We start from the raw sequence: 58,864 nt of genomic DNA on the forward strand, positions 1-58,864 counted from the left end.
GTAAATCATTTGAAAATCTCAGTTTGTAAAATCATACATGTGTTTTTTTTTTCCTTCCACGCTCAATCACATTCGCGATAACACACTGGAGCTGACAGATAGGCACTGCACAGTCTGGTGCTCGAGGTTCCCGCTCCGCCCTTACCAGCCTCTGATTGGATACACATACACACAGAATGATACGATTGGCTATCGGAAAAATCAATCATAAAATCTGTCAACAACACATTGAGAGTGTGGAAGTGACTGAGATTGAGGGTTTAACCTTTAACCATTTGTACATTGTTAAAACACTGTATATATATATATATATATATATATAATATGACATTTGTAATGTCTTTATTGTTTTGAAACTTCTGTATGTGTAATGTTTACTGTTAATTTGTATTGTTTATTTCACTTTATAAATTATCTACCTCACTTGCTTTGGCAATGTTAACACATGTTTCCTATGCCAATAAAGCCCTTGAATTGAATTAAGGGGCAGATTCTACAATGCTGATCGTACTGGTCTGTGACCGGTGACGCAAAAGGGCCAAAGCAGGTGAAGGAGGAGCGTCGTTCTCAAATGGAACGGTAATCTTGCGCTGCCCGGTTCGTGTTGTCAATAAGGCAGCATGGTGCATCGTCCAGAAACATACATCACTTTCCAATAAAAAAATATGTTTGAATTTTTCAAATTATTTTTCATTTGGAAGGCATATCCAGCGTTTATATAAAAAACAATCACTTATTCATGTCATAACACATGAAAAAATAATACACATTACTCTACGAGCTTAATTATGTCACTTTTGTTTTTGAGCCAATTTCGCCATGGGCTTTGAATGGGGTACCTGGCTCACGCCTGGGGGGCAGCCCGGTGCAAAACACGCCTTATCGGGCGTCCCGGACAGATTGATTAATCGAATGCCTTCAATGCTAATCAGATGATAGAATGGATTAAAGCACTGGCTCAAACAAAAACGGAATAAAAAACAATGGGGAAATGTAGTGATACTTAGTAACGTCATACATGTTGAAACAAAGGACACGGAAGTAACCTTAACAAATACGTTTGTGTGGGATACTGTCAGTTGACAGAGGGTGTGAATGTGTGTCAAACCTGTTTGAAAATCATGACTCATTACCTCTCTCCCCTCCCATATATAGATACTCGAATGAATGAATGAATGACTGATTGAATTAATCACACACACATAGCCTAGGTAAGTAGTGGTGCTGAAAAATAACAATAATAATATATATATATATATATCCACTAGTAAAGTATATTGATATATATTAGTCATGTATTAGCGGACCGATATAGGCTTCCGTATCGCCGGCAAATATTTTTTTAGATATATATTTCAGGATACTGTGTATCCTTGGAAATAAACAGAATTCATGTAAACATTACAATTTTAAAAACATAGCTTGTCCAAGAAAAGTAGTCTCTTGACAGGGTAAATTAATCTGCCTACAAAGTTCTGTACTGAATTCAATATTACCACTACCTTTTTAAAACCATGCATAGATTTATTACCCAAACACAAGCATTATTATTTATTTGTATATATTTAATTGTAAGCTTTATTTTAACACAGGCCAGGCCCTGTTGTTACTTCATACAGTAACAACAACGATACTGCTTTGCCCTGGGAAGACAAAATGCAATTTGCTCAACTTGCCATTGGCTCAACTTTCCCCAAGGCACATATCTACAAGGATGCACTTTCATACTAGGCTTAGGACCTCATATTGAAGCTTGTAGGCTGCGTTTACACAGGCAGCTCAATTCTGATTTCAGCCTACCGGGGAACAGTGGGTTAACTGCCTTGTTCAGGGGCAGAACGACAGATTTTTACCATGTCAGCTCGGGGATTCGATCCAGCAACGTTTCAGTTACAAGTCCAACGCTCTAACCACTAGGCTATCTGCCACACCAAAATAATTTGTTATACTGTTTTATAAGATATGTTTTTATATTGTGTTAGATTTGTTGTTAATACATATTTTATATATACACACAAATATATATATAATATATATATACACTACCAGTCAGAAGTTTTAGAACACCTACTCATTCAAGGGTTTTTCTTTTTAACTATTTTCTACATTGTAGAATAATAGTGAAGACATCACAACTATGAAATAACACATATGGAATCATGTAGTAACCAACAAAGTGTTAAATAAATCCTTGTTAAAAGTTAATTTGTGGAATTTCTTTCCTTCTTAATGCGTTTGAGCCAATCAGTTGTGTTGTGACAAGGTAGGGGTTGGAATACAGCAGATAGACCTATTTGGTAAAAGACCAAGAACAGCTCAAATAAGCAAAGAGAAATGACAGGCTCTCATTTCATTAAGACATGAAGGTCAGTCAATGCGGAAAAAAGTGCAGTCGTAAAAACCTTCAAGTGCTGAAACTGTCTCTCATGAGGACCGCCACAGGAAAGGAAGAACCAAGGTTACCTCTGCTGCAGAGGATAAATTCATTGGAGTTACACACACCTATAAAACACACACCATGACAGGACTCCAGACACACACCTATAAAACACACACCATGACAGGACTCCAGACACACACCTATAAAACACACACCATGACAGGACTCCAGACACACACCTATAAAACACACACCATGACAGGACTCCAGACACACACCTATAAAACACACACCATGACAGGACTCCAGACACACACCTATAAAACACACACCATGACAGGACTCCAGACACACGCCTATAAAACACACACCATGACAGGACTCAGACACACACCTATAAAACACACACCATGACAGGACTCCAGACACACACCTATAAAACACACACCATGACAGGACTCCAGACACACACCTATAAAACACACACCATGACAGGACTCCAGACACACACCTATAAAACACACACCATGACAGGACTAAAACACACACCCACAGGACTCCAGACACACACCTATAAAACACACACCATGACAGGACTCCAGACACACACCACCTAAAACACACACCATGACAGGACTCCAGACACACACCTATAAAACACACACCATGACAGGACTCCAGACACACACCTATAAAACACACACCATGACAGGACTGACAGACACACACCTATAAAACACACACCATGACAGGACTCCAGACACACACCTATAAAACACACACCATGACAGGACTCCAGACACACACCTATAAAACACACACCATGACAGGACTCCAGACACACACCTATAAAACACACACCATGACAGGACTCCAGACACACACCTATAAAACACACACCATGACAGGACTCCAGACTAAAACACACACCATGACAGACAGACACACACCTATAAAACACACACCATGACAGGACTCCAGACACACACCTATAAAACACACACCATGACAGGACTAAAACACACACCCAGACACACACCTATAAAACACACACCATGACAGGACTCCAGACACACACCTATAAAACACACACCATGACACACACCTATAAAACACACACCTGGTCAGGACTCCAGACACACACCTATAAAACACACACCATGACAGGACTCCAGACACACACCTATAAAACACACACCATGACAGGACTCAGGACCTATAAAACACACACCAGACAGGACTCCAGACACACGCCTATAACACACACCTATAAAGCACACACCTATGACACCATGACTCCAGACACACACCATAAAACACACACCACAGGACTCCAGACACACACACACTCCAGCACACACACACTCCAGACACACACCTATAAAACACACACCATGACAGGACTCCAGACACACACCTATGCACACACCTGGTCAGGACTCCAGACACACACACCTATAAAAACACACCATAAAAGGACTCCAGACACACACCTATAAAGCACACACCATGACAGGACTCCATTTTACACCTATAAACACACACCATGACAGGATCAGACACACACACCTATAAAAACACACCATGACAGGATCCAGACACACACACACCTATAAAGCACACACCTGGTCAGGACTCCAGACACACACCTATAAAAACACACCTGGTCAGGACTCCAGACACAACACACCTATCAGCATACACTATGACACCATGATGTGCATGTATCATCAATCATGAGGCAAACGCACACAGATAATTTATACAAACACCTGACAGATACACAATCTATGGGAACATCAATCTGAATCCCAGATAATATATAAAAACTCAATATATTATAGTATTATCAATCTGAATGATCAGATAACATATATAAACCCTGGATTATCTATCATCAATCTGAATCTCAGATAATATATATAAACCCTGATTATTATCTATCATCAATCTGAATCTCAGATAACATATATAAACCCTGGATTATCTATCATCAATCTGAATCTCAGATAACATATGTAAACCCTGGATTATCTATCATCAATCTGAATCTCAGATAACATATATAAACCCTGGATTATCTATCATCAATCTGAATCTCAGATAACATATATAAACCCTGGATTATCTATCATCAATCTGAATCTCAGATAACATATGTAAACCCTGGATTATCTATCATCAATCTGAATCTCAGATAACATATGTAAACCCTGGATTATCTATCATCAATCTGAATCTCAGATAACATATGTAAACCCTGCAGATCCTGGTGTGTAACAGGCACGCCATATAAATATCCTCACACACTGACTGGAACCCTCCAGGAACTGTGGAGGGGAATCATACTTGACGATGATGGATCCCCAAGGAATAGAAGGTGGAGTGTAGTGTGGTTGTGGTGTTGTGTGTGTGTGTGGTTATGGTGTTGTGTGTGTGTTTGGTTGTGGTGTTGTGGTGTTGTGTGTAGTGTGGTTGTGGTGTTGTATGTGTGTGTGGCTGTGATGTTGTGTGTGTGTGTGTCCAATCCACAGCGGTTCCTGCTGCTGCCTTCAGAGCAGACCGTTACACCAACGCTGTAGTAGTGCTGGTGTAGGATAGTATTCATCCCACGCCCTTCTCTCTCTATATATATATAAACCTCTCTCTCTATATATATATATACCTCCCTCTCTCTCTCTCATATATATATATATATATACATATACAGTGCCTTGCGAAAGTATTCAGCCCCCTTGAACTTTGCGACCTTTTGCCACATTTCAGGCTTCAAACATAAAGATATAAAACTGTATTTTTTTGTGAAGAATCAACAAGTGAGACACAATCATGAAGTGGAACAAAATTTATTGGATATTTCAAACTTTTTTAACAAATCAAAAACTGAAAAATTGGGCGTGCAAAATTATTCAGCCCCCTTAAGTTAATACTTTGTAGCGCCACCTTTTGCTGCGATTACAGCTGTAAGTCGCTTGGGGTATGTCTCTATCAGTTTTGCACATCGAGAGACTGAAATTTTTTCCCATTCCTCCTTGCAAAACAGCTCGAGCTCAGTGAGGTTGGATGGAGAGCATTTGTGAACAGCAGTTTTCAGTTCTTTCCACAGATTCTCGATTGGATTCAGGTCTGGACTTTGACTTGGCCATTCTAACACCTGGATATGTTTATTTTTGGACCATTCCATTGTAGATTTTGCTTTATGTTTTGGATCATTGTCTTGTTGGAAGACAAATCTCCGTCCCAGTCTCAGGTCTTTTGCAGACTCCATCAGGTTTTCTTCCAGAATGGTCCTGTATTTGGCTGCATCCATCTTCCCATCAATTTTAACCATCTTCCCTGTCCCTGATGAAGAAAAGCAGGCCCAAACCATGATGCTGCCACCACCATGTTTGACAGTGGGGATGGTGTGTTCAGGGTGATGAGCTGTGTTGCTTTTACGCCAAACATAACGTTTTGCATTGTTGCCAAAAAGTTCAATTGTTTGGTGTCTCCATGTTTGGTGTCTCCCAGGTGGCTTGTGGCAAACTTTAAATGACACTTTTTATGGATATCTTTAAGAAATGGCTTTCTTCTTGCCACTCTTCCATAAAGGCCAGATTTGTGCAATATACGACTGATTGTTGTCCTATGGACAGAGTCTCCCACCTCAGCTGTAGATCTCTGCAGTTCATCCAGAGTGATCATGGGCCTCTTGGCTGCATCTCTGATCAGTCTTCTCCTTGTATGAGCTGAAAGTTTAGAGGGACGGCCAGGTCTTGGTAGATTTGCAGTGGTCTGATACTCCTTCCATTTCAATATTATCGCTTGCACAGTGCTCCTTGGGATGTTTAAAGCTTGGGAAATCTTTTTGTATCCAAATACGGCTTTAAACTTCTTCACAACAGTATCTCGGACCTGCCTGGTGTGTTCCTTGTTCTTCATGATGCTCTCTGCGCTTTTAACGGACCTCTGAGACTATCACAGTGCAGGTGCATTTATACGGAGACTTGATTACACACAGGTGGATTGTATTTATCATCATTAGTCATTTAGGTCAACATTGGATCATTCAGAGATCCTCACTGAACTTCTGGAGAGAGTTTGCTGCACTGAAATTAAAGGGGCTGAATAATTTTGCACGCCCAATTTTTCCGTTTTTGATTTGTTAAAAAAGTTTGAAATATCCAATAAATGTCGTTCCACTTCATGATTGTGTCCCACTTGTTGTTGATTCTTCACAAAAAAATAGTTTTATATCTTTATGTTTGAAGCTTGAAATGTGGCAAAAGGTCGCAAAGTTCAAGGGGGCCGAATACTTTCGCAAGGCACTGTACACATATAAAAACCCCTCTCTCTCTCATATATATATATAAATATAAATAAACTGGAAAACAATGAGGCTACACCTTTTCAAACCACATTCAAATCAACTGGGCCTTTATTATTATGAAAGGGACATTGGGGATACGTCCCACATAGCCCTAGTCAAAAAGTAGTGCACTACTTAGTCTACAGCGTTCCATTTGAGACACATCCCCGGACATTTAGGTACGTTGTACATTCAACAACTTCAGTAGTAGTCAACACTCAACACAAATCAAATGCAATCAAACATGACAATATGACAAACTACGGTCCTGATTTAGGATCAATTGTTTTCTGATTTCTTCCATTATGGCACAAACAAAAAATCAGTCTATGAAATTAAAGGAGAATAAAAAAAATAGGTTCTAAGAAGATAAACCAGGATAATACCAGGTTGTTATTATTGTTAAAAAATAAAGGCTCTCAATAAAGTTGAGAAATTCCTTTTGTATTTCAGAATTCCCAGATGGAGGATTCCCTGATTTCCTGCTTCTTCCCTCCAGATTCAGGGAATATTCTAACCAGGATTTCTGAAGGAAAACGTGGGAATTTGGGGAAAGTTTTCAAACGTAATGCTAAATAAAAAGGTTAAATAAATACAGTACCTCTATACTCTAGTACTTCTCTGGCAGTTAGATACTGTACTGTAGGTTTGGGGTTGGCAGGTTCTTAGGGGGGGAAATGGCACATTACCAGAGTAAAAAATGACCTAGAATACTAAACTAAGAATAAATACTGAATGTTTTCAATGAAAATAAATTCATTGACATAATCTCGCTACACATTAGTCGGAATGTAGAAACAATCAATTCATCCTAACAATGTGAATGTTTTATTTTAATCTTATAATATAAAATACATCTGGAGTTAAATAAGACTAGGAGTAATTAGTTCAGTAGATGCTTTAGACAGCATCAAATGGCACCCTATTCCCTACATAGTGCACTACTTTTGACCAGGGCCCCATAGAGCTCTGGTCAAAAGTAGTGCACTATGAAGGGAATAGGGTGCCAGCAGCCCTAAATACCTGATTTAAAAGGAGACACACACACCTCCTTTACAAGCTCTCATCAGCAGCACCAACATTTTCACACTAACATCCTCTCCCACCACCCCTCCCCCTCCACTCATCAACCTTGGTGTTCTGGTCTCTCCCCCCTATCCCTCCCCCTTCTCTATTCTGTCTCTCCCCCTATCCCTCCCCTTATCTATTCTGTCTCTCCCCCTATCCCTCCCCTTCTCTATTCTGTCTCTCCCCCTATCCCTCCCCTTCTCTATTCTGTCTCTCCCCTATCCCTCCCCTTCTCTATTCTGTCTCTCCCCCTATCCCTCCCCCTTCTCTATTCTGTCTCTCCCCCTATCCCTCCCCTTCTCTATTCTGTCTCTCCCCTATCCCTCCCCCTTCTCTATTCTCTGTCTCTCCCCCTATCCCTCCCCTCCTCTCATCAACCTTGGTGTTCTGGTCTCCCCTTCTCTATTCTCCCTCCCCCTATTCCCCCCTTCTCTATTCTGTCTCTCCCCTATTCCCCCCTTCTCTATTCTGTCCTCCCCCATCCCTCCCCTTCTCTATTCTGTCTCTCCCCCTATCCCTCCCCCCTTTCTATTCTGTCTCTCCCCCTATCCCTCCCCCTTCTCTATTCTGTCTCTCCCCCTATCCCTCCCCCCCTTCTCTATTCTGTCTCTCTCCCCTATACCCCCTATTCACCTCCCCCCCCTTCTCTATTCTGTCTCTCCCCTATACCTCCCCCTTCTCTATTCTGTCTACCCTCCCCCCTATCCCTCCCCTATCCCCCCCCTTCTCTATTCTCGGTCTCTCTGTCCTAGTCTATCTGTCCTAGTCTCCCCTTCTCTATTCCCGGTTCTCCCCTGGTCCCCTCTCCCCTGTCTCCTAGATCTCCCAGAACCCCCCCTATCACCTCCCCCTTCTCTATTCTGTCTCTCCCCTATCCCTCCCCTTCTCTATTCCCGGTCCTCTCCCTGGTCTCAGTTGATCTTGGTGGTGTCTCCAGGGGTAGATGAGTTCTCCCAGAACCCCCCCCATCTCTCTCTCCCTGGTCCTAGTCTATCTTGGTGGTCTTGTGTCTCCAGGGGTAGATGAGTTCTCCCAGGAACAGCTTCTTGCAGAGGGCCAGCCAGGAGTCTTTAGGGTAGCAGCTGTAGGTGGGGGTCCTGTAGGTCTGAACCACACTGCTCACCTTCAGAGGGTTAATCTGAGAGAGAGACGGAGGGAGGGAGGAAACATAAACATGTCTAGGTTTATCTAGGAGAAAAACTGTGAATGACACATGTGTAGGGTATGTCTATGTGGTTGTGGTTTTACAGGAATAAATAACTTAAACTTATTCTGCCACATATGCCAAACGCTGTCATGAAAGAGGATCACAATTGAAATCAGTCGTATACTTTGGTATCCTCAATGATTCTTAATCAAATGCATCATTTTGTGTGGATCTAGTTTTAAATGATTAAATAAACTAAAAGACAGAATGAAAAGACAATGTATGTTATGAAAAATTAAATGAAAGAGAAAAAGAGGAGAGAAAGAGAAATAAACAAAGAGGAGAAAGAGAGAGAGAGAGAAGGAAAGAGAGAGAAGAGAGTGAGAGATGTCTTACATCCATCATGAGGTGTAGAGGTGTTCCTGGTTCCTCACAGAGCACTCTGAACTTCACCCCCTCTGTAGGGAACACACACATCTCAGTCAAACACAGAACATCACAGCCCAGCACCGTCTCCTCCCTCATTCAACCAGGTCTCTCTTAAAAATAGAGACTAACCTGGTTAAATAAAAGGAATATGGAAACCACAGCACAGAACATTTTTAAAAACATTTTATAAAGTTGGTTTTGTAACAAACTGGAAATTTGATATTTTTGACTGACATTATGATTGTTTCATATCGACAAAGTAGTGTCATATCGACAAAGTAGTGTCATATCGGCAAAGTAGTGTCATATCGGCAAAGTAGTGTCATATCGGCAAAGTAGTGTCATATCGGCAAAGTAGTGTCATATCGGCAAAGTAGTTCCATATCGGCAAAGTAGTGTCATATCGGCAAAGTAGTGTCATATCGACAAAGTAGTGTCATATCGACAAAGTAGTTTCATATCGACAAAGTCACTTCCACAAAGGGTTAAAGTACATTTCCTTCTACACAGACATGTTGGCGGAGACGGTCCCTCCCACCTGCCAGTCTGTAGGATCTGAAGAGTCGGAGGCCCATGGCGAACAGAGGGAAGGAGTTGATGAAGTCAACACTGAGGTGGAGAACTCCCTGGAACATTACTACCACAAGGCGGAGCTAGACAGAGTGAAACAGACAGACAGAGACAGACAGAGACAGTAAGGGGTCAAAGAATAGACACTTTATTGTTCATTGGTTTGAAGGAGAATGTGTTTTTGTTCCTTTCCCAACACACCCAGACACACGTGGAGAGGCCCAGGGACAGCCGCAGGACGGCGCCCATGGATGGAGAACAATTAAAGATTAAAGTGCCTGTGTGTGTGTTCTCACCAGGGTAAACACTAGGTAGTATAGAGCTGTGGTTGGCAGGAGGAACAGCAGGATGGTGAAGAGTAACGTCCCGATGAACAACTAGAAAACAACACACATTACTTCACTGTAACAAATACACACACACACACACACATTAGTTCACTGTAAAAAATACACACACATTAGTTCACTGTAACAAATATGTGTGTAATAGGTGTGTGTGACTACCTGGTCCAGGTCATAAGAGCAGGAGTCTACTCTCTGTCTGAGGACATTCCATTTCTTCCCCCTGAACAGCCTCCACAGAGAGGACAGACCATATACTGTCATACAGTACAGCCTGGAGAGAGAGAGGAGTAGAGAGAGGAGGAGGGGAGGGGAGAGAGAGGAGGGGGAGAGAGAGAGAGAGAGAGAGAGAGAGATAGAGAGGAGGAGGGGGGGGGAGAGAGAGGAGGGGAGAGAGAGAGAGACAGAGAGAGAGAGAGAGGGGAGGAGGAGGGGAGGAGAGGAGGGAGGAGGGGAGGGAGAGAGGGAGGAGAGAGAGAGAGAGAGAGAGAGGGAGGGGAGAGAGATAGAGAGGAGTAGAGAGAGGAGGAGGGAGAGAGAGAGGGGGAGGGCGAGAGAGATGGTGAGAGGAAAGGGAGGTAGGGGGAAGAGGGGGGGTAGGAGAGGGAAAAGAGCAGGGAGGGGAAGAGTGGAGGGGGAGAAGGGGGGGGTAGGAGAGGGAGGAGGGGAATGAGGGATGGGGAGACGAAAGGGAAAGGAGGAGGAGGAGGGGGAAGAGCAGGGCGGAGAGGGAGGATGGAGGATGAGAGAAGGAAGATATTTTTAGCCTTCATACACATTTAATAAGTCTGTAAATGACATGCTGAGAGCTCCTCACACATCAATTAGTAAAGGGGAAAGAGGTAACACGTCCACATGATGTTCGCAAGGCTGAGAGGTACAGAGCCTTCACAATGTATTCAGACCCCTTGACTTTTTCCACATGTTGTTACATTACAGCCTTAAAAACATCCCCCCCCCCCCTCAATCTACACACAATATCCCATAATTGTTTTAAAAATGTAAACATTTTCAGGGGGAGGACCCCCGGACCCCCCTGCCAGATGGGGCACTCCAACTTTATACAAAGTCAGGAGCCCATGAATAGACCAACAGGTATGACTGATGATTGAAGCAGGTAAACATGGGCTTTGCTTCACAGAAAGCAGCAGTTGTTTTACTCCATTGTCAACACTTTAAATCAGTAGACCAATATCATTAAGTATCATGACATCAGCTTTTATAATATAACCTTCAATCTGTGTTTTTTTAAATCATATTTTGGACCAGAATAAGGCTCTACTCCCTATTGTTCCTGCAGTGAGGGACTCAACATCTTCATTGAATGTTTTCATAATTTATCTGAAGAGAATCACTAAAAATCAGTAGTAGCCTACCAGTATGCACATTAGGGAATAAATGAACAGCTCTCTCACGATGCAATTCGGTTTCGTTCACCTAAAATACCCGCTTGTTCCCAACCCCCCCCCCATCACTAGGTTACACTGACGAGTCACCTTAGCGACAGTGGGTCGTGTTTACGTCGCGACGTGTTTCATTACGTCCTACGTCATCTTCACGGCGTTTTGCTCCGCTACTGAACGGACAAGTCAAGTGTAGTGTTTATAACGCAAGCTTGAGGAGAGGGATCGTATTTATTTTGGAAGAATATGACATTAAAAATTTTTTAAAACAGGATAAATATCAGTTTCAGCTGATAATAAACATGTTCTTCGACGAACTGGCTGGACTGAAGAGGACGCAAAAGTTTGAAAAAAAATCCGTCTTTCAACGGAACCTTCAACCGCAAGGGGGCGTTGCGTTTCCACTTCGATGAGCACGTCCCGATTGAAATTCATGACATCCTGCGCAACGTGAGGCTTTAGGAAGAAGATGATGAAAATATGTGGTCATTCTTACTCTCATGGCATCTTAACCTGCCAAATTACACTGAAGACTCAATGTCTGTATCCCAAATGGGACCCTATCCTCTCCGTAGTGCACATCTTCTGACTAGAGCTCATAGGGTATTCCCTTTATAGTGCACTAAGGTCAAACGTGGTGCACTTTGGGAGGCATCGTGACTGTGCTGGTCTCTTCTCACCTGGCTCCATAGACGTAGAAACAGTAGATGTGGAAGGTGAGCAGGGCGGTGATGTCAGAGAGCAGGGAGAGGGCAAAGGTCAAGCCCAGGCAGGCAGACAGACCCACGTACCACAGAATCATCTCAATGAACGGAGACATCAGGTGAATGTAGCCTGCAGAGAGAGGAGGAGGAGGGCCATGGGTGTGTGTGTGTGTCTGTGGATGAGGGCCATGGGTGTGTGTGTGTGTCTGTGGAGGAGGGCCATGGGTGTGTGTGTGTGTGTGTCTGTGGAGGAGGGGCATAGGTGTGTGTGTGTGTGTGTCTGTGGAGGAGGGCCATGGGTGTGTGTGTGTGTCTGTGGAGGAGGGGCATGGGTGTGTGTGTGTGTCTGTGAAGGAGGGGCATGGGTGTGTGTGTGTGTCTGTGGAGGAGGGGCATGGGGGTGTGTGTGGAGGAGGGTGGGTGTGTCTGTGGAGGAGGGGCATGGGTGTGTGTGTCTGTGGAGGAGGGCCATGGGTGTGTGTGTGTGTCTGTGGAGGAGGGCCATGGGTGTCTGTGGAGGAGGGCCATGGGGGTGTTGTGTCTGTGGAGGAGGGGCATGGGTGTGTGTGTCTGTGGAGGAGGGCCATGGGTGTGTGTGTGTGTCTGTGGAGGAGGGCCATGGGTGTTTGTGTCTGTGGAGGAGGGGCATGGGTGTTTGTGTCTGTGGAGGAGAGCCATGGGTGTTTGTGTCTGTGCATAAGGGCCATGGGTGTTTGTGTCTGTGGAGGAGAGCCATGGGTGTTTGTGTCTGTGCAGAAGGGCCATGGGTGTGTGTGTCTGTGGAGGAGGGCCATGGGTGTGTGTGTGTGTGGAGGAGGGCCATGGGTGTGTGTGTCTGTGGAGGAGGGCCATGGGTGTGTGTGTCTGTGGAGGAGGGCCATGGGTGTTTGTGTCTGTGGAGGAGGGCCATGGGTGGGTGTCTGTGGAGGAGGGCCATGGGTGTTTGTGTCTGTGGAGGAGGGCCATGGGTGTGTGTCTGTGGAGGAGGGCCATGGGTGTTTGTGTCTGTGGAGGAGGGCCATGGGTGTGTGTGTCTGTGGAGGAGGGGCATGGGTGTGTGTGTGTGTGTGACTCACTGATCCACAGGTGTATATGGTAGAGGAAGAATCGTCCTAACACCTGGTCTAGAGCCCGGTTCATCTTCAGACCAGCTGGAGCTCCCATCAGCCACTGCAACAGCTCCTCCAGCTCTTTAGCTACATGCTAACAACAAAACACACAACAATGAATCAGATTACATGGAGAGGAGGACCTGATCCTAGATCACAATGAATCAGATTACATGGACAGGAGGACCTGATCCTAGATCATAATGAATCAGATTACATGGACAGGAGGACCTGATCCTAGATCATAATGAATCAGATTACATGGACAGGAGGACCTGATCCTAGATCATAATGAATATGATTATAATGGAGAGGAGGACCTGATCCTAGATCATAATGAACATGATTATAATGGAGAGGAGGACCTGATCCTAGATCATAATGATCGATTATAAGGGATATTGGGTTGGATATTGAGGGGGTTATTCTAGGGGGATATTGGGTTGGATATTGAGGGGGTTATTCTAGGGGATATTGGGTTGGATATTGAGGGGTTATTCTAGGGGGATATTCTAGGGGATATTGGGTTGGATATTGAGGGGGTTATTCTAGGGGATATTCTAGGGGGATATTGAGGGGGATATCAAGGGAGATATTGAGGGGGTAATTCTAGGGGGATATCGGGGAGATATTGAGGGGGTTATTCTAGGGGATATTCTAGGGGGATATTGGGTTGGATATTGAGGGGGTTATTCTAGGGGGATATTGGGTTGGATATTGAGGGGGTTATTCTAGGGGATATTGGGTTGATATTGAGGGGGTTATTCTAGGGGGATATTGGGTTGGATATTGAGGGGTTATTCTAGGGGATATTGGGTTGGATATTGAGGGGTTATTCTAGGGGGATATTCTAGGGGGATATTGGGTTGGATATTGAGGGGTTATTCTAGGGGGATATTCTAGGGGGATATTGAGGAGGTTAGTGAGGGGGTCTGTCTCCCAGGGGGAGACAGACAGGCAGGGTAGCCTAGTGGTTAGAGCGTTGGACTAGTAACCGGAAGGTTGCAAGTTCAAACCCCCGAGCTGACAAGGTACCAATCTGTCGTTCTGCCCCTGAACAGGCAGTTAACCCACTGTTCCTAGGCCGTCATTGAAAATAAGAATTTGTGTGTGTGAGGGGGTAATTCTAGGGGGATATTGGGTTGGATATTGAGGGGGTAATTCTAGGGGGATATTCGGTTGGATATTGAGGGGATATTCTAGGGGGATATTGGGTTGGATATTGAGGATATTGGGGGTTATTCTAGGGTGATATTGAGGGGGATATTCGGTTGGATATTGAGGGGGATATTGGGTTGGATATTGAGGATATTGAGGGGGTTATTCTAGGGGGATATTCTAGGGGGATATTGGGTTGGATATTGAGGGGGATATTTCGTAGGGAAAAAACGACCTTGAACCTCTTTATAATGTGGCAACGTGATTTCATTTGAAGCTTATTGTCACCAATGTGAGTTTTACGGAGGTGGTTATGTAACTAGAGTTTAGTCAACTGAGCGATACAGAAATAATCACCTCTCGATACTGAACGTTGTTGAAGACATTTTTGTTTTTTGAAAGAAAATCTCTGACAGATTATAAATGAGGTTTAAAGGTAATTGTTGTACATTGCTGTCCATGATGTCTTACGTCAGCAGCAGGTACCAGTGTGTTGGCTAGTTTGCCTATACGGTTCTCTCTATACATCCACGACACCAGCAGCAGGCCCAGAGACACATCCACAAAGAACGACACAAAGATATTGGCTTTCCTGTGTGGAGAGAAAGAGAGAGAGTCACTACTTTTGACCCGAGGTCAATAGGGCTCTGGTCAAATGCACTGCACTATATAGGGAATAGTGTGCGATTTGAGACACAAAGGGGTGAGTTAGATACCATCTTGTAGCCAGTCTGCCACATGGCTGTGTGTGTGTGTGTGTGTGTGTGTGTGTGTGTGTGTGTGTGTGTGTGTGTGTGGTCTCTACCTCATGAAGTGGTTGTGTGCGGTGGCTCTGGTAGGAGAGCAGACTGTCTGAAGGTGTTCTGTTCTGTAGCTCAGCTGGAGACAAGTAGACAACTTACTGGAGATGAACCTCATCGGGCGCACATTCAATATCCTGGGGAGACAGACAGGCACATTCAATATCCTGGGGAGACAGACAGACACATTCAATATCCTGGGGAGACAGACAGACACATTCAATATCCTGGGGAGACAGACAGACACATTCAATATCCTGGGGAGACAGACAGACACATTCAATATCCTGGGGAGACAGACAGGCACATTCAATATCCTGGGGAGACAGACAGACAGACACATTCAATATCCTGGGGAGACAGACAGGCACATTCAATATCCTGGGGAGACAGACAGACACATTCAATATCCTGGGGAGACAGACAGACAGACACATTCAATATCCTGGGGAGACAGACAGGCACATTCAATATCCTGGGGAGACAGACAGGCACATTCAATATCCTGGGGAGACAGACAGGCACATTCAATATCCTGGGGAGACAGACAGGCACATTCAATATCCTGGGGAGACAGACAGACACATTCAATATCCTGGGAGACAGACAGACAGACAGACAGACACATTCAATATCCTGGGAGACAGACAGACAGACACATTCAATATCCTGGGGAGACAGACAGACAGACAGACAGACACATTCAATATCCTGGGGAGACAGACAGACAGACACATTCAATATCCTGGGGAGACAGACAGACAGACACATTCAATATCCTGGGGAGACAGACAGACACATTCAATATCCTGGGAGACAGACAGACAGACATATTCAATATCCTGGGGAGACAGACAGACACATTCAATATCCTGAGGAGACAGACAGGCACATTCAATATCCTGGGGAGACAGACAGACAGACACATTCAATATCCTGGGGAGACAGACAGGCACATTCAATATCCTGGGGAGACAGACAGGCACATTCAATATCCTGGGGAGACAGACAGGCACATTCAATATCCTGGGGAGACAGACAGACACATTCAATATCCTGGGGAGACAGACAGACAGACAGACAGACACATTCAATATCCTGGGGAGACAGACAGACAGACACATTCAATATCCTGGGGAGACAGACAGACAGACAGACAGACACATTCAATATCCTGGGGAGACAGACAGACAGACACATTCAATATCCTGGGGAGACAGACAGACAGACACATTCAATATCCTGGGGAGACAGACAGACACATTCAATATCCTGGGGAGACAGACAGACAGACATATTCAATATCCTGGGGAGACAGACAGACAGACATATTCAATATCCTGGGGAGACAGACAGACAGACATATTCAATATCCTGGGGAGACAGACAGACAGACATATTCAATATCCTGGGGAGACAGACAGACAGACATATTCAATATCCTGGGGAGACAGACAGACAGACAGGCAGACAGATGAACACATTCAATATCCTGGGGAGAGAGAGAGAGACACAGACAGACAGACAGACAGACGAGCTGGGTCAGTGTCTCTTGGCACATAAAGAGTTGCAACTGATGAACGTACAGGATCCACAGTGTTAGTATCCAGGTGGTTAGCAGACAGACAGGTACTGACACACACACCCCTTACCTGCTACTACAGAGGCTGGTCCACAGTGTTAGTATCCAGGTGGTTAGCAGACAGACAGGTACTGACACACACACCCCTTACCTGCTACTACAGAGGCTGGTCCACAGTGTTAGTATCCAGGTGGTTAGCAGACAGACAGGTACTGACACACCCCTTACCTGCTACTACAGAGGCTGGTCCACAGTGTTAGTATCCAGGTGGTTAGCAGACAGACAGGTACTGACACACCCCTTACCTGCTACTACAGAGGCTGGTCCACAGTGTTAGTATCCAGGTTAGTATCCAGGTGGTTAGCAGACAGACAGGTACTGACACACACACCCCTTACCTGCTACTACAGAGGCTGGTCCACAGCGTTAGTATCCAGGTGGTTAGCAGACAGACAGGTACTGACACACCCCTTACCTGCTACTACAGAGGCTGGTCCACAGCGTTAGTATCCAGGTGGTTAGCAGACAGACAGGTACTGACACACCCCTTACCTGCTACTACAGAGGCTGGTCCACAGCGTTAGTATCCAGGTTAGTATCCAGATGGTTAGCAGACAGACAGGTACTGACACACCCCTTACCTGCTACTACAGAGGCTGGTCCACAGCGTTAGTATCCAGGTTAGTATCCAGATGGTTAGCAGACAGACAGGTACTGACACACCCCTTACCTGCTACTACAGAGGCTGGTCCACAGCGTTAGTATCCAGGTGGTTAGCAGACAGACCGGTGTCGAGGCCTGTTTCATCAGTTCTACTATAATGGAGCCCTCCCGTCCCTCTGATTGCCAGTGGGTCATCTTCACTGGACCGTCATCATACTTATCCAGGAAGAACAGCGGCTCACTCTGACAAACTGTCCCAAACACCTGCAGCAGCAGCAACAACAATTACAGACAACACCTGTATTACACCACCAATTACTGACAACACCTGTATTACAACACCAATTACAGACAACACCTGTATTACAACACCAATTACAGACAACACCTGTATTACAACAACAATTACAGACAACACCTGTATTACAACAACAATTACAGACAACACCTGTATTACAACACCAATTACAGACAACACCTGTATTACAACACCAATTACTGACAACACCTGTATTACAACACCAATTACTAACAACACCTGTATTACAACACCAATTACTGACAACACCTGTATTACAACAACACCAATTACTGACAACACCTGTATTACAACACCAATTACTGACAACACCTGTATTACAACACCAATTACTGACAACACCTGTATTACAACACCAATTACTAACAACACCTGTATTACAACACCAATTACTGACAACACCTGTATTACAACAACACCAATTACTGACAACACCTGTATTACAACACCAATTACTGACAACACCTGTATTACAACACCAATTACTGACAACACCTGTATTACAACACCAATTACTGACAACACCTGTATTACAACACCAATTACTAACAACACCTGTATTACAACACCAATTACTGACAACACCTGTATTACAACAACACCAATTACTGACAACACCTGTATTACAACACCAATTACTGACAACACCTGTATTACAACACCAATTACTGACAACACCTGTATTACAACACCAATTACTAACAACACCTGTATTACAACACCAATTACAGACAACACCTGTATTACAACACCAATTACAGACAACACCTGTATTACAACAACACCAATTACAGACAACACCTGTATTACAACAACACCAATTACAGACAACACCTGTATTACAACAACAATTACAGACAACACCTGTATTACAACAACAATTACAGACAACACCTGTATTACAACAACACCAATTACTAACAACACCAATTACAGACAACACCTGTATTACAACAACAATTACAGACAACACCTGTATTACAACACCAATTACAGACAACACCAATTACTGACAACACCTGTATTACAACAACACCAATTACTGACAACACCAATTACTGACAACACCTGTATTACAACAACACCAATTACAGACAACACCTGTATTACAACACCAATTACTGACAACACCTGTATTACAACAACACCAATTACAGACAACACCTGTATTACAACACCAATTACTGACAACACCTGTATTACAACAACACCAATTACAGACAACACCTGTATTACAACAACACCAATTACTGACAACACCTGTATTACAACAACACCAATTACAGATAACACCTGTATTACAACACCAATTACTGACAACACCTGTATTACAACAACACCAATTACTGACAACACCAATTACAGACAACACCTGTATTACAACAACACCAATTACTGACAACACCTGTATTACAACAACACCAATTACAGACAACACCTGTATTACAACACCAATTACAGACAACACCTGTATTACAACACCAATTACTGACAACACCTGTATTACAGCAACAACAACTACTACAGACAACACATATGTATAACAACAACAAGATAAGAGGTAAACAACACAGGAGAGGATAGAAAACCCCTGTGTTCAATGAGCAACAACATCTACATGTAAATCAGGCTGTGAGTCCACGTCCTCACCTGTGGTAGTTGTGACTCCGTTTGAGGGTCTGGAACCCCGTTGTCTACGGGGTGCAGCTGAGACAGCATGACCTTCCTCTGTTCATAGTGGATGAAGATCACCTTGTCTTTCTCTCCTCCTCCTTCCTCTCCCTCTACTTTATTCTCTCCTCCTCCTTTCTTTGTTCCTCCTTTCTTTCCCTCTCCTCCCTTTCCTCCTTTCTCTCCCTCTCCTCCCTTTCCTCCTTTCTTTCCCTCTCCTCCCTTTCCTCCTTTCTCTCCACCACCATCCTCTTTCAGCTCCTTTTCCTGTTGAATCAGCTTCCCATCTACGGCAAGGGCAGAGGGACATTTTATTAGAGATGCACTGCATGATGATAACAGCAGAAATATCCACCTTTTGATTAAATATACAGACATCTGTGTCTTTATGAATTAAAAAGAGCAGAGAGAATTAAGCTCTAATTTACAAACTCTTGTTAACTTACTTTTGCTATGAGAAAACAGTGATGCACTCTATAGACAGAACATTCATTTCAGTGTGAGAAAACAGTGATGCACGTCTATAGACAGAACATTCATTTCAGTGTGAGAAAACAGTGATGTACGTCTATAGACAGAACATTCATTTCAGTGTGAGAAAACAGTGATTCAGTGATGCACGTCTATAGACAGAACATTCATTTCAGTGTGAGAAAACAGTGATGCACGTCTATAGACAGAACATTCATTTCAGTGTGAGAAAACAGTGATGCACGTCTATAGACAGAACATTCATTTCAGTGTGAGAAACCAGTGATGCACGTCAATAGACAGAACATTAATTTCAGTGTGAGAAAACAGTGATGCACGTCAATAGACAGAACATTAATTTCAGTGTGAGAAAACAGTGATGCACGTCTATAGACAGAACATTAATTTCAGTGTGAGAAAACAGTGATGCACGTCTATAGACAGAACATTCATTTCAGTGTGAGAAAACAGTGATGCACGTCTATAGACAGAACATTCATTTCAGTGTGAGAAACCAGTGATGCACGTCTATAGACAGAACATTCATTTCAGTGTGAGAAAACAGTGATGCACATCTATAGACAGAACATTCATTTCAGTGTGAGAAAACAGTGATGTACGTCTAGACAGAACATTCATTTCAGTGTGAGAAAACAGTGATGCACGTCTATAGACAGAACATTCATTTCAGTGTGAGAAAACAGTGATGTACGTCTATAGACAGAACATTCATTTCAGTGTGAGAAAACAGTGATGCACGTCAATAGACAGAACATTCATTTCAGTGTGAGAAAACAGTGATGCACGTCTATAGTCAGAACATTAATTTCAGTGTGAGAAAACAGTGATGCACATCTATAGACAGAACATTCATTTCAGTGTAAGAAAACAGTGATGCACATCTATAGACAGAACATTAATTTCAGTGTAAGAAAACAGTGATGCACATCTATAGACAGAACATTCATTTCAGTGTGAGAAAACAGTGATGTACGTCTATAGACAGAACATTCATTTCAGTGTGAGAAACCAGTGATGCACGTCTATAGACAGAACATTCATTTCAGTGTGAAAAAACAGTGATGCACGTCTATAGACAGAACATTCATTTCAGTGTGAGAAAACAGTGATGTACGTCTATAGACAATACATTCATTTCGGTGTGAGAAAACAGTGATGTACGTCTATAGATAGAACATTCATTTCATAAGAAAGCCATTCGTCAATAATTCTATATCAACAGTTGATCTCCAAAGAGAGTGGTCTCTGAATCTAAACAAAACACCTTTTAATGCTGTTACAAAGTCTGCATCCCTAATGACACACTATTCCCTACATAGTGCACTACTTTAGACCAGAGCTCTATGACACCCTATTCCCTACATAGTGCACTACTTTAGACCAGGTCCTTGGCACCCTATTCCCTACATAGTGCACTACTTTAGACCAGAGCTCTATGACACACTATTCCCTACATAGTGCACTACTTTAGACTAGAGCTCTATGACACACTATTCCCTACATAGTGCACTACTTTAGACCAGAGCTCTATGACACCCTATTCCCTACATAGTGCACTACTTTAGACCAGGTCCTTGGCACCCTATTCCCTACATAGTGCACTACTTTAGACCAGAGCTCTATGACACACTATTCCCTACATAGTGCACTACTTTAGACTAGAGCTCTATGACACACTATTCCCTACATAGTGCACTACTTTAGACCAGAGCTCTATGACACCCTATTCCCTACATAGTGCACTACTTTTGACCAGGGCCCATGGGTTAGAGGGTAAAATGTACCCCATGGGCCCTGGTTAAAAGTAGGTGTCTTATATAGGGAACGATAGGGGCCACTTGGGATGCAAACGGAGACTTACTCGGGTCCCTTGTGAGGACGTGACACCTGAAGCCTATCTTGCCCATCTCTCTACTGAGCTGGAGCCACTGTCCCTGGGGGAAGATGGTGCTGAGGTCCCTGAGGAAACTCTCCATGCCCTCCTGGCCCTCCTTGGGCATGCTCCACGAGCCCAGCACCGTCAGATCCACCCCACTCTGGCCACGCATCTGGACCAGGGACAGGAAGGTTAAATCACACACACTCTACCTGCTGTATGTACTGTTTGACCTGACAAGAGATGAAGGGGTATTGGGTGACTGACAGATAAAATAAAAAAAAAAAAATATATATATATATATATATAGTAATATTTAACATTTATTTAACTAGGCAGGTCAGTTAAGAACACATTCTTATTTACAATGACGGCCTACCGGGGAACAGTGAGTTAACTGCCTTGTTCAGGGGCAGAACGACAGATCTTTACCTTGTCAGCTCTGGGATTCGATCTAGCAACCTTTCGGTTACTGGCCCACCCCTCTAACCACTAGGCTACCTGCTGCCCCGGATACACACTGACTGATACACACACACACACACACGCCACACTCTACCTGGTGGATGTACTGCTTGACCTGTCCAGGGATGAAGGGGTAGTGGATGACAGCTAGCACCACTGCCGAGTTCTGTCCTGGGATCCATCGCCCCACAAGCAGCCCACTGTCTGCCTTGTTACAGCACTGAGGGAAGAATATCTTCAGCACCATGGTGGGACTGGAGGTCAGGGGTCAGAGGTCAGGCACGCTCCTTCAGTCTAACCTCCTGGGGTAGGTGATCACAGGTTAGCCTAGTGTCTTCAGATACCTGCAGAATGGAGAAACATTTTGTGAAGGATGAAATAATTAGCATACCCATTACCCAGCTACACTAGTTACCAATAATTACTATACCCATTACCCAGCTACACTAGTTACCAATAATTAGTATACCCATTACCCAGCTACACTAGTTACCAATAATTACTATACCCATTACCCAGCTACACTAGTTACCAATAATTACTATACCCATTACCCAGCTACACTAGTTACCAATAATTACTATACCCATTACCCAGCTACACTAGTTACCAATAATTAGTATACCCATTACCCAGCTACACTAGTTACCAATAATTAGTATACCCATTACCCAGCTACACTAGTTACCAATAATTAGTATACCCATTACCCAGCTACACTAGTTACCAATAATTAGTATACCCATTACCCAGCTACACTAGTTCCCAATAATTAGTATACCCATTACCCAGCTACACTAGTTCCCAATAATTAGCATACCCATTACCCACCTACACTAGTTACCAATAATTAGTATACCCATTACCCAGCTACACTAGTTCCCAATAATTAGTATACCCATTACCCAGCTACACTAGTTACCAATAATTAGTATACCCATTACCCACCTACACTAGTTACCAATAATTAGTATACCCATTAACCAGCTACACTAGTTACCAATAATTACTATACCCATTACCCAGCTACACTAGTTACCAATAATTAGCATACCCATTAACCAGCTACACTAGTTCCCAATAATTAGCATACCCATTACCCACCTACACTAGTTACCAATAATTAGTATACCCATTACCCAGCTACACTAGTTCCCAATAATTAGTATACCCATTACCCAGCTACACTAGTTACTAATAATTAGTATACCCATTACCCAGCTACACTAGTTACTAATAATTAGTATACCCATTACCCAGCTACACTAGTTACCAATAATTAGTATACCCATTACCCAGCTACACTAGTTACCAATAATTAGTATACCTACACTAGTTCCCAATAATTAGTATACCTACACTAGTTACCAATAATTAGTATACCCATTACCCAGCTACACTAGTTACCAATAATTAGTATACCTACACTAGTTCCCAATAATTAGTATACCTACACTAGTTACCAATAATTAGTATACCCATTACCCAGCTACACTAGTTCCCAATAATTAGTATACCTACACTAGTTCCCAATAATTAGTATACCCATTACCCAGCTACACTAGTTCCCAATAATTAGTATACCTACACTAGTTCCCAATAATTAGTATACCCATTACCCAGCTACACTAGTTCCCAATAATTAGTATACCCATTACCCAGCTACACTAGTTACCAATAATTAGTATACCTACACTAGTTCCCAATAATTAGTATACCTACACTAGTTCCCAATAATTAGTATACCTACACTAGTTACCAATAATTAGTATACCCATTACCCAGCTACACTAGTTCCCAATAATTAGTATACCTACACTAGTTCCCAATAATTAGTATACCTACACTAGTTCCCAATAATTAGTATACCCATTACCCAGCTACACTAGTTCCCAATAATTAGTATACCTACACTAGTTCCCAATAATTAGTATACCCATTACCCAGCTACACTAGTTCCCAATAATTAGTATACCCATTACCCAGCTACACTAGTTCCCAATAATTAGTATACCCATTACCCACCTACACTAGTTACCAATAATTAGTATACCTACACTAGTTCCCAATAATTAGTATACCCATTACCCAGCTACACTAGTTCCCAATAATTAGTATACCCATTACCCACCTACACTAGTTCCCAATAATTAGTATACCCATTACCCAGCTACACTAGTTCCCAATAATTAGTATACCCATTACCCAGCTACACTAGTTCCCAATAATTAGTATACCTACACTAGTTCCCAATAATTAGTATACCCATTACCCACCTACACTAGTTACCAATAATTAGCATACCCATTACCCAGCTACACTAGTTACCAATAATTAGTATACCCATTACCCAGCTACACTAGTTCCCAATAATTAGTATACCCATTACCCAGCTACACTAGTTCCCAATAATTACTATACCCATTACCCAGCTACACTAGTTCCAAATAATTAGTATACCTACACTAGTTCCCAATAATTAGTATACCCATTACCCAGCTACACTAGTTCCCAATAATTAGTATACCCATTACCCACCTACACTAGTTCCCAATAATTAGTATACCCATTACCCAGCTACACTAGTTCCCAATAATTAGCATACCCATTACCCAGCTACACTAGTTCCCAATAATTAGTATACCTACACTAGTTCCCAATAATTAGTATACCCATTACCCAGCTACACTAGTTCCCAATAATTAGTATACCCATTACCCAGCTACACTAGTTCCCAATAATTACTATACCCATTACCCAGCTACACTAGTTCCCAATAATTAGTATACCCATTACCCAGCTACACTAGTTCCCAATAATTAGTATACCCATTACCCAGCTACACTAGTTCCCAATAATTAGTATACCCATTACCCAGCTACACTAGTTCCCAATAATTAGTATACCCATTACCCACCTACACTAGTTCCCAATAATTACTATACCCATTACCCAGCTACACTAGTTCCCAATAATTAGCATACCCATTACCCAGCTACACTAGTTACCAATAATTAGTATACCCATTACCCAGCTACACTAGTTACTAATAATTAGTATACCCATTACCCAGCTACACTAGTTCCCAATAATTACTATACCCATTACCCAGCTACACTAGTTCCCAATAATTAGCATACCCATTACCCAGCTACACTAGTTCCCAATAATTAGCATACCCATTACCCACCTACACTAGTTCCCAATAATTACTATACCCATTACCCACCTACACTAGTTCCCAATAATTAGCATACCCATTACCCAGCTACACTAGTTCCCAATAATTAGCATACCCATTACCCACCTACACTAGTTCCCAATAATTACTATACCCATTACCCACCTACACTAGTTACCAATAATTAGTATACCCATTACCCACCTACACTAGTTACCAATAATTAGTATACCCATTACCCACCTACACTAGTTACCAATAATTAGTATACCCATTACCCAGCTACACTAGTTACCAATAATTAGCATACCCATTACCCAGCTACACTAGTTACTAATAATTAGTATACCCATTACCCAGCTACACGAGTTACCAATAATTAGTATACCCATTACCCAGCTACACTAGTTCCCAATAATTACTATACCCATTACCCAGCTACACTAGTTACTAATAATTAGTATACCCATTACCCAGCTACACTAGTTACCAATAATTAGCATACCCATTACCCAGCTACACTAGTTACTAATAATTAGTATACCCATTACCCAGCTACACTAGTTACCAATAATTAGTATACCCATTACCCAGCTACACTAGTTCCCAATAATTACTATACCCATTACCCAGCTACACTAGTTACTAATAATTACTATACCCATTACCCACCTACACTAGTTACCAATAATTAGCATACCCATTACCCAGCTACACTAGTTCCCAATAATTACTATACCCATTACCCAGCTACACTAGTTCCCAATAATTAGCATACCCATTACCCAGCTACACTAGTTCCCAATAATTAGTTACCCATTACCCACCTACACTAGTTCCCAATAATTACTATACCCATTACCCACCTACACTAGTTACCAATAATTACTATACCCATTACCCAGCTACACTAGTTCCCAATAATTACTATACCCATTACCCACCTACACTAGTTACCAATAATTAGCATACCCATTACCCAGCTACACTAGTTACCAATAATTAGCATACCCATTACCCACCTACACTAGTTCCCAATAATTAGCATACCCATTACCCACCTACACTAGTTACCAATAATTAGTATACCCATTACCCAGCTACACTAGTTCCCAATAATTAGCATACCCATTACCCACCTACACTAGTTCCCAATAATTACTATACGCATTACCCAGCTACACTAGTTCCCAATAATTAGCATACCCATTACCCAGCTACACTAGTTACTAATAATTAGTATACCCATTACCCAGTTACACTAGTTACTAATAATTAGTATACCCATTACCCAGCTACACTAGTTCCCAATAATTACTATACCCATTACCCAGCTACACTAGTTCCCAATAATTAGCATACCCATTACCCAGCTACACTAGTTCCCAATAATTACTATACCCATTACCCACCTACACTAGTTCCCAATAATTAGCATACCCATTACCCAGCTACACTAGTTCCCAATAATTAGCATACCCATTACCCACCTACACTAGTTCCCAATAATTACTATACCCATTACCCACCTACACTAGTTACCAATAATTAGTATACCCATTACCCACCTACACTAGTTACCAATAATTAGTATACCCATTACCCACCTACACTAGTTACCAATAATTAGTATACCCATTACCCAGCTACACTAGTTACCAATAATTAGCATACCCATTACCCAGCTACACTAGTTACTAATAATTAGTATACCCATTACCCAGCTACACTAGTTACCAATAATTAGTATACCCATTACCCAGCTACACTAGTTCCCAATAATTACTATACCCATTACCCAGCTACACTAGTTACTAATAATTAGTATACCCATTACCCAGCTACACTAGTTACCAATAATTAGCATACCCATTACCCAGCTACACTAGTTCCCAATAATTACTATACCCATTACCCAGCTACACTAGTTCCCAATAATTAGCATACCCATTACCCAGCTACACTAGTTCCCAATAATTAGCATACCCATTACCCACCTACACTAGTTCCCAATAATTACTATACCCATTACCCACCTACACTAGTTCCCAATAATTAGCATACCCATTACCCAGCTACACTAGTTCCCAATAATTAGCATACCCATTACCCACCTACACTAGTTCCCAATAATTACTATACCCATTACCCACCTACACTAGTTACCAATAATTACTATACCCATTACCCACCTACACTAGTTACCAATAATTAGTATACCCATTACCCACCTACACTAGTTACCAATAATTAGTATACCCATTACCCAGCTACACTAGTTACCAATAATTAGCATACCCATTACCCAGCTACACTAGTTACCAATAATTAGTATACCCATTACCCAGCTACACTAGTTACCAATAATTACTATACCCATTACCCAGCTACACTAGTTACCAATAATTACTATACCCATTACCCAGCTACACTAGTTACCAATAATTACTATACCCATTACCCAGCTACACTAGTTACCAATAATTACTATACCCATTACCCAGCTACACTAGTTACCAATAATTACTATACCCATTACCCAGCTACACTAGTTACCAATAATTACTATACCCATTACCCAGCTACACTAGTTACCAATAATTAGTATACCCATTACCCAGCTACACTAGTTACCAATAATTAGTATACCCATTACCCAGCTACACTAGTTACCAATAATTAGTATACCCATTACCCAGCTACACTAGTTACCAATAATTAGTATACCCATTACCCACCTACACTAGTTACCAATAATTAGTATACCCATTACCCAGCTACACTAGTTACCAATAATTAGTATACCCATTACCCAGCTACACTAGTTACCAATAATTAGTATACCCATTACCCAGCTACACTAGTTACCAATAATTAGTATACCCATTACCCAGCTACACTAGTTACCAATAATTAGTATACCCATTACCCAGCTACACTAGTTACCAATAATTAGTATACCCATTACCCAGCTACACTAGTTACCAATAATTAGTATACCCATTACCCAGCTACACTAGTTCCCAATAATTAGTATACCCATTACCCAGCTACACTAGTTACCAATAATTAGTATACCCATTACCCACCTACACTAGTTCCCAATAATTAGTATACCCATTACCCACCTACACTAGTTACCAATAATTAGTATACCCATTACCCAGCTACACTAGTTACCAATAATTAGTATACCCATTACCCAGCTACACTAGTTACCAATAATTAGTATACCTACACTAGTTACCAATAATTAGTATACCCATTACCCAGCTACACTAGTTACCAATAATTAGTATACCCATTACCCAGCTACACTAGTTACCAATAATTAGTATACCCATTACCCACCTACACTAGTTACCAATAATTAGTATACCCATTACCCAGCTACACTAGTTACCAATAATTAGTATACCCATTACCCAGCTACACTAGTTACCAATAATTAGTATACCCATTACCCAGCTACACTAGTTACCAATAATTAGTATACCCATTACCCAGCTACACTAGTTACCAATAATTAGTATACCCATTACCCAGCTACACTAGTTACCAATAATTAGTATACCCATTACCCAGCTACACTAGTTACCAATAATTAGTATACCCATTACCCAGCTACACTAGTTACCAATAATTAGTATACCCATTACCCAGCTACACTAGTTACCAATAATTAGTATACCTACACTAGTTCCCCCCAAAAGTAGTAACATAGTTAGGTTAGTTATATAGTTATACTATATATAGTTTAGTTATACTGTGTATACCAGTGTTTCATCTTGTCACAATGTGAATGTCCTCGTGTGGTGTGAGCCGATCTAGTTTAATAAACATGGCCAAGAATCAGGAGGGTTGTCAGAGTGACTCACTCCAACTGTTAGCAGACATTTCAATTCAGCAATCAGGACCAGCTGTTTGTTAGTCAACTCAAACGAATCATTGTCGGGCCTCTTCAGTGGAGTCCCGTTGCCTTTGTCCACTGCTGAGTCCCGTTGCCTTTGTCCACTGCTGAGTCCCGTTGCCTTTGTCCACTGCTGAGTCCCGTTGCCTTTGTCCACTGCTGAGTCCCGTTGCCTTTGTCCACTGCTGAGTCCCGTTGCCTTTGTCCACTGCTGAGTCCCGTTGCCTTTGTCCACTGCTGAGTCCCGTTGCCTTTGTCCACTGCTGAGTCCCGTTGCCTTTGTCCACTGCTGAGTCCCGTTGCCTTTGTCCACTGCTGAGTCCCGTTGCCTTTGTCCACTGCTGAGTCCCGTTGCCTTTGTCCACTGCTGAGTCCCGTTGCCTTTGTCCACTGCTGAGTCCCGTTGCCTTTGTCCACTGCTGAGTCCCGTTGCCTTTGTCCACTGCTGAGTCCCGTTGCCTTTGTCCACTGCTGAGTCCCGTTGCCTTTGTCCACTGCTGAGTCCCGTTGCCTTTGTCCACTGCTGAGTCCCGTTGCCTTTGTCCACTGCTGAGTCCCGTTGCCTTTGTCCACTGCTGAGTCCCGTTGCCTTTGTCCACTGCTGAGTCCCGTTGCCTTTGTCCACTGCTGAGTCCCGTTGCCTTTGTCCACTGCTGCCCTCTTTGTGTCCTTCAGAATATTGAGCCTTGCATTCGTCTCCATGCCAACCATGCCTGTGGGCTTAACTATTGATTTGGCCGTCGTGCTTTAGTTTCCCGTCACATCTATAACAGCACTATTGCTGCCTAAACTACGTTACATGTTAAATATAACATTTAAAACTATTTTGGGGCATTAATCGACTTTTTGCAGTATACGTTTGAGACAAAGTGAGACGCTTATTTTTATTAAATGAGCACAAATAGGCCCTAATCGAAGTTAGTGCACACTCCAGCCAGCGCCGGAGGCTGTGCGACACCCGTATCGTTATCCGTTGTCAAAATAAAATCAACAACAATCAACAATAGTTTCTGTATTCCTCTCTGATGTGATGCATATCTTCAATGTCAGTGATAATATATTCTGCAGGCAGTTATCCACACTGGGCGCACAGTGCAAAGAGACAGACATTAGCTTACGTTAGCTAACTTAGTAACAACTAAATCCGTCCTCAGCTAGCTAACAACATTTCGGCAAATAATATAAAATATTCCATACCTGTAGGTTTGTTTATTTATATTCGAAGAAAATCTGCTTTTGTCAATATGATGTCAATGCCGTTTCAAACAGATTTGGGATCGTACCGTTACATGATTTACCCTTCAATTGTCAAATTGAAGTTAGCGTCTGTTGGTAGCCATCTTTGTTGTTGATAGACCGTCAACATTTACGCTCCGGCTGGAATATCATTGCGGTAACAAGAGTTCCGGTGGATTGCAGGATGAGATGATGTAGCAGTTCTGTGAATAATCTGAACTAAACCCTCTGTTTGATAGTAATTTCCAGCCACAACAAAACGCTTGATATTTAGCCTAATAATATCAAATATAATCATAAAATACTACACTTTATTATGGCCACTGAATTCCACTACCACTCAATATTCTTTAAAAAAAATATCCCATCCATTTCTGCCAGTTGAAAATGACACATTTTTCATTATTACCAAAACGATTGTAATCAAACATGGAATCTCATTTTGACTCAATAAGGCAGCCATAATATCAATTTGAATATAGTGTTACAAAATTTGAAAACATCACCGTCGAAATGACATTTCTGACCTTCAATGTTCAGACGTGTTGTTTGCTGTTTGAGGTCATTCTGTTGAATGAAGAACAACTGTAGAGGTGTTATCTTCTCTGAATGACACTGCAGGAAAAGAGCGGGCTGAAAAAGCTTTAGACAAGTAGATGTTATAAGTAACCCACATCCACTGTCCATAATATCTTACACCCTTGTGCACACAGCTTGTTCATTTAGACGAGATCTTAATTCCACCTGAAATGTTAAAGAAAGTCACATTTCAGAAGAATAGCCTTGTCCTTATGCAGCTTTAGTAGGCTACATTATCGTAATCTGGCACATTTTGGGTGCTTCATTTATTTGGGATGACAGTTGTGGAGGCAGAGATAACACAGACAAGGGGAGTGGTCTCAAACAGTAGACTTGTATCAATTTCAAGGGTTGCAATGAGAACAGTAGGCCCACAGATACAGGTTCTATTGGGAAATCAAATACAGCACTCATCTCATTGTAAATGTTTTCTAATTTGTACTTTCTTTAAAAAAAAAAAAGATGTATCCCTTATCACGTTACTGTCTGTCATGATTATACTACATTGACCATCAGGCATTGCGACAGGAGGAGTGCTTCTTGGGTAAAGAGGAAGACAACAAACCCAGGGAAACACGTGGCCAGCCTGTGGTTTAGTGTAATTCAAATCTCGGTTGGTTGAAAATTAACGAAATGTATCGGTCTACGGATCAGACCGACAAAACCAAAGTCACGTGCATAAGGAATAGAGCAGATGTTTTATATGACTTTAAAGTCTCCTTTTTCACTATGGGTCAACTGCCAAATTTCCCATGGAATGTAAGTAGCGGGGCTGCTTGCATGTTGTACTCTGTAGGGTCTGCATCATAAATTAAATGTTTATTTTTCATTGTTTAGGAATAGTAAGACATGAATACAGTAATAACATAATTTGTTGTTGTTTTCTACAGTTCCTTGAAAGGGAGCTCGAGAACGACAGCTCATCAGAAATGATTCTAGACATTCTAAATCAGGTATTCCTGTCAAAAGCATTTTTTTTTTTTAAATGTCGCACCTATTTAGTTAAATATATAGAAACAGTACATTGGATTACCGAGTTGGAAAGCACACTAACAATGACTATTGTCACCTGTTTCCAGACATGCCTTCATCCACTGTGCTGTAAACATCCTCCCTCAGTAAGATATAGGAGACTGTTTCTGTCTCAGCTCATCAAAAGGGTGAGTTTGTTTTATCTGATATATTTTTTGTCTGATATCATTCTGTCAGAAAATAGTTCACTCTTGTACTGGTGCATTTAAAAAGGCAATTCCTACACGTTTCACATGAATACAATAAAGTATAACTATATTGTCCATTTTGTTAAAGCAAACAACAGTAATGTGATGCTTCTCTTCCCTGTGTGCAGCATGAAGCCAGTGGGAGGGAGCCCCTGGATGAGCTCTATGATGCACTGGGGAAGTCCTGGGGGTAGAGGAGGGGACAGAGTGCTACAAGAGCTATTTACTGGTACTACACACACACCACACTGTATTCTATATTTTGCAGACGCTCTTATCCTGAACAACTTCCAGTAGTGAGTGAATACATTGTTTTCATGCTGGTTCCCCGTGGGAATTGAACCCACAACCCTGGCGTTGCAAGCACCACGCTCTATTTTATCCTTTAAAATAAAATCCTTTAAAATAATACAATTATTATTAAATTCAAGATTACTTTAATTAAACATTGATTTTATATTTACCGTACGTGTGTGTGTGTGTGTGTGTGTGTAGCCGTGTGGAGAAGCAGTGAGTCTATCAGAGAGTACAGCTGTGATCTCTGAAGGAACTACAGGCCTGGTCACATGGGAGGCAGCTCTTTACCTCGCAGAATGGGCTCTGGAGAACACACACGCCTTCACTGACAGGTTGGTACACTACTGTGTGTGTTTTGTCATTGTGTTCTGTCTACAACTCATGCTGTGGTTACTACTCGTAATCTCAATCTGGTGTGTGTTTATTGTGAGTGTCCTCTCCTGTATGTGAGAGGTGTCCTGTCTCTGCTCTCTCCTACAGGACAGTCCTAGAGCTGGGCAGTGGTGTAGGGTTGACTGGTATAGCAGTGTGTAGGTCCTGCAGTCCCTCCAGCTACATGTTCAGTGACTGTCACCTCAGCGTTCTACATAGACTGAGGGACAACGTCCAGCTCAATGGGCTGGACAACCAGAACTCTCCCAGAGTGAGTGTGGAGCATCTGGACTGGGAGGAGGTGACAGAGAAGCAGCTGAGAGAGATCGGAGCCGCCACGGTCATCGCTGCAGGTAGGAACATGGTCTGGCTCTATTCTATTCAATCCGTAAAGCTGAAGATCCTCTTTAAAGGCAATGTTCCCTCTGTCGGAGACTTCTTCACAATAAACACTGCATATGTCAACTCAGTCAAAAATGACCTTTACATTTGTATGCAGATCTTCTGCGATGCTTTGGCGATATGGATTAATCCAGTCTTTAATTACAACAAAAGTATATATTTCTCAAAATATATTATTAGTTAGCCAGTTACCTGGCAGTTTTTACCTGGTAGTTACCTGGTAGTTACCTGGCTGTTACCTGGTAGTTACCTGGTAGTTAACTGGCCGTTACCTGGCTGTTACCTGGCAGTTACCTGGCTGTTACCTGGTAGTTACCTGGCTGTTACCTGGTAGTTACCTGGCAGTTACCTGGCTGTTACCTGGTAGTTACCTGGCTGTTACCTGGTAGTTACCTGGTAGTTACCTGGCTAACTAATTGATCCAGCTTTCTGGAACAGCCCCCCGGGTGCTGGGGAGGGATCACATGTGTTTCCTAATTCTGTCAGCTAACATGTCCTGTTGTGTCCTGTGTTATAGACACATGTCCTATCATTGGCTTCTGGTGAAGCTTCTCTAAGATGTCAGCTGACACTGATGTCTACATGTTTCCACCATCTATTGTTGTCAGCTATAACATTTTCCTGTTGTTACTAAACCTATTTTGAGAGTCAGCTGAACACATGTCCTACAAGTTGTTTCTAATTCTATTGTTGTAAACCAACATGTCCTGTTGTGTCCTGTGTTATAGAGAGTTCCAACCCATCCAGATATCATTGGCTGCCTGGATGAATCTCTAAGATCCTAGTGTTCGGCCAATGGCAGCTCCTGATGTCTACATCTCCTCCACCATCAGAAATACATATAACAGTTTTAAACACCAGCTAGGTCAGTACAAAACCTGGAGCTTTGAGAGAACTAATGAAAACATCTTTACAAGTTTAATCTATCATTAGTAGTAAACCAACTGCTTCAAATAGCAGCTGAGTGAGGAGACTCTCCAACCCATAGATACTGTAGAGGATGAATCTCAATAGTCTTCAAAGAGCAGCTCAGTGAGGAGACTCTCCAACCCATAGATACTGTAGAGGATGAATCTCAATAGTCTTCAAAGAGCAGCTGAGTGAGGAGACTCTCCAACCCATAGATACTGTAGAGGATGAATCTCAATAGTCTTCAAAGAGCAGCTGAGTGAGGAGACTCTCCAACCCATAGATACTGTAGAGGATGAATCTCAATAGTCTTCAAAGAGCAGCTCAGTGAGGAGACTCTCCAACCCATAGATACTGTAGAGGATGAATCTCAATAGTCTTCAAAGAGCAGCTCAGTGAGGAGACTCTCCAACCCATAGATACTGTAGAGGATGAATCTCAATAGTCTTCAAGTGGACTCGTCACCTTGTATGCCGGGTTACAGTGAAGTTCTAGGTGACAACTGATGAAAATAAGGGCTTTATAAATACATGTGATTGATCTAGTCCATCTCCACTGTTCTGGAGAGATCTAATCCTATTGCCTTGGATGAATTCCTTTCCAGATGCATCTATAATTATACACATCTGAAACTGATGGATCTATAATTATACACCTCTGAAACTGATGGATCTTTCCAGATGGATCTATAATTATACACATCTGAAACTGATGGATCTATAATTTCTCCTTTGTTTTTCTCTCCCACAGAAAGTTCTGGAATCCAACATGAGGTCATGACAGGACCAGTGACCCATGTGTTCTTTTACAACAGACAAGCCACTATAGAGATGATCAAACTGTACGTATAATGATGGCATCCTATTCCCATTGTAAGTGCACTACTTTTGACCAGGGTCCATAGGGCTATGGTCAAAAGTAGTGCACTAGATAGGGAATAGGGTGCCATTTGGGATGCACACAATATAAGACCAAGCCAGAACCAGATGTGTATTACTGTGTAATAAAGTCTTTATTTACATCAAAATATTTACATTGTGTGGAAAATATCCCATTTATACACACTGTAAGAACAGTGGGTTAACTGCCTGTTCAGAGGCAGAACGACAGAATTGTACCTTGTCAGCTCGGGGGTTTGAACTTGCAACCTTCCGGTTACTAGTCCAACGCTCTAACCACTAGGCTACCCTGCCACCCTGTGTTCTTTAAGAGGAGAATCAAAATGGCCTGGAATGAAGAGATCCACAGAAGGAGAGAGAGAATGGGGAGAGAGAGAGCAGAGGAAAGACTAGCCTGATGTAACGATCTCTCTTTCCGACAGGTCCTCAAAGTGGACCATGTGGCAGTTGGTAGCAGGTAGCCTAGCGGTTCAGAGCAGGTAGCCTAGCGGTTCAGAGCAGGTAGCCTAGCGGTTCAGAGCAGGTAGCCTAGCGGTTCAGAGCAGGTAGCCTAGCGGTTCAGAGCAGGTAGCCTAGCGGTTCAGAGCAGGTAGCCTAGCGGTTCAGAGCAGGTAGCCTAGCGGTTCAGAGCAGGTAGCCTAGCGGTTCAGAGCAGGTAGCCTAGCGGTTCAGAGCGTTGGGCCAGTAACCGAAAAGTCATTGGTTTGAATCCCCAAGCAGACTAGGTAAAACATCTGTGGATGTGCCCTTGAACAAGGCACTTAACCCTAATTGCTCCTGTAAGTCGTTCTGGATAAGAGCGTCTGTTAAAATGTTCAAGATTGGAGGCTCAAGAAGTGGGTTTGAGACGGAGCGAAGATGTAGAGAGGGGATGAGTCAGCTGCTGTAAAGAGCTCTGTCTAACAGGGGGAGTCAGGGTGCAGTGAGGAGAGGCAGGACGTTCTGGTCCCAGTTCTGGTCCCACCGCTGCCCCCCACTGGCCCGGAGGTTCCTCCTGAACTGACCCAGTTTGCCCTCATCCTCACAGTCAGGGAAGTCCCACAGCAGAGACTGGAGAGACACAACACAGGTTTTATAAAACAGGTAGATTGGATCCTGGCTAAAACAGCCATGTGTATATCAGACCATATACCACTGTCACAGGAACTGGTTACAGACAGATAAGACAGATGGCAGTTGACAGGATCATACCACTGGGAAGTGATGTGGGATAAATCAGGGGTTTCTGTATCTCCTCAGCTGAACAGTAGTAGTATATTACTGTACCTTGAGCTGTCCAGATAGTTCCTCAGAGTCTTTGAAGATCAACCCGTTCTCCTCGTGTTTCACCAGCTCATGTAGACTACAGAGGAGAATATAACAGGGTTAACAACAGAGAGACTGACAACACAGGAGAATATAACAGGGTTAACAACAGAGAGACTGACAACACAGGAGAAATATAACAGAGAGACTGACAACACAGGAGAATATAACAGGTTAGATCCACATTGACAAACACAGCACAGGAAACTCAGTCCTGACAGACAGCACATAGCCTCTCTGCAGTAAAAGGTGACTGTTGACCCAACAGAGAGTATTCCCTCAGTAGAAGGTGACTGGTGACACAACACAGGTTTTATAAAAACCAGGGGTTTAGAGAGACTTCCCTCAGCAGTAGAAGGTGACCCAGGGTTTAGAGTATTCCCTCAGCAGTAGAAGGTGACCCAGTCCAAAACAGTATAGCCCCTCAGCAGTAGAAGGTGACCCAGGGTTTAGAGTATTCCCTCAGCAGTAGAAGGTGACCCAGGGTTTAGAGTACTCCCTCAGCAGTAGAAGGTGACCCAGGGTTTAGAGTATTCCCTCAGTAGAAGGTGACCCAGGGTTTAGAGTATTCCCTCAGCAGTAGAAGGTGACCCAGGGTTTAGAGTACTCCCTCAGCAGTAGAAGGTGACCCAGGGTTTAGAGTATTCCCTCAGTAGAAGGTGACCCAGGGTTTAGAGTATTCCCTCAGCAGTAGAAGGTGACCCAGGGTTTAGAGTATTCCCTCAGTAGAAGATGACCCAGGGTTTAGAGTATTCCCTCAGCAGTAGAAGGTGACCCAGGGTTTAGAGTACTCCCTCAGCAGTAGAAGGTGACCCAGGGTTTAGAGTACTCCCTCAGCAGTAGAAGGTGACCCAGGGTTTAGAGTATTCCCTCAGCAGTAGAAGGTGACCCAGGGTTTAGAGTATTCCCTCAGCAGTAGAAGGTGACCCAGGGTTTAGAGTACTCCCTCAGCAGTAGAAGGTGACCCAGGGTTTAGAGTATTCCCTCAGCAGTAGAAGGTGACCCAGGGTTTAGAGTATTCCCTCAGCAGTAGAAGGTGACCCAGGGTTTATAGTATTCCCTCAGCAGTAGAAGGTGACCCAGGGTTTAGAGTATTCCCTCAGCAGTAGAAGGTGACCCAGGGTTTAGAGTATTCCCTCAGCAGTAGAAGGTGACCCAGGGTTTAGAGTATTCCCTCAGCAGTAGAAGGTGACCCAGGGTTTAGAGTACTCCCTCAGCAGTAGAAGGTGACCCAGGGTTTAGAGTATTCCCTCAGCAGTAGAAGGTGACCCAGGGTTTAGAGTACTCCCTCAGCAGTAGAAGGTGACCCAGGGTTTAGAGTATTCCCTCAGCAGTAGAAGGTGACCCAGGGTTTAGAGTATTCCCTCACCAGTAGAAGGTGACCCAGGGTTTAGAGTATTCCCTCAGCAGTAGAAGGTGACCCAGGGTTTAGAGTATTCCCTCAGCAGTAGAAGGTGACCCAGGGTTTAGAGTATTCCCTCAGCAGTAGAAGGTGACCCAGGGTTTAGAGTACTCCCTCAGCAGTAGAAGGTGACCCAGGGTTTAGAGTATTCCCTCAGCAGTAGAAGGTGACCCAGGGTTTAGAGTACTCCCTCAGCAGTAGAAGGTGACCCAGGGTTTAGAGTACTCCCTCAGCAGTAGAAGGTGACCCAGGGTTTAGAGTATTCCCTCAGCAGTAGAAGGTGACCCAGGGTTTAGAGTATTCCCTCAGCAGTAGAAGGTGACCCAGGGTTTAGAGTATTCCCTCAGCAGTAGAAGGTGACCCAGGGTTTAGAGTACTCCCTCAGCAGTAGAAGGTGACCCAGGGTTTAGAGTATTCCCTCAGCAGTAGAAGGTGACCCAGGGTTTAGAGTATTCCCTCACCAGTAGAAGTGGATGGCACAGACAGTGTGTGTGGACATGGTATCAGAAGGTGTCTGTTAAAGAGTCCTGTCTCACCAGTAGAAGTGGATGGCACAGACAGGCAGACAGCAGCCAAACATGTCCACCACCTTCATAGGCAGGTCCAGACCACTGGACGACTTATGGAGACAAACACCCAGATCTGCTGAGCCTGGGACAGGAGAACATACAGAACATCAGTATACACACACACACACACACCTGCTGAGCCTGGGACAGGGAGAACATACAGAACATCACACACACACACACACGCACGCAGAGCCTGGGACAGGAGAACACACTAACCTAGCAGACACACACACACACACACACACACACACACACACACACACACACACACACACACACACGCACGCAGAGCCTGGGACAGGGAGAACACACTAACCTAGCAGAACAGGGTAGTCCTCTGCTTCCAGCCATGGAGTACAGACCTACTGAGCCTGGGACAGGGACAACACACTAACCTAGCAGAACAGGGTAGTCCTCTGCCTCCAGCCATGGAGTACAGACATGCTGAGCCTGGGACAGGGACAACACACTAACCTAGCAGAACAGGGTAGTCCTCTGCCTCCAGCCATGGAGTACAGACATGCTGAGCCTGGGACAGGGACAACACACTAACCTAGCAGAACAGGGTAGTCCTCTGCCTCCAGCCATGGAGTACAGATCTTCACGTGCGCAAAGCGCAGGGTGTCGATCAGCTTCCTGTAGTGGTCCTTCTGAGGACCCTTACCTGGTCTCACACACACACAGGGAATTGAAACAACGTATCTAGGGTTAACAGTATAGGACCGACAACAATTGTAAAGGTTTTTTCTCAGTTGGTTTAATCTAGCAACAACAGGTTAGTTGATAATGTCATTGTTTTGTGAGGATTCTCAATCAAATCACATTTATTCCTAAGGCCCCTTTTCACATCAGCATTTGACGCAAACGCTGCGTTTACACAGGCAGCTCAATTCTGATATTTTGCCCAATTATTTACAAAAGACTTGATGTGATTGGTCAAAAGACTTGATCTGATTGGTCAAAAGACTTGATCTGATTGGTCGAAAGACTTGATCTGATTGGTAGAAAGACTTGATCTGATTGGTAGAAAGACTTGATCTGATTGGTCAAAAGACTTGATCTGATTGGTCAAAAGACTTGATCTGATTGGTTAAAAGACTTGATCTGATTGGTTAAAAGACTTGATCTGATTGGTCAAAAGACTTGATCTGATTGGTAGAAAGAATTGATCTGATTGGTCAAAAGACATGATCTGATTGGTTAAAAGACATGATCTGATTGGTCAAAAGACTTGATCTGATTGGTCAAAAGACTTGATCTGATTGGTCAAAAGACTTGATCTGATTGGTCAAAAGACTTGATCTGATTGGTCAAAAGACTTGATCTGATTGGTTAAAAGACCAAATCAGACGCAGCATGTCAAAGTCCTTTACTGTAATCCGGTCTGGACCATAAAGACCTGCAGTACACTGTCAACACTATAGTTACCTGGACCATAAAGACCTACAGTACACTGTCAACACTATAGTTACCTGGACCATAAAGACCTGCAGTACACTGTCAATACTATAGTTACCTGTGATGACACAGACCTGCAGTACACTGTCAACACTATAGTTACCTGTAATGACACAGACCTACAGTACACTGTCAATACTATAGTTACCTGTGATGACACAGACCTGCAGTACACTGTCAACACTATAGTTACCTGTAATGACACAGACCTGCAGTACACTGTCAACACTATAGTTACCTGTAATGACACAGACCTGCAGTACACTGTCAACACTATAGTTACCTGTAATGACACAGACCTGCAGTACACTGTCAACACTATAGTTACCTGTAATGACACAGACCTGCAGTACACTGTCAACACTATAGTTACCTGTAATGACACAGACCTGCAGTACACTGTCAACACTATAGTTACCTGTAATGACACAGACCTGCAGTACACTGTCAACACTATAGTTACCTGTGATGACACAGACCTGTAGCATTACACTGTCAACACTATAGTTACCTGTAATGACACAGACCTGCAGTACACTGTCAACACTATAGTTACCTGTGATGACACAGACCTAGCATTACACTGTCAACACTATAGTTACCTGTGATGACACAGACCTGCAGCATTACACTGTCAACACTATAGTTACCAAATGACACAGACCTGCATTACACTGTCAACACTATAGTTACCTGTGATGACACAGACCTGCAGCATTACACTGTCAACACTATAGTTACCTGTAATGACACAGACCTGTAGCATTACACTGTCAACACTATAGTTACCTGTGATGACACAGACCTGCAGTACACTGTCAACACTATAGTTACCTGGACCATAAAGACCAGCAGTACACTGTCAACACTATAGTTACCTGTGATGACACAGACCTGCAGCATTACACTGTCAACACTATAGTTACCTGTAATGACACAGACCTGCAGTACACTGTCAACACTATAGTTACCTGTAATGACACAGACCTGCAGTACACTGTCAACACTATAGTTACCTGTGATGACACAGACCTGTAGCATTACACTGTCAACACTATAGTTACCTGTGATGACACAGACCTGCATTACACTGTCAACACTATAGTTACCTGTGATGACACAGACCAGTGAGGGAAGAGAGGCTCCTGCTTCCACAAACCCCTCGTAGTCTGGTAGAGAAAACACACAAGGTTAATACAAGGGCTTGTATCCCAAACAGCACCCTACTCCCCATGTAGTGCACTACCTTTGACCAGAGCCCCATGGGCCCTAAGAGGACACCACTGAGAGGTCTCTTTCCTTTCTCTCTTAGAATCACTGATTAGACATGATTGATTCTAATGAAGAATGACTAGACAGGTGAATTAGAATCAGTGATAAGACATGATTGATTCTAATGAAGAATGACTAGACAGGTGAATTAGAATCAGTGATAAGACATGATTGATTCTAATGAAGAATGATTAGACAGGTGAATTAGAATCAGTGATAAGACATGATTGATTCTAATGAAGAATGACTAGACAGGTGAATTAGAATCAGTGATAAGACATGATTGATTCTAATGAAGAATGATTAGACAGGTGAATTAGAATCAGTGATAAGACATGATTGATTCTAATGAAGAATGACTAGACAGGTGAATTAGAATCAGTGATAAGACATGATTGATTCTAATGAAGAATGACTAGACAGGTGAATTAGAATCACTGATAAGACATGATTGATTCTAATGAAGAATGACTAGACAGGTGAATTAGAATCACTGATAAGACATGATTGATTCTAATGAAGAATGACTAGACAGGTGAATTAGAATCACTGATAAGACATGATTGATTCTAATGAAGAATGACTAGACAGGTGAATTAGAATCACTGATAAGACATGATTGATTCTAATGAAGAATGACTAGATGAATTAGAATCACTGATAAGACATGATTGATTCTAATGAAGAATGACTAGACAGGTGAATTAGAATCACTGATAAGACATGATTGATTCTAATGAAGAATGATTAGACAGGTGAATTAGAATCAGTGATAAGACATGATTGATTCTAATGAAGAATGACTAGACAGGTGAATTAGAATCAGTGATAAGACATGATTGATTCTAATGAAGAATGACTAGACAGGTGAATTAGAATCAGTGATAAGACATGATTGATTCTAATGAAGAATGACTAGACAGGTGAATTAGAATCACTGATAAGACATGATTGATTCTAATGAAGAATGACTAGACAGGTGAATTAGAATCACTGATAAGACATGATTGATTCTAATGAAGAATGACTAGACAGGTGAATTAGAATCACTGATAAGACATGATTGATTCTAATGAAGAATGACTAGACAGGTGAATTAGAATCACTGATAAGACATGATTGATTCTAATGAAGAATGACTAGACAGGTGAATTAGAATCACTGATAAGACATGATTGATTCTAATGAAGAATGACTAGACAGGTGAATTAGAATCACTGATAAGACATGATTGATTCTAATGAAGAATGATTAGACAGGTGAATTAGAATCACTGATAAGACATGATTGATTCTAATGAAGAATGATTAGACAGGTGAATTAGAATCACTGATAAGACATGATTGATTCTAATGAAGAATGACTAGACAGGTGAATTAGAATCAGTGATAAGACATGATTGATTCTAATGAAGAATGACTAGACAGGTGAATTAGAATCAGTGATAAGACATGATTGATTCTAATGAAGAATGACTAGACAGGTGAATTAGAATCAGTGATAAGACATGATTGATTCTAATGAAGAATGACTAGACAGGTGAATTAGAATCAGTGATAAGACATGATTGATTCTAATGAAGAATGACTAGACAGGTGAATTAGAATCAGTGATAAGACATGATTGATTCTAATGAAGAATGACTAGACAGGTGAATTAGAATCACTGATAAGACATGATTGATTCTAATGAAGAATGACTAGACAGGTGAATTAGAATCAGTGATAAGACATGATTGATTCTAATGAAGAATGACTAGACAGGTGAATTAGAATCAGTGATAAGACATGATTGATTCTAATGAAGAATGACTAGACAGGTGAATTAGAATCAGTGATAAGACATGATTGATTCTAATGAAGAATGACTAGACAGGTGAATTCCAGTGCTCCACCACATGGCTTTCATCTGTCAAGTCTTTTCTAATCAGATGACTTCAAAGAAGGAAGCAAGGAAAGATGGATGGGAGGGAGGGAGGGAGGGAGGATGGATGGATGGATGGGAGGGAGGGAGGGAGGGGGAGGGAGGATGGGAGGGAGGGAGGGAGGATGGGATGGGAGGGAGGGAGGGAGGGGAGGGAGGATGGATGGGAGGGAGGGAGGGAGGGAGGGAGGAGGGGGAGGGAGGGAGGGAGGGAGGGAGGGAGGATGGGAGGGAGGGAGGGAGGGAGGGAGGGAGGGAGGGAGGGGATGGGAGGGAGGGAGGGAGGATGGATGGGAGGGAGGGAGGGAGGGAGGGAGGGAGGGAGGGAGGGAGGGAGGATGGATGGGGGAGGGAGGGAGGGAGGGAGGGATGGGAGGGAGGGAGGAGGGAGGATGGATGGATGGGAGGGAGGGAGGGAGGGAGGGAGGATGGGAGGGGAGGAGGGAGGGAGGATGGATGGATGGGAGGGAGGGAGGGAGGGAGGAGGGGGAGGGAGGGAGGGGAGGATGGGAGGGAGGGAGGGAGGGAGGGGAGGATGGGAGGGAGGGAGGGAGGGAGGGGGAGGGAGGGAGGATGGGAGGGAGGGAGGGAGGGAGGATGGGAGGGAGGGAGGGGAGGGAGGGAGGGAGGGAGGATGGGAGGGAGGGAGGATGGGAGGGAGGGAGGGGAGGAGGGAGGATGGGAGGGAGGGAGGGAGGATGGGGAGGGAGGGAGATGGGAGGGAGGGAGGGAGGGAGGATGGGAGGGAGGGAGGATGGATGGGAGGGAGGGAGGGAGGAGGATGGATGGATAGGGAAGGATGGGAGGAAGGATGGATGGGTAAAAGGATAGATGGATGGATGGGAGGGAGGGTGGATGGGTGGGAGGAAGGGAGGGAGGATGGATGGGAGGAAGGATGGATGGATGGATGGATGGATGGATGGATGGATGGATGGATGGATGGATGGATGGATGGATGGGAGGGAGGGAGGGAGGATGGATGGATGGATGGGAGGGAGGATGGATGGATGGGAGGAAGGATGGATGGGTAAAAGGATGGATGGATGGATGGATGGATGGATGGGAGGGAGGGTGGATGGGTGGGAGGAAGGGAGGGAGGATGGATGGGAGGAAGGATGGATGGATGGATGGGAGGGAGGGAGGATGGATGGATGGGAGGAAGGATGGATGGATGGATGGATGGATGGATGGATGGATGGATGGATGGATGGATGGATGGATGGATGGATGGGAGGGAGGGAGGGGGATGGATGGATGGATGGGAGGAGGATGGATGGATGGGAGGAAGGATGGATGGGTAAAAGGATGGATGGATGGATGGATGGATGGATGGATGGGAGGGAGGGTGGATGGGTGGGAGGAAGGGAGGGAGGATGGATGGGAGGAAGGATGGATGGATGGATGGGGAGGGAGGGAGGATGGATGGATGGGAGGAAGGATGGATGGATGGATGGATGGATGGATGGATGGATGGATGGATGGATGGATGGGAGGGAGGGAGGGTGGATGGGTGGGAGGAAGGGAGGGAGGATGGATGGGAGGAAGGATGGATGGATGGGAGGATGGATGGATGGGAGGAAGGGAGGGATGGATGGATGGATGGATGGATGGATGGATGGATGGATGGATGGATGGGAGGGAGGATGGATGGATGGATGGGAGGGTAGATGGATGGGAGGATGGATGGATGGATGGATGGGAGGGAGGGTAGATGGATGGGAGGGAGGATGGATGGATGGGAGGGAGGATGGATGGGAGGGAGGGAGGGAGGGAGGATGGATGGATGGATGGGAGGAAGGATGGATGGGAGGGAGGATGGATGGATGGGAGGGAGGATGGATGGATGGGAGGGAGGATGCTCTTTAAAATGGGGCTCAACTGCAGATGGTAATGATTACCTTCCAGAGCCTTCAGCAGAATGGAGAAGTCCTCATCCTCTGTTGAACACAGACAGGGGAAACAGTGAGACACCCTAACAAGTGTTTACACCTGACAGCTGTGTGTACTTACGTTGTACCACATGTCAACTAAACACATGGACATAAAATACAATCTGGCTCTTACATAGAAAACCTCTAGCCTGATCCCCATCCTGACCTGACTCCTAACAGAATGTAATCCCCATCCTGACCTGACTCCAAACAGATTGTAATCTGGCTCTAGTCTGATCCCCATCCTGACCTGACTCCTAACAGAATGTAATCTGGCTCTAGCCTGATCCCCATCCTGACCTGATTCTTAACAGACTGTAATCTGGCTCTAGTCTGATCCCCATCCTGACCTGACTCCTAACATAATGTAATCCCCATCCTGACCTGACTCCTAACAGAATGTAATCTGGCTCTAGTCTGAGCCCCATCCTGACCTGACTCCAAACAGAATATAATCCCCATCCTGACCTGACTCCAAACAGATTGTAATCTGGCTCTAGTCTGATGCCCATCCTGACCTGACTCCAAACAGATTGTAATCTGGCTCTAGTCTGATCCCCATCCTGACCTGACTCCTAACAGAATGTAAACTCGCGCAATCAGGATGTTTGGACGAGGCTAGAACTGCTCTCGAGGTAAGAAAAACAATTTAGATTGGGGTAAAAATCCAGAAAAACTTCCCATTTAAACTGAATAAAATGCAGAGTCTCCTGTTGTTTACGAAATGGCACCCTATTCCCTATGTAGTGCACAACTTTTGACCAGAGCCCTATGGAGAATAGGGTGCCATTTGGGACTCAAACTGTGCCTGTGGGGTACTGACCGGTCCAGCTGGTGCTGCTGATCAGTAGGGCAGGTCGACCTGAGGTCAAAGTCACAGAAAAGTCACTGGGGTCACGACATGAAAACGCTGTTCTCTCTGTCTCATCACCAGGTCGCTCACCACTGTAACAGACACAGGGGTTATAACATGCGTTATGACATGTCTATGATCGTGTAATATATATATTTTTATGATAGTTCTTTATCTTTCCAATATAAACAGAAACACAGGGGTTATAACATGCGTTATGACATGTCTATGATCGTGTAATATATATATTTTATGATAAAGAACTCTCTCTCCAATATAAACAGAAACACAGGGGTTATAACATGTGTTATGACATGTCTGTTAAATGTATTTGATAGAGTAATGACATTATAATGACTGTTCCTTATACTGTTAAAAGGCAAAGAAAGCAACCCAAGACCGGCAACGTTGGATAACTATAGTACAGGCCCTGTGTTCCTCCAGAACCAAGAGGATAACTGTAGTACAGGCCCTGTGTTCCTCCAGAACCAAGAGGATAACTATAGTACAGGCCCTGTGTTCCTCCAGGAACCAAGAGGATAACTATAGTACAGGCCCTGTGTTCCTCCAGAACCAAGAGGATAACTATAGTACAGGCCCTGTGTTCCTCCAGAACCAAGAGGATAACTATAGTACAGGCCCTGTGTTCCTCCAGAACCAAGAGGATAACTATAGTACAGGCCCTGTGTTCCTCCAGGAACCAAGAGGATAACTATAGTACAGGCCCTGTGTTCCTCCAGAACCAAGAGGATAACTATAGTACAGGCCCTGTGTTCCTCCAGAACCAAGAGGATAACTATAGTACAGGCCCTGTGTTCCTCCAGAACCAAGAGGATAACTATAGTACAGGCCCTGTGTTCCTCCAGAACCAAGAGGATAACTATAGTACAGGCCCTGTGTTCCTCCAGAACCAAGAGGATAACTATAGTACAGGCCCTGTGTTCCTCCAGAACCAAGAGGATAACTATAGTACAGGCCCTGTGTTCCTCCAGAACCAAGAGGATAACTATAGTACAGGCCCTGTGTTCCTCCAGAACCAAGAGGATAACTATAGTACAGGCCCTGTGTTCCTCCAGAACCAAGAGGATAACTATAGTACAGGCCCTGTGTTCCTCCAGAACCAAGAGGATAACTACCAGGAGGAGTACAGGCCCTGTGTTCCTCCAGAACCAAGAGGATAACTATAGTACAGGCCCTGTGTTCCTCCAGAACCAAGAGGATAACTATAGTACAGGCCCTGTGTTCCTCCAGAACCAAGAGGATAACTGTAGTACAGGCCCTGTGTTCCTCCAGAACCAAGAGGATAACTATAGTACAGGCCCTGTGTTCCTCCAGAACCAAGAGGATAACTATAGTACAGGCCCTGTGTTCCTCCAGAACCAAGAGGATATACTATCCAGAACCAGGGCCCTGTGTTGTTGCTCCAGAACCAAGAGGATAACTGTAGTACAGGCCCTGTGTTCCTCCAGAACCAAGAGGATAGCTGTAGTACAGGCCCTGTGTTCCTCCAAGAACCAAGAGGATAACTTTAGTGAGGGATAGTCTTGGCCAGCCTCATCAACAGACTATACTGGACTCACCAGAAACGGAACTGAGGAATCGTCTTGGCCAGCCTCATGAACAGCTGGTGCTTTAGGTCTACTGAAGTCTCCTTGAAGATAGCAGGTGGCTTGTCATACAATGTGGTCGCCCTATAGGAGGAGGATAAGACAGGTGGCTTGTCATGTGGTCACCCAATAGGAGGAGGATAAGACAGGTGGCTTGTCATGTGGTCGCCCAATAGGAGGAGAATAAGGCAGGTGGCTTGTCATGTGGTCACCCAATAGGAGGAGGATAAGACAGGTGGCTTGTCATACAATGTGGTCGCTCTATAGGAGGAGGATAAAACAGGATTAGGGATTAGTCATGACCAAGGGATTAGTCATGATGGCCACGGGATTAGTCATGGCCAAGGGATTAGTCATGGCCAAGGGATTAGTCATGGCCAATGGGTTAGTCATGATGGCCAAGGGTTTAGTCATGACCAAGGGGTTAGTCATGATGGCCAAGGGGTTAGTCATGGCCAATGGGTTAGTCATGATGGCCAAGGGGTTAGTCATGACCAAGGGGTTACTCATGATGGCCAAGGGTTAGTCATGACCAAGGGGTTAGTCATGATGGCCAAGGGGTTAGTCATGGCCAATGGGTTAGTCATGACCAAGGGGTTAGTCATGACCAAGGGTTAGTCATGACCAAGGGTCATGACCAAGGGTTAGTCATGACCAAGGGATTAGTCATGATGACCAAGGGGTTAGTTAAGACCAAGGGGTTAGTTAAGACCAAGGGTTTAGTCATGACCAAGGGGTTAGTCATGATGACCAAGGGGTTAGTCATGATGACCAAGGGGTTAGTCATGACCAAGAGGTTAGTCATGTCCAAGGGGTTAGTCATGGCCAAGGGATTAGTCATGATGACCAAGGGGTTAGTCATGATGACCAAGGGGTTAGTCATGACCAAGGGATTAGTCATGGCCAAGGGGTTAGTCATGATGAGTCATGACCAAGGGTTTAGTCATGATGACCAAGGGTTTAGTCATGATGACCAAGGGGTTAGTCATGATGACCAAGGGGTTAGTCATGATGACCAAGGGTTAGTCATGATGACCAAGGGGTTAGTCATGATGACCAAGGGGTTAGTCATGATGACCAAGGGGTTAGTCATGATGACCAAGGGGTTAGTCATGACCAAGAGGTTAGTCATGTCCAAGGGGTTAGTCATGGCCAAGGGATTAGTCATGACCAAGGGGTTAGTCATGATGACCAAGGGGTTAGTCATGATGACCAAGGGGTTAGTCATGACCAAGGGATTAGTCATGGCCAAGGGGTTAGTCATGATGGCCAAGGGATTAGTCATGACCAAGGGGTTAGTTAAGACCAAGGGATTGGTCATGACCAAGGGATTAGTCATGACCAAGGGATTAGTCATGACCAAGGGGAAGAGATAGGGATAGGGGGGATAAATTCAGACTCCCCACTGCATCTGTCTGTCCCTCCGTCCATCTATCTGTACGTCCGTCTGTCTCTCCGTCCGTCTAGCTGTGTCTGTCTGTCTCTCCGTCCGTCTATCTGTGTCTGTCTTTACATCTGTCTGTCTCTCCGTCCGTCTATCTGTGTCTGTCTATCGTCTGTCTGTCTCTCCGTCCGTCTATCTGTGTCTGTCGTCTCTCCGTCCCGTCTATCGTGTCTGTCTGTATGTCCGTCCGTCGTCTGTCCGTCTATCTGTGTCTGTCTCTCCGTCCGTCTATCTGTGTCTGTCTTTACGTCTGTCCGTCGTCTGTCCATCTATCTGTGTCTGTCGTTCCGCCCGTCTATCGATGTCTGTCTGTATGTCCGTCCGTCGTCTGTACGTCTATCTATCTACGGATGGATTGATTGACAGACGGATGTTGAAAGGAAAACAATCCTTACCTGATGTTCCAGTTGTTCTGGAGGTCTTCCTTCATAGCGTTGGTGACACAAAGGTTATGGCTGGAGAGTCGCCCAAACAACTGCTCATACCTGCCAGAGACAGGAACATGGGTCCTATTCATTAATGCACACCGTAGCTAAACAGTCTGCAACAATTTCTTGGGACAAATTCAGGTAGGTCCCTCCCTGATCTGTCCGTTTAGTTCCCACTGAAGAAGAGCATGTTCATGCAAAGCTGTAGATATATTCAGGAAGTATTCAGACCCCTTGACTTTTTCCACATTTGTTACAGAGATGGTTGTCCTTCTGGAAGGGTGTCCCATTTCCACAGAGGAACTCTAGAGCTCTGTCAGAGTGACCATTGGGTTTCTTGGTCACCTCGATGAACAGGGCCCTTCTCCCCTGATTGCTCAGTTTGGCCGGGTGTCCAGCTCTAGGAAGAGTTTTGGTTGTTCCAAACTTCTTCCATTTAAGAATGATGGAGGCCACTGTGTTCTTGGGGAACCTTCAATGCTGCAGACATGGTACCCTTCCCCAGATCTGTGCCTCGACACAATCATGTCTCAGAGCTCTACGGACATGCTCGGACATGCACTGTCAACTGTAGGACTTTGTATAGACAGGTGTGTGCCTTTCCAAATCATGTCCAATCAATTGAATTTACCACAGGTGGACTCCAATCAAGTTGTAGAAACATCTCAAGGATGATCAATGGAAACAGGATGCACCTGATCTAAAATGCAAGTCTCATAGCAAAGGGTCTGAATACTTGTGTAAATGCATTTTGTTTGTTTGTACATTTTGCAACGTTTTCCCAAAAACTATTTTTGCTTTGTCTTTGTCATTATGGGGTATTGTGATGTCATTATGGGGTATTGTGATGTCATTATGGGGTATTGTGATGTCATTATGGGGTATTGTGATGCCATTATGGGGTATTGTGATGTCATTATGGGGTATTGTGATGTCATTATGGGGTATTGTGATGGTATTGTGATGTCATTATGGGGTATTGTGATGTCATTATGGGGTATTGTGTTTAATCCATTTTAGAATAAGGCTGTAATGTAACAAAATGTGGAGAAGGGGAAGGGGTCTGAATACTTTCCGAATGCACTGTATTGAATAGGGATCTATTTGGGACTCAGCCATGGTGATGTTACTGACCACTGTGCCAGCCTGACGATGGGGTGGTCCGGGCCGTGTGAGAGGGCCATGATGGTGTAGCCGTAGTTGTGCCAGTCAATGATGAACCTGGATCCTCTCAGACCACACACCAGCCACGTCACCACTATACTGGGCAGTCCTGGAGGATTCTGGGGAGGAAGAGGTCAATAACACACCAGCCATGTCACCACTATACTGGGCAGTCCTGGAGGATTCTGGGGGAGGAAGAGGTCAATAACACACCAGCCATGTCACCACTATACTGGGCAGTCCTGGAGGATTCTGGGGGAGGAAGAGGTCAATAAAACACCAGCCACGTCACCACTATACTGGGCAGTCCTGGAGGATTCTGGGGAGGAAGAGGTCAATAACACACCAGCCACATCACCACTATACTGGGCAGTCCTGGAGGATTCTGGGGGAGGAAGAGGTCAATAACACACCAGCCATGTCACCACTATACTGGGCAGTCCTGGAGGATTCTGGGGGAGGAAGAGGTCAATAACACACCAGCCACGTCACCACTATACTGGGCAGTCCTGGAGGATTCTGGGGGAGGAAGAGGTCAATAACACACCAGCCATGTCACCACTATACTGGGCAGTCCTGGAGGATTCTGGGGGAGGAGGCAAGTACAACTGAACAGAATAGAATAAAAGTAGAATATAATTTAAATAAGTAGGATAGAACACAATAGAACAGAATAGAATGAATGGAATAAGAATAGAAGTGACAGAATGACAGATCAGGTCCTTAATAAACACTATTAAAACCAACATTAAATTCACCCTTTACTAAAGCAAAACACATTAACAGGATCCTAACAGTTGTTTTGGGGGGAAATCACAGCAGTATCTGTAGATGTCTCAGGACACAAACAGCATCCTACCAGTTGTTTTGGGGGGAAATCACAGCAGTATCTGTAGATGTCTCAGGACACACACAGGATCCTAACAGTTGTTTTGGGGGAAATCACAGCAGTATCTGTAGATTTCTCAGGACACACACAGTATCCTACCAGTTGTTTTGGGGGAAATCACAGCAGTATCTGTAGATTTCTCAGGATACAAACAGGATCCTACCAGTTGTTTTGGGGGAAATCACAGCAGTATCTGTAGATTCTCAGGATACAAACAGGATCCTACCAGTTGTTTTGGGGGAAATCACAGCAGTATCTGTAGATTCTCAGGACACACACAGTATCCTACCAGTTGTTTTGGGGGAAATCACAGCAGTATCTGTAGATTCTCAGGATACAAACAGGATCCTAACAGTTGTTTTGGGGGAAATCACAGCAGTATCTGTAGATTCTCAGGATACAAACAGGATCCTAACAGTTGTTTTGGGGGAAATCACAGCAGTATCTGTAGATTTCTCAGGATACAAACAGGATCCTAACAGTTGTTTTGGGGGAAATCACAGCAGTATCTGTAGATGTCTCAGGATACACACAGGATCCTACCAGTTGTTTTGGGGGAAATCACAGCAGTATCTGTAGATGTCTCAGGACACACACAGGATCCTACCAGTTGTTTTGGGGGAAATCACAGCAGTATCTGTAGATGTCTCAGGACACAAACAGGATCCTAACAGTTGTTTTGGGGGGGAAATCACAGCAGTATCTGTAGATGTCTCAGGACACAAACAGGATCCTAACAGTTGTTTTGGGGGAAATCACAGCAGTATCTGTAGATGTCTCAGGACACAAACAGCATCCTACCAGTTGTTTTGGGGGGAAATCACAGCAGTATCTGTAGATTTCTCAGGATACAAACAGGATCCTAACAGTTGTTTTGGGGGGAAATCACAGCAGTATCTGTAGATGTCTCAGGACACAAACAGGATCCTAACAGTTGTTTTGGGGGGAAATCACAGCAGTATCTGTAGATGTCTCAGGACATATGACATGATAGGTTACAGAACAGAACAGAATAAATGAAAGTTCACAGGTTTTTCTGTAAGTTCGTACAGCCAATAAGTATGAATGTTTACATTATGTTTATTGTATTGTTGTAGAAACACCTGCATGAGAATATAGGACACACACACACACACACACACACACACACAGCAGCGTGCATTGTAGAACTGTACCTGCATGAGAATATAGGACACACACACACACACACACACACACACACACACACACACACACAGCAGCGTGCATTGTAGAACTATACCTGCATGAGAATATAGGACACACACACACACACACACACACACACACACAGCAGCGTGTATTGTAGAACTATACCTGCATGATAATATAGGACACACACACACACACACACACACACACACACACACACACACACACACACAGCGTGTATTGTAGAACTATACCTGCATGAGAATATAGGACACACACACACACACACACACACACACACACACACACACACAGCAGAGTGTATTGTAGAACTATACCTGCATGAGAATATAGGACACACTCACACACACACACACACACACACACACACACACACACACACAGCAGCGTGTATTGTAGAACTATACCTGCATGAGAATATGGGACACACTCACACACACACACACACACACACACACACACACACACACACACACACACACACACACACACACACACACACACACACACACACACAGCAGCGTGTATTGTAGAACTATACCTGCATGAGAATATGGGACTGGACATCAGTCTTCAATAACACCAGGAGAAGCTGCAGGGACTGGAGAATCACCTTGGTAACATAGCTCACCACCCTAGGACCCACTGGAAACAGACAGACAGATGGATTTTCATCTCAGTGCTCTCTGGTAGTGGCTCTCAGAACCAGGCTATATTATGGCATAGATTCAAGACCTAACTACTGTTATACAACCAGTGATTAGTAATGGAATAAATATTCGGTAATATGGAATAAATAAATATACGGTAATATGGAATACATATACAGTAATATAGTATACATATACTGTAATATGGTATACAAACACTGTAATATAGTGTACGTATACAGTAATATTGTATACATATATGGTATCAATAAATATATGGTAATAATAAATATACAGTAATATAGTATACGTATACAGTAATATAGTATACATATACAGTAATATAGTATACATATACAGTAATATAGTATACATAACCAGTAATATGGTATACATATACAGTAATATAGTATACATATACAGTAATATAGTATACATATACAGTAATATAGTATACATATACAGTAATATAGTATACATATACAGTGATATAGTATACATATACAGTAATATAGTATACATATACAGTAATATAGTATACATATACAGTGATATAGTATACATATACAGTGATATAGTATACATATACAGTAATATAGTATACATATACAGTAATATAGTATACATATACAGTGATATAGTATACATATACAGTAATATAGTATACATATACAGTAATATAGTATACATATACAGTAATATAGTATACATAACCAGTAATATGGTATACATATACAGTAATATAGTATACATAACCATTAATATGGTATACATATACAGTAATATAGTATACATATACAGTAATATAGTATACATATACAGTAATATAGTATACATATACAGTAATATAGTATACATAACCATTAATATGGTATACATATACAGTAATATAGTATACATATACAGTAATATAGTATACATATACAGTAATATAGTATACATATACAGTAATATAGTATACATATACAGTAATATGGTATACATAACCAGTAATATGGTATACATAACCAGTAATATGGTATACATATACAGTAATATAGTATACATATACAGTAATATAGTATACATATACAGTGATATAGTATACATATACAGTAATATAGTATACATATACAGTAATATAGTATACATATACAGTGATATAGTATACATATACAGTAATATAGTATACATATACAGTAATATAGTATACATATACAGTAATATGGTATACATAACCAGTAATATGGTATACATATACAGTAATATGGTATACGTAACCAGTAATATAGTATACATATACAGTAATATAGTATACATATACAGTAATATGGTATAAATATACAGTAATATGGTATAAATATACGGTCATGGTAAATGCTGTAAACTCCTTTCCAGATCAGTTCAGGTACCTTGGAGTCCTTTAAGTTCTGTGATTGGGATGATTGTGATCCTCTCATCTCCAATCACATCCTGATGAGGCTTGGTACCTGACAATAACCACAACATGTTGTCACAGTAGAGAAGAATAGTCAGGAGGGATCGAGTTGGCAAGAGCACAAACACATCTGGGACCCGGCCAGCAGGGAGGCCACAAATTAAATTATAGCTCCATGCTTATTTGTACATATAACACAATCAATCTATTCATTTACCAGGGAATCCAACAAACGTTACGCTGTAGCCGTGTTTGCTGAGTGAAAGGGCATGGTACTGCATGCGAGGGCTGCGTCCGATATCCCCCAGAACCAGCACACATACACGCCGCTCCGTCAACGCGTCTCTTCTCCGTAACTTCCGCAATAACTGGGACACCAACACGGCAGTAACAGTAACGGAGATCAGTGTCCATAGTGCATTTAAAGTGGTCAGGTAAAACCCTGCCAGTAATGCGAAACCTATCAGTGAAATTGTCGCTAGAGTCATTGATGCACCGGCATCCGCCATGTTTGTTGTGACTGATGACGTGTCTCAGTGTGAAGTGACGGGGGAGGAGGGGTTCAACTGGGATTTAAAGGTACTGTGCACCTACGGTGTAATCATTAGACCAAACATTTGTTCAACTAAAACGACAGTCTCTAATGCACAAAATCAGGTACCCCTTCCCCTCCTCGTTACGTTCCGTTTGCTTCCATTTAAGAAATGTTTTCCCATAGAATTGTATTTTACATTTCGGGACTCGTGCCGCGTTCAAAACAACTGTGAATCTCCGTCTTCCGACTTCAGTGCGTTCCCGACAACTTGGAACTCGTAAAAAACGAGCTCTGACTGGTAAAATTCTATAGTTAAATGCAAAGAGGAACCATGTGTACATATTGAAGATAAATTATTTAAGAGAATGGAAGAATCAAATGCTTTATTATTTAAAAATTGACAAAAAAATCTGTCTACAGCTACAAACACCATAACACAATCTGAAGTCATATTGGGTCTTACAAGCATTGGAAACAGTGGATGAAACCAATGGCTATTGATTATGAGAATAAATAAGAAACAATACATATACAGTAATATAGTATACATATACAGTAATAAATCAATCAAATATTGAACAAATATGTATAAGTATTGATAGGGTGGCAACATGTGGGTAAGGGCAAGTGTGGTGTCATTAACATTTGTTGAGTTTTATGTTGTTTGTTACTAATATTTTTCAATTTTGACTGTTGTGCAATAAGTCCTTGCCTAGTCATGCTGAGTGTTGTGTATCTATGTCTAAATGTTTCATTAATTATATGAAAATTAAATAAAATCATATTTTTAAAAAAATGTAAAAAATGTTTTGCAACAGAATCGGCATAATGAATATGCCCCTGTTTGTTAGAGTGACTGGACCGGACCACTGAACAGAGACTGATACAACGATGTTACAATGTACACTCTTAAGAGTAAAATGTGCTGAATAGAACCAAAAAGGCTTCTGTGGCTGTCCCAATGGGAGAACCCTTTTTGGTTTAATCTAGAACCCTTTTGGTTCCAGGTAGGACCCTATTGGGTTCCAGGTAAACCCCTTTCCCAAGAGGGTTGTACATGGAACCCAAAATAGGGACAGTCAAGGAACCTGTTTGAATACCTTTTTTCTAAAAGTGTAGCCGACCAGTGATGATGAATTACTGTAACTATAGAGACTCTATTAAACAACAGGTACTATGTAACTATATGACTGTAACTACAGGTACTATGTAACTATATGACTGTAACTACAGGTACTATGTAACTATATGACTGTAACTACAGGTACTATGTAACTATATGACTGTAACTACAGGTACTATGTACCTATATGACTGTAACTACAGGTACTATGTAACTATATGACTGTAACTACAGGTACTATGTAACTATATGACTGTAACTATAGAGACTCTATTAAACTACCGGTACTATGTAACTATATGACTGTAACTACAGGTACTATGTAACTATATGACTGTAACTACAGGTACTATGTAACTATATGACTGTAACAACAGGTACTATGTAACTATATGACTGTAACTACAGGTACTATGTAACTATATGACTGTAACTACAGGTACTATGTAACTATATGACTGTAACTACAGGTACTATGTAACTATATGACTGTAACTATAGAGACTCTATTAAACTACCGGTACTATGTAACTATATGACTGTAACTACAGGTACTATGTAACTATATGACTGTAACTACAGGTACTATGTAACTATATGACTGTAACTACAGGTACTATGTAACTATATGACTGTAACAACAGGTACTATGTAACTATATGACTGTAACTACAGGTACTATGTAACTATATGACTGTAACTACAGGTACTATGTAACTATATGACTGTAAATACAGGTACTATGTAACTATATGACTGTAACTATAGAGACTCTATTAAACTACCGGTACTATGTAACTATATGACTGTAACTACAGGTACTATGTAACTATATGACTGTAACTACAGGTACTATGTAACTATATGACTGTAACTACAGGTACTATGTAACTATATGACTGTAACTACAGGTACTATGTAACTATATGACTGTAACTACAGGTACTATGTAACTATATGACTGTAACTACAGGTACCATGTAACTATATGACTGTAACTACAGGTACTATGTAACTATATGACTGTAACTACAGAGATTATATATTAAACTACAGGTACTATGTAACTATATGACTGTAACTATAGAGACTCTATTAAACTACCGGTACTATGTAACTATATGACTGTAACTACAGGTACTATGTAACTATATGACTGTAACTACAGGTACTATGTAACTATATGACTGTAACTACAGGTACTATGTAACTATATGACTGTAACTACAGGTACTATGTAACTATATGACTGTAACTACATGTAGCCATAAACCACAGACATGATCTATTCATTTCCCTTATCTGGTTTTCGGTGTAGGCAAGGCTATACATTGGACAAGATAACTGTCTTGGTTTACACTATGAATGCCTGCACCCCTCATCTCTGTCATCAAATGTATGACATTTATAGAAACATTAATTTAAGTAAACACGTCTGATGAATGTCTACCAAAAGACTCATCCTTGACACCCTCTCTCTCTCCCCCCCCCTCCTCCCTCTCTCTTTCTCTTACACTTTCTGTACCCCCTCAATAATAACTTTATATTTTCCAATTCCACCACAGGCAGATTAGAATGCGCTCTGGCTACTCCAGGAAGTTACAAAGCATTGAATCAAATTCCTTGAAGAAACCATTTCGATTTGGACGAAATGCAACTAGCACACATTGCATTAGCCTAATTTAATAAAACTGAATTCCCAGCTTCTCAATCGATTGAGCCACGTGACAGCTTGTTTTCGCCAAACAAGCACATCACCCTTGCAAATCAGGTATATGCGCTGCGTCAACCGTTTGGGGTTTAGCCTAGGGCGGCTATTGCTAGACTTTTAGTAGCCTTATATCAGAACATGGCTAGGTTTGTAGTAGAGGTGTTTTTTGCCGTTGTTTTGTCCGCCACCAATGCGGCGCAGGAGGAGGTCATTGATGTGATTCTAGCCAGCCTCACCAAAAGCGCATCGTTCCTGGAGCAAGAGCACCGTAACATCAACCTAGACGGAGTGGTCGGGTACATCATCCTGCAGGGTGAGTAGTATACTAGCGTCATTATTATCACTGCCGTTAGTATCATTCTATATGGGGGGGGGGGCAGTAAGGTCTGCACACTGTAGCATACACTGTGTATCATATATCCTCCTAATTAGCACCTTTAATGAGGACGTTTCGAT

General features: G+C 42.9%; 3 protein-coding genes and 1 pseudogene across 7 annotated transcripts in view; 2 read left to right on the top strand and 2 right to left on the bottom strand.

Moving 5' to 3' along the window:
* Positions 1-8,743: 8,743 nt before the first annotated feature.
* On the bottom strand, positions 8,744-31,696 carry LOC112255484 (phosphatidylinositol N-acetylglucosaminyltransferase subunit Q). Of its 4 annotated transcripts, none has more exons than XM_042314924.1 (14): positions 31,383-31,696; positions 22,623-22,872; positions 22,049-22,235; positions 19,675-19,982; positions 17,773-17,969; positions 15,466-15,597; positions 15,132-15,252; positions 13,470-13,596; positions 12,370-12,523; positions 10,449-10,560; positions 10,239-10,319; positions 9,911-10,025; positions 9,340-9,401; positions 8,744-8,934 (listed from the first exon to the last, which is right to left on the bottom strand). In XM_042314924.1, exons 2-14 carry the CDS (start codon positions 22,773-22,775, stop codon positions 8,782-8,784), a joined length of 1,902 nt encoding a protein of 633 aa, XP_042170858.1. In that variant the 5' UTR covers positions 22,776-22,872; positions 31,383-31,696; the 3' UTR covers positions 8,744-8,781. The 4 variants fall into 4 exon arrangements, with proteins under 4 accessions (XP_042170858.1, XP_042170857.1, XP_042170860.1 ...); XM_042314923.1 differs by lacking the exon at positions 31,383-31,696 and adding an exon at positions 30,817-31,003; XM_042314926.1 differs by lacking the exon at positions 31,383-31,696 and adding an exon at positions 29,588-29,718.
* Positions 31,697-31,913: 217 nt separating this feature from the next.
* LOC121844631 lies at positions 31,914-34,510 on the top strand (annotated as a pseudogene).
* A 1,680-nt stretch (positions 34,511-36,190) lies between these two features.
* LOC112240312 (chitobiosyldiphosphodolichol beta-mannosyltransferase-like) lies at positions 36,191-55,572 on the bottom strand. 2 transcript variants are annotated; one of them, XM_042314921.1, is made up of 13 exons: positions 55,257-55,572; positions 55,014-55,091; positions 53,514-53,617; positions 50,863-51,011; positions 49,696-49,785; positions 47,830-47,940; positions 46,220-46,341; positions 45,364-45,402; positions 41,380-41,439; positions 39,366-39,476; positions 38,777-38,891; positions 36,800-36,875; positions 36,192-36,583 (listed from the first exon to the last, which is right to left on the bottom strand). In XM_042314921.1, exons 1-13 carry the CDS (start codon positions 55,546-55,548, stop codon positions 36,446-36,448), a joined length of 1,485 nt encoding a protein of 494 aa, XP_042170855.1. In that variant the 5' UTR covers positions 55,549-55,572; the 3' UTR covers positions 36,192-36,445. The 2 variants fall into 2 exon arrangements, with proteins under 2 accessions (XP_042170856.1, XP_042170855.1); XM_042314922.1 differs by lacking the exon at positions 55,014-55,091 and having other exon boundaries at positions 36,191-36,583.
* A 2,688-nt stretch (positions 55,573-58,260) lies between these two features.
* Positions 58,261-58,864, top strand: part of cunh16orf89 (chromosome unknown C16orf89 homolog) — a 7,694-nt gene continuing 7,090 nt past the window's right edge. The window contains exon 1 of the mRNA XM_042314927.1: positions 58,261-58,721. Coding sequence (XP_042170861.1) covers positions 58,547-58,721 — 175 coding nt within the window. The 5' untranslated portion in view covers positions 58,261-58,546. The remainder of the gene's footprint in view (positions 58,722-58,864) is intronic.

The sequence above is a fragment of the Oncorhynchus tshawytscha genome, unplaced genomic scaffold, assembly GCF_018296145.1.
Source record: "Oncorhynchus tshawytscha isolate Ot180627B unplaced genomic scaffold, Otsh_v2.0 Un_contig_1870_pilon_pilon, whole genome shotgun sequence".
NCBI lineage: Eukaryota > Metazoa > Chordata > Actinopteri > Salmoniformes > Salmonidae > Oncorhynchus > Oncorhynchus tshawytscha.

Bases quoted from the DNA above. Each gene is read 5' to 3' on its own strand.
- LOC112255484 (XM_042314924.1), bottom strand. From the start codon at position 22,775: ATGGTGCTGAAGATATTCTTCCCTCAGTGCTGTAACAAGGCAGACAGT. The intron at 15,598-17,772 runs GTAAGGGGTGTG...CTGTCTCCCCAG, and splicing joins ACCAGCCTCTGTAGTAGCAG to GATATTGAATGTGCGCCCGA. The intron at 13,597-15,131 runs GTAAGACATCAT...TTTTGTTGTTAG, and splicing joins CACTGGTACCTGCTGCTGAC to CATGTAGCTAAAGAGCTGGA.
- LOC112240312 (XM_042314921.1), bottom strand. From the start codon at position 55,548: ATGGCGGATGCCGGTGCATCAATGACTCTAGCGACAATTTCACTGATA. The intron at 41,440-45,363 runs GTAATCATTACC...TTTCTCTACCAG, and splicing joins TCTGCTGAAGGCTCTGGAAG to ACTACGAGGGGTTTGTGGAA. The intron at 38,892-39,365 runs GTTAGTGTGTTG...CTCCTGTCCCAG, and splicing joins GGACTACCCTGTTCTGCTAG to GCTCAGCAGATCTGGGTGTT.